The 72,089-nt window shown below is 46.6% G+C and overlaps 3 long non-coding RNA genes across 3 annotated transcripts; all 3 read left to right on the top strand.

Annotated features, from left to right (window-relative positions):
- Window positions 1-23,517: 23,517 nt before the first annotated feature.
- On the top strand, window positions 23,518-27,776 carry LOC143788464 (uncharacterized). Its single transcript, XR_013218639.1, has 3 exons — window positions 23,518-23,909; window positions 26,224-26,275; window positions 27,689-27,776. It is a non-coding gene; the product is annotated as an uncharacterized LOC143788464 (long non-coding RNA).
- Window positions 27,777-28,152: 376 nt separating this feature from the next.
- On the top strand, window positions 28,153-32,553 carry LOC143788381 (uncharacterized). Its single transcript, XR_013218616.1, has 3 exons — window positions 28,153-28,686; window positions 31,001-31,052; window positions 32,466-32,553. It is a non-coding gene; the product is annotated as an uncharacterized LOC143788381 (long non-coding RNA).
- A 376-nt stretch (window positions 32,554-32,929) lies between these two features.
- LOC143788380 (uncharacterized) lies at window positions 32,930-37,330 on the top strand. Its single transcript, XR_013218615.1, has 3 exons — window positions 32,930-33,463; window positions 35,778-35,829; window positions 37,243-37,330. It is a non-coding gene; the product is annotated as an uncharacterized LOC143788380 (long non-coding RNA).
- Window positions 37,331-72,089: the final 34,759 nt, after the last annotated feature.

The following is a 72,089-nucleotide window of genomic DNA, read 5'->3' on the forward strand; positions in this document are numbered from 1 at the left end:
TGTACGCACAGTCAACAGTCCCTCCTCTGTTATTGGGGTTCAGTAATGTCAGCTGTTCCCCAGCTGTGTGTGTGGCAATCCCTCCTATCTCCTCCACCTCCTCCTCCTCCTCCTGTCCCTGGGCTCCAACACCGCTAGTTGTTGCCTGGTAGTGCTGTACGCACAGTCAACAGTCGCTCCTCTGTTATTGGGGTTCAGTAACGTCAGCTGTTCCCCTGCTGTGTGTGTGGCAATCCCTCCTATCTCCTCCACCACCTCCTCCTCCTCCTCCTGTCCCTGGGCTCCAACACCGCTAGTTGTTGCCTGGTAGTGCTGTACGCACAGTCAACAGTCCCTCCTCTGTTATTGGGGTTCAGTAATGTCAGCTGTTCCCCAGCTGTGTGTGTGGCAATCCCTCCTGTCTCCTCCACCTCCTCCTCCTCCTCCTCTCCCTGGGCTCCAACACCGCTAGTTGTTGCCTGGTAGTGCTGTACGCACAGTCAACAGTCGCTCCTCTGTTATTGGGGTTCAGTAACGTCAGCTGTTCCCCTGCTGTGTGTGTGGCAATCCCTCCTATCTCCTCCACCACCTCCTCCTCCTCCTCCTGTCCCTGGGCTCCAACACCGCTAGTTGTTGCCTGGTAGTGCTGTACGCACAGTCAACAGTCCCTCCTCTGTTATTGGGGTTCAGTAATGTCAGCTTTTCCCCAGCTGTGTGTGTGGCAATCCCTCCTATCTCCTCCACCTCCTCCTCCTCCTCCTGTCCCTGGGCTCCAACACCGCTAGTTGCCGTCCAGAAGTGCTGTCCGCACAGTCCCAACAGTCCCTCCTCTGTTATTGGGTTTCAGTAACGTCAGCTGTTCCCCAGCTGTGTGTGTGGCAATCCCTCCTATCTCCTCCACCACCTCCTCCTCCTCCTCCTGTCCCTGGGCTCCAACACCGCTAGTTGTTGCCTGGTAGTGCTGTACGCACAGTCAACAGTCGCTCCTCTGTTATTGGGGTTCAGTAACGTCAGCTGTTCCCCTGCTGTGTGTGTGGCAATCCCTCCTATCTCCTCCTCCACCTCCTCCTCCTCCTGTCCCTGGGCTCCAACACCGCTAGTTGTTGCCTGGTAGTGCTGTACGCACAGTCAACAGTCCCTCCTCTGTTATTGGGGTTCAGTAATGTCAGCTGTTCCCCAGCTGTGTGTGTGGCAATCCCTCCTATCTCCTCCACCACCTCCTCCTCCTCCTCCTGTCCCTGGGCTCCAACACCGCTAGTTGTTGCCTGGTAGTGCTGTACGCACAGTCCCAACAGTCCCTCCTCTGTTATTGGGGTTCAGTAACGTCAGCTGTTCCCCAGCTGTGTGTGTGGCAATCCCTCCTATCTCCTCCATCTCCTCCTCCTGTCCCTGGGCTCCAACACCGCTAGTTGTTGCCTGGTAGTGCTGTACGCACAGTCAACAGTCCCTCCTCTGTTATTGGGGTTCAGTAATGTCAGCTGTTCCCCAGCTGTGTGTGTGGCAATCCCTCCTATCTCCTCCACCTCCTCCTCCTCCTCCTGTCCCTGGGCTCCAACACCGCTAGTTGCTGTCCAGAAGTGCTGTCCGCACAGAGCCAAACACCTCGCCAATGTGTTAGTGGGGATCAGCACCGCCAGCTGTTCCCCTGCTGTGTATACGGCAACGTGTACTGCGACCGCCACGCAGGCACAACAAGTTAAATTTAAGGGAACCTGTCCCCCCCCCCCAGGCGTTTGTTACTGAAGGAGCCACCTTGTGCAGCAGTAATGATGCAAAGGGAAAAAGTGCCTCTTTTCGTGGTGCTCCTTGCACATGCTGAACCTAACACTTATGAAATGTGTCCCCTCCTACCGTGATACCGTCCGGTAGGTGGAACTTTCCTTTGTGATGTGACGCAGCACAGCCGTCATTCTTACCCCCTTGGCGCCGTGCGCCGCCTCTTCAGCGTTGTTTGAATCTGTCCTGGAGCCTGCGCTGTTAGGTTAGCCCTTGGCCATGCACACATTTTGCACTGCCCGTCTTCTGACATCATTTGGTGTCAGGCTGGCTGCGCCTGTGCGGCCGCGCTGGACGAGATCCCGCCTCGTAGTGTCTTCTGATTTAATCCCACTGGGGGCCTGAGATCCATGGACATGCGCAGTGCATATCTGAACCTCCACCTCTCACTCATCTCCCTACGGCTTCTTCAGACTGTGCGGTGTCAGCTGATCCCTAATAGCATGCCACGGCCGTGACACCGCACAGTCTGAAGAAGCCGTAGGGAGGGGAGTGAGAGGTGAGGATATGCACTGCGCATGGCCACGGATCCCAGGCCCGCGGTGGGATTACATTAGACGACACTGCGAGGCGGGATCTCGGCCAGCGCAGCCGCACAGGCGCAGCCAGTCTGACACCAAATGATGTCAGAAGACGGGCAGCGCAAAATGTGTGCATGGCCAAGGGCTAACCTAACAGCGCAGGCTCCGGGACAGATTCAAACAACGCTGAGGAGGCGGCGCACGGCGCCAAGGGGGTAAGAATGACGGCTGTGCTGCGTCACATCACAAAGGAAAGTTCCACCAACCGGACGGTATCACGGTAGGAGGGGACACTTTTCATAAGTGTTAGGTTCAGCATGTGCAAGGACCATAATTAAAAGAGCTAAGTTTACCTTTTCCAGCATTAGTGCTGTACACGATGGCTCTTTCAGCTACAAACGCCTGGGGTGGGGGTTAAAGTTTCCCTTTCAACTTGCTCCAGTGCAGGCTTCGGCCTACACTCTGCTCCCTCTCCTCCTCCTGCTGACCCTGGGCTCTAACACCGCCAGTTGGGGCCCAGATGTGCTGGCTGCACAGAGCCAAACACCTCGCCAATGTGTCAGTGGGGTTCAGCACCGCCAGCTGTTCCCCTGCTGTGTAGCCGGCAACGTGTCCTGCAACAGCCACGCAGACACAACAGACCCAAAGCTGCCGCCAGTGCAGGCTTCGGCCTACACTCTGCTCCCTCTTCTCCTCCTGCTGGCCCTGGGCTCTAACACCGCCAGTTGGGGCCCAGATGTGCTAGCTGCACAAAGCCAAACACCAGCCAATGTGTCAGTGGGGTTCAGCACCGCCAGCTGTTCCCCTGCTGTGTAGCCGGCAACGTGTCCTGCAACAGCCACGAGACACAAGAACTGAAATTGAAGGAAACCTGTCCCCCCTCCCCCAGGTGTTTCTATGTTTTACAGCCACCTTGTACGACAGTAATGCTGCATGTGTGCAAGGTGGCTCAGAAACTTATTCTCCTTGCCCATGTTGAACTGAACACGTCTAAAATGAGTCCTCTGCGACCATTAAAACGTCCCTCAGGTGTGATTTTCCTTTGTATTGACACGCAACAAGCTCCTTGGTAGCGCTGCCCGTCTTCTGGCATCATTGTTTGGCTGCCTGCGCCTCTGCGGCCGCCTTGCCCCACACAACGCCCCTCGGTGTCTTATTTATTTGGACTGCGAGGGTGTGATTGATGGGCATGAACGGTGCATTTCTTCGCCTGTCCCTCATCTCCTTCCGCCTTCTTCGGACTGTGCGTCTTCATGGCCGTGGCATGCGATAAGGGATCAGCTGACGCCGCATAGTCTGAAGCGGGTGTAAGAACCCAAGCGAGAGGCGAACATATGTACTGCGCCAGGCCATGAATCCCAGCCCCGCAGTGTTTTAACAATGTTAAGACACTGCGGGGCTGGGATTCATGGTCATTGCAAACCGCAACGGCCGACATTACATGATGTCAGAGGATGGGCAGCGCTATCAGCGCAAGGCCAAGGGATAACACGAAAGCGCAGACTCCTGTGCAACAAATAACGATGCTCAGGAGGCCGCGCAAAGCACCAAGGTGGCATTTTTGCCAGCTGTACTGCGTCTCTTTACGAAGGGAACTCATGCCTCAAAATCAGTTTGACTGTGTAAGGGCCTAAATGTTATACGTGTTTCATTCAGCTTGTGCAAGGAACAAAATTAAAAGAGCAACCTTTGACTTGTGCAGCACTACTGCTGCATAAGGCGTGGCTCTTCTACTTTGTAACACCTGAGGGGGGGTTAAAGGTTACCTTTAAAATTGGTTCAATTAGGCTTCGGCCTACACTCTGCTCTCCCTGCAGATCCTGGGCTCTAACACCGCCAGTTGGGGCCCGGTACTGCTAGCTGCACAGAGAAAAACACCAGCCAATGTGTCAGTGGGGTTCAGCACCGCCAGCTGTTCCCCTGCTGTGTAGCCGGCAACGTGTCCTGCAACAGCCACGCAGACACAAGAACTGAAATTGAAGGGAACCTGTCCCCCCTCCCCCAGGCGTTTGTATGTTTTACAGCCACCTTGTACAGCGGTAATGCTGCATGTGTGCAAGGTGGCTCATAAACTTATTCTCCTTGCACACGCCGAACGTAACACGTTTACAATGTGTCCCCTGAGACCATTAAAACGTCCCTGAGGTGTGACTTTACTTTGTAATGACACGCAACAACCCCCTTGGTAGCACAGCCCTTCTTCTGACATCATTGTTTGGCTGGCTGCGCCTCTGCGGCCGCCCTGCCCGACACAACGCCCCTCGGTGTCTTATTTATTTTGACTGCGAGGGTGTGATTGACGGGCATGAGCAGTGCATATCTTCGCCAGGCTGTCACTCAGCTCCTTCCGCCTTCTTCAGACGGTGCGGCTTCATGGCCGCGGCATGCGATAAGGGATCAGCTGACGCCGCACAGTCTGTAGCAGGTGTAAGGACACGAGCGAGAGGCGAACATATGTACTGCGCCAGGCCATGAATCCCAGCCCCGCAGTGTGAAACACTGTAAAGACACTGCGGGGCTGGGATTCATGGGCATCGCGAACCGCACCAGCCGACATGAAATGATGTCAGAAGACGGGCAGCGCATGGCCAAGGGATAACGCAACAACACAGACTCCTGTACAGCAAAATGCGATGCTCAGGAGGCCGCGCCAAGCACCAAGGTGGGATTTTTGACATCTGTGCTGCGTCTCATTACGAAGGGAACTCTCGCCTCCAACACAGTTTGACTGTATAAAGGGCTAAATGTTATACGTGTTTCATTCAGCGTGTGCAAGGAGAAAAATTAAAAGAGCAACCTTTGACTTGTGCAGCACTACTGCTGCATAAGGTGTGGCTCTTCTAGTTTGTAACCCCTGAGGGGGGGGTTAAAGGTTACCTTTAAAATTGGTTCAATTAGGCTTTGGCCTACACTCTGCTCACCCTGCAGAGCCTGGGCTCTAACACCGCCAGTTGGGGCCCGGTACTGCTAGCTGCACAGAGAAAAACACCAGCCAAAGTGTAGCCGGCAACGTGTCCTGCAACAGCCACGCAGACACAACAGACCTACAAATGCCTCCAGTGCAGGCTTCGGCCTACACTCTTCTCCCCCTGCTGACCCTTTGCTCCAACACCGCTAGTTGGGGCTCTAGGAAGACAAGCTTGAATAGGTCCCCATCCTGGTTCCAGCACCGTCAGCTGGTTCCGGGCAGAGCCTTTGGCTTAGGTGCCTCCCTCTGGGTATCCGAGTTCCACCAACGTCAGGTGGTCCTTGGTAGTGCTTTCAGGCACGGGTACCTCCTGCTTAGTAACCGGGTTCCAGTAACGTCAGCTGGTCCTCGGTAGTTCCATTGGCTCTTGGACCTTCGGCTACCCATCCGGGTTCCAGTACCGTCAGCTGGTTCTCGGCAGTGTCTTTTGCTCTTGTACCTTCTGCTCCCCATCCTGGTTCCAGTACCGTCAGCTGGTTCCGGGCAGAGCCTTTGGCTTAGGTGCCTCCCTCTGGGTATCCGAGTTCCACCGTCAGGTGGTCCTTGGTAGTGCTTTCAGGCACGGGTACCTCCTGCTTAGTAACCGGGTTCCAGTAACGTCAGCTGGTCCTCGGTAGTTCCATTGGCTCTTGGACCTTCGGGTAGCCATCCGAGTTCCAGTTCCATCAGCTGTTTCTCGGGATTTTCTCAGCCTTCTTGTACCTTCTGCTACATTTCCAAGTTCAAGACCCTAAAGACGACGACCCGGAAGACCACCCCTAAGATGACGACGACACCAGAGACGACGACCACTGAGATGACGACGACCCTGGAGACGATGACCCTGAAGACCACCCCGATGACGACGACCCCGGAGACGACGACCCTGGAGACGATGACCCTGGAGACGACGACGACATGGGAGACCGAGAAGCAGAAGAACAAGAGGCTGCAGAACAAAGAGCAGAAGAACATTAAGCATAAGACTAAATATCAGAGCAAAAGATATTATCTAAATTATAAGCAGAAGAAGACTAAGCAGTGTATGGGGTTGAGTCCGTTCCTCCTCGTGGTGCCCCTGGATAAAGCCTGATGCTGCAGGCCAAACTGAACGCGGACAAATGTAACTCTTTTGTGACAGGCAGAACGGAAGGTGTAATCTTCAAACTTTTATAGATAACTACGGGAATGCCTGTCACAAATAAGAATATGATGAAGAAGTTGAAAATGAAAAAGATAATAGTTAAATAAAAAGAATATGAACAATGTAAAAAAAAATATATATAGGTAGAAGAAGAAGATGAATAAGGTGAAGATAGTTGATGTCAAAGACGCTGATGATGAGGATAATGAAGAAGAAAGTGTGGGAGAAGTAAAAAAGAAGGTGAAGGACGTGGAAGTAGTGAAACATCAATATCTGACAAAATAATTAAAAAAAATAACATAGTCAAAATCTTTCTAACGCCGAACGTCATAAAAAAAACCAAAAAAACCTGCTATTCTATTTGTTTGGGCTAAACCTCTGTGCCTTTAATGTCTCCGCCACCTCCCCCAATACATCCTACATTATTCTTAGTTGTTTTCCTTCATGTAGAATGAACCTACAAGGAAAGAAAGGGTTTATTTTAATTCCGATATTTTCGTCCCATTGACTTGCATTGGGATCGGGTATCGGTATCGGATTAGATCCGATACTTTGACGGTATCGGCCGATACTTTCCGATACCGATACTTTCCGATATCGGAAGGTATCGCTCAACACTACCCATGAACAAACTGACTCCGCAGCGCAGTATCATTCCACTGTCTGTCCACCGCCCAGTGGCGAAATTCAGAACAGTAATCCTCCGCCATACGTTCCCCCTGGCAAATAGCGTGAATTTTAGATTCTGCTAGACCCATTCTGTCAGGATCCTCGTAAATGAGTCCAAGAGCAGAAAAAAAACTCTCCACTGAGTTATATGCAGCAGAATCAGAAGGTAAAGAGAATGCCCATGCTTGAGGATCCCCATTCAGTAATGACAACACCAGACCCACACGCTGAGCCTCATTACCTGAGGAGATCGGGCGCATACGAAAATATAGTTTACAAGATTCACGAAAAGTAACAAATTTACTGCGTTCCCCAAGCAAACCTTTCAGGCAAAGGAAACTTTGGCTCAGCAACTCTGCCTGCAGATTCAGCTTGCACATTAGATACTACAAGACCCTGTTGCTGAACTGCCCCCTTCAGCTCAGTGACCTGCAGGGACATCGCCTCCAACTGGCGGGTTATGGAAGTCATGGGATCCATGGAAGAAAAAATGTGGCCGATTATAATGTCACGGGGAGTCTAGATTGGCAGGAGCTAATAACCCGGGCCCCTGCGATTTCCCTTAGACTAGGGAAACCCTGACTGACCCTCTCCCAGAGTTTACACTGATGGTGTGCATGTCTGGGCCTCCACCCTCACCCTGTCTCCTGTTTCAACCCTAGGCTGAAACCACAACCCACCGCCCAGTGAAGAGACCACACACCAATACCCACAGTAAGCACAGACAAGGATAACGGAAAATATGAACCACGCCGCAGTCACACAGGAATATACTATAAGTGCGCAGGGCAAAACAAATACAAATATAGGAAGGAGAAAATAAGACAAAGGGAAATACACCACCAGATACGATACTCCTTCTCCTAGACCACCACTCCAGACCAAGATAACCAAGCGCAAGACAGAAGCTATAATCGGTGATGCCCAAAGCCCAGCAAAACTATTTAAAGGCAGAGGGCGTGACTCAGCCTTCAACCCGAGTACCAGCCAGATTAACCCTGGATAATCTGGATCAAATCTAACCGGCGCCAGTGAGAATATAGTGGACGAATGAGAAATTACCGCTGACTGTCGGACACCCTAGTGTGAACAGCGTCCGACATGACAGAGATAAACTCATGGTGTGGCCACCATCTTCCCCTGACCTCAACCCTATAGAGAACCTTTAGAGGATCATAAAGCAAAAGATCTATGAGGGTGGGAGGCAGTTCGCATCCAAACAGCAGCTCTGGGAGGCTATTCCAACTTCATGCAAAGAAATACAAGCAGAAACTCTCCAAAAACTCACAAGTTCAATGGATGCAAGAATTGTGAAGGTGACATCAAAGAAGGGTCCTATGTTAACATGTAACTTGGCCTGTTGGGATGTTTTGGCGTTAAATAGCTTTTTTGTTCAGTGAATGTGACCTCCTAATGCTGCAAATTCCACAAATGAGCATTTTCAGTTCTTTAGAACATATCAAATGTTTAGAAATTCTACTGTGCATAATAATTTGGAACAGTGCATTTTGAGTTTTTATTCATTTTGGAGATTATACTGTTATCATTGGGAGGTTTCTTCAATAAAATTCGATGTATAATCTAACGGATGATGACTTTTATTAGACTGACTGTCATTTGCACCGACCATTTAGGAAAATCTGATAAAAATGTAATTTGCATAATAATTTGGAACATAGTGTATAGATTAGTAATGCACAGTTTAGTGTCAATTTATTATATATAAAAACTGGGAGCGTAACAGAATATTACAGCATATGCGATCTTAATACAACGTTTCGGCTCAGCCAGAGCCTTTGTCACTTAATCGCTGTGAAGAAAAAAGGAAATACGCAAAATACAATAAATAAAATAAAGAAATACATATCAAAATGTCAAAAAAATATATCAAAATGTCAAAAAAACATTGGATCGTCCTAGTCTCGAACAAGGAAACAAGATTTGTCTACCAACGGCAATATATACAGACATCAGTGGAAATGATAAATCAGGGATCAAGAGTCGGGATAAGGCACAAAAAATCCTGAGTATCCTGTGGGTAGGGATAGTATTGTGAGTATATAGTGCAAAAAATACAAGGTTTGCAGAGAAAGGTATGTACCGTGAAGTACAGTGGGGCAAAAAAGTATTTAGTCAGTCAGCAATAGTGCAAGTTCCACCACTTAAAAAGATGAGAGGCGTCTGTAATTTACATCATAGGTAGACCTCAACTATGGGAGACAAACTAAGAAAAAAAAATACAGAAAATCAAATTGTCTGTTTTTTTATCATTTTATTTGCATATTCTGGTGGAAAATAAGTATTTGGTCAGAAAAAAACAATCAAGATTTCTGGCTCTCACAGACCTGTAACTTCTTCTTTAACCCCTTCCTGACATCGGACGTACTATCCCGTCGAGGTGGGGTGGGCCCCCATGACCACGGACGGGATAGTACGTCCAGCGCGATCGGCGGCGCTCACGGGGGGAGCGCGGCTGATCGCGGCCGGGTGTCAGCTGCCTATCGCAGCTGACATCCGGCACTATGTGCCAGGAGCGGTCACGGACCGCTCCCGGCACATTAACCCCCGGCACACCGCGATCAAACATGATCGCGATGTGCCGGCAGTGCAGGAAAGCATCGCGCAGGGAGGGGGCTCCCTGCGGGCTTCCCTGAGCCCCCCCGCAGCAACACGATGTGAACACGTTGCTGCGAGGGTCTTACCTCCCTCCCTGCCTGCTCCAGACCTGGATCCAAGATGGCCGCGGATCCGGGTCCTGCAGGGAGGGAGGTGGCTTCACAGAAGCCTGCTCAGAGCAGGCACTGTGAAGCAGCCTGCACTTCTCTCAGATCGGTGATCTGTCAGAGTGCTATGCAAACTGGCATATCACCGATCTGTATTGTCCCCCCCCTGGGGCAAAGTAAAAAAGTAAAAAAAAAAATTTCCAAATGTGTAAAAAAAAAAAAAAAAATATTCCAAAATAATGAAAAAAAATATATATATTATTCCCATAAATACATTTCTTTATCTAAATAAAATAAAAAAACAATAAAAGTACACGTATTTAGTATCGCCGCGTCTGTAACGACCCGACCTATAAAACTGGCCCACTAGTTAACCCCTTCAGTAAACACCGTAAGAAAAAAAAAAAAAAACGAGGCAAAAAACAACGCTTTATTATCATACCGCCGAACAAAAAGTGGAATAACACGCGATCAAAAAGACAGATATAAATAACCATGGTACCGCTGAAAGCGTCATCTTGTCCCGCAAATAACGAGCTGCGATACAGCATGATCAGCAAAAAAATAAAAAAGTTATAGTCCTGAGAATAAAGCGATGCAAAAATAATTATTTTTTCCATAAAATAGTTTTTATCATATAAAAGCGCCAAAACATAAAAAAAAATATAAATGAGGTATCACTGTAATCATACTGACCCGAAGAATAAAACTGCTTATCAATTTTACCAAACGCGGAACGGTATAAACGCCTCCCCCAAAAGAAATTCATGAATAGCTGGTTTTTGGTCATTTTGCCTCACAAAAATCGGAATAAAAAGCGATCAAAAACTGTCACATGTCCGAAAATGTTACCAATAAAAACGTCAACTCGTCCCGCAAAAAACAAGACCTCACATGACTCTGTGGACCAAAATATGGAAAATTTATAGCTCTCAAAATGTGTTAACGCAAAAAATATTTTTTGCAATGAAAAGCGTCTTTCAGTGTGTGACTGCTGCCAATCATAAAAATCCGCTAAAAAACTCGCTATAAAAGTAAATCAAACCCCCCTTCATCACCCCCTTAGTTAGGGGAAAAAAAATGTATTTATTTCCATTTTCCCATTAGGGCTAGGGTTGGAGCTAGGGTTAAGGCTACAGTTAGGGTTGGGGCTAAAGTTAGGGTTAGGGTTGGGGCTAAAGTTACGGTTAGGGTTTAGATTACATTTACGGTTGGGAATAGGGTTGGGATTAGGGTTAGGGGTGTGTCAGGGTTAGAGGTGTGGTTAGGGTTACTGTTGGGATTAGGGTTAGGGGTGTGTTTGGATTAGGGTTTCAGTTATAATTGGGGGGTTTCCACTGTTTCGGCACATCAGGGGCTCTCCAAACGCGACATGGCGTCCGATCTCAATTCCAGCCAATTCTGCGTTGAAAAAGTAAAACGGTGCTCCTTCCCTTCCGAGCTTTCCCGTGTGCCCAAACAGGGGTTTACCCCAACATATGGGGTAGCAGCGTACTCGGGACAAATAGGACAACAACCTTTGGGGTCCAATTTCTCCTGTTACCCCTGGGAAAATACAAAACTGGGGGCTAAAAAATAATTTTTGTGGGAAAAAAAAAATATTTTTTATTTTCACGGCTCTGCGTTATAAACTGTAGTGAAACACTTGGGGGTTGAAAGTTCTTACAACACATCTAGATAAGTTCCTTGGGGGGTCTAGTTTCCAAAATGGGGTCACTTGTGCGGGGCTTCTACTGTTTAGGTACATTAGGGGCTCTGCAAACGCAATGTGACGCCTGCAGACCATTCCATCTAAGTCTGCATTCCAAATGGCGCTCCTTCCCTTCCGAGCCCTCCCATGCATCCAAACGGTGGTTCCCCCCACATATGGGGTATCAGTGCACTCAGGACAAATTGGACAACAACTGTTGGGGTCCAATTTCTCCTGTTACCCTCGGGAAAATACAAAACTGGGGGCTGAAAAATAATTTTTGTGGGAAAAAATTTTATTTTTATTTTTACGGCTCTGCATTATAAACTTCTGTGAAGCCCTTGGTGGGTCAAAGCGCTCAAAACACATCTAGATAAGTTCCTTAGGGGGTCTACTTTACAAAATGGTGTCACTTGTGGGGGGTTTCAATGTTTAGGCACATCAGTGGCTCTCCAAACGCAACATGGCGTCCCATCTCAATTCCTGTCAATTTTGCATTGAAAAGTCAAAAGGTGCTACTTCCCTTCCGAGCTCTCCCATGCGCCCAAACAGTGGTTTACCCCCACATATGGGGTATCAGCGTACTCAGGACAAATTGTACAACAACTTTTGGGGTCCAATTTCTTCTCTTACCCTTGAAAATAAAAAATTGGGGGTGAAAAGATAATTTTTGTGAAAAAATATGATTTTTTATTTTTACGGTTCTGCATTATAAACTTCTGTGAAGCACTTGGTGGGTCAAAGTGCTCACCACACCTCTAGATAAGTTCCTTAGGGGGTCTACTTTCCAAAATGGTGTCACTTGTGGGGGGTTTCAATGTTTAGGCACATCAGTGGCTCTCCAAACGCAACATGACGTCCCATCTCAATTCCTGTCAATTTTGCATTGAAAAGTCAAACGGCGCTCCTTCCCTTCCGAGGTCTCCCATGCGCCCAAACAGTGGTTTATCCCCACATATGGGGTATCAGCGTACTCAGGACGAATTTTCCAACAACTTTTGGGGTCCAATTTCTTCTCTTACCCTTGGGAAAATAAAAAATTGGGGGCGAAAAATAATTTTTGTGAAAAAATGTGATTTTTTATTTTTACGGTTCTGCATTATAAACTTCTGTGAAGCACTTGGTGGGTCAAAGTGCTCACCACTTGCTTACCCTTGGTAAAATAAAACAAATTGGAGCTGAAGTAAATTTTTTGTGAAAAAAGTTAAATGTTTATTTTTATTTAAACATTCCAAAAATTCCTGTGAAGCACCAGAAGGGTTAATAAACTTCTTGAATATGGTTTTGAGCACCTTGAGGGGTGCAGTTTTTAGAATGGTGTCACACTTGGGTATTTTCTATCATATAGACCCCTCAAAATGACTTCAAATGAGATGTGGTCCCTAAAAAAAAATGGTGTTGTAAAAATGAGAAATTGCTGGTCAACTTTTCACCCTTATAAGTCCCTAACAAAAAAAAATTTTGGTTCCAAAATTGTGCTGATGTAAAGTAGACATGTGGGAAATGTTACTTATTAAGTATTTTGTGTTACATATCTCTGTGATTTAAGGGCATAAAAATTCAAAGTTGGAAAATAGCAAAATTTTCAAAATTTTCGCCAAATTTCCATTTTTTTGCAAATAAACGCAGGTAATATCAAAGAAATTTTACCATTATCATGAAGTACAATATGTCACGAGAAAAGAATGTCAGAATCGCCAAGATCCGTTGAAGCGTTCCAGAGTTATAACCTCATAAAGGGACAGTGGTCAGAATTGTAAAAATTGACCCGGTCATTAACGTGCAAACCACCCTTGGGGGTGAAGGGGTTAAGAGACTCCTCTTTCCTCCACTCATTACCTGTAGTAATGGCACCTGTTTAAACTTGTTATCAGTATAAAAAGACACCTGTGCACACCCTCAAACAGTCTGACTCCAAACTCCACTATGGTGAAGACCAAAGAGCTGTCAAAGGACACCAGAAACAAAATTGTAGCCCTGCACCAGGCTGGGAAGACTGAATCTGCAATAGCCAACCAGCTTGGAGTGAAGAAATCAACAGTGGGAGCAATAATTAGAAAATGGAAGACATTCAAGACCACTGATAAACTCCCTCGATCTGGGGCTCCACGCAAAATCCCACCCCGTGGGGTCAGAATGATCACAAGAACGGTGAGCAAAAATCCCAGAACCACGCGGGGGGACCTAGTGAATGAACTGCAGAGAGCTGGGACCAATGTAACAAGGCCTACCATAAGTAACACACTACGCCACCATGGACTCAGATCCTGCAGTGCCAGACGTGTCCCACTGCTTAAGCCAGTACATGTCCGGGCCCGTCTGAAGTTTGCTAGAGAGCATTTGGATGATCCAGAGGAGTTTTGGGAGAATGTCCTATGGTCTGATGAAACCAAACTGGAACTGTTTGGTAGAAACACAACTTGTCGTGTTTGGAGGAAAAAGAATACTGAGTTGCATCCATCAAACACCATACCTACTGTAAAGCATGGTGACGGAAACATCATGCTTTGGGGCTGTTTCTCTGCAAAGGGGCCAGGACGACTGATCCGGGAACATGAAAGAATGAATGGGGCCATGTATCGTGAGATTTTGAGTGCAAACCTCCTTCCATCAGCAAGGGCATTGAAGATGAAACGTGGCTGGGTCTTTCAACATGACAATGATCCAAAGCACACCGCCAGGGCAATGAAGGAGTGGCTTCGTAAGAAGCATTTCAAGGTCCTGGAGTGGCCTAGCCAGTCTCCAGATCTCAACCCTATAGAAAACCTTTGGAGGGAGTTGAAAGTCCGTGTTGCCAAGCGAAAAGCCAAAAACATCACTGCTCTAGAGGAGATCTGCATGGAGGAATGGGCCAACATACCAACAACAGTGTGTGGCAACCTTGTGAAAACGTTTGACCTCTGTCATTGCCAACAAAGGATGTATTACAAAGTATTGAGATGAAATTTTGTTTCTGACCAAATACTTATTTTCCACCAGAATATGCAAATAAAATGATAAAAAAAACAGACAATGTGATTTTCTGTATTTTTTTTTCTCAGTTTGTCTCCCATAGTTGAGGTCTACCTATGATGTAAATTACAGACGCCTCTCATCTTTTTAAGTGGTGGAACTTGCACTATTGCTGACTGACTAAATACTTTTTTGCCCCACTGTATGTATAAAACATCACAAAATGAAAACATCACGCATTAAAACAACATGATGATCAAAGCAATCCCCATATACATCAAGAACCGTTGCATAGTAATTACCTTTTTCCAGTTAAAAGGTAGTGAGCAGAGAGGGGAAAATCCCAGTGGTGAAATATAGACTGCAGGAAAAGGTGAGAATGGATTAGCTTCATGTGGAGTAAAGAAACGTGCCTATAGAAAAGGATAAGGTACCTATTGCAATTTTATCAGTTTGCCTGTGGAACCTTCCGTCCAGTAATGTGGACATGTTAGGGTAAATGGTACGTTTGTCACTAGTCCCATTGTATAAATAAATATCCACCAGAGGTCTGAGGTGTTCCTAGGTAATTACCTGTGGTGTCTGAATGTACAGCGGCGCTCCCGCGCCTTGCTCCAGTACAGCGTGTGCAGGGTCTGATGTGAGTCCGATGTGAGTCCAGTGTGAGTGGGTTTAATGGCCGCCGCACCGGAAATGGATGGTGCGGACCAGAAGTGACATATCGCTACTGTGTGGAGCTTCAGTGCGCTTGCGCAGCCTATGTTGTACACCAACCGGTAACCATGTGCAGCATATATCTCAGGTTTAGACGGTGTACTGTTATGCATAAAGCTAGAATGGGGATTATAAACGGCTGGGAACTAGGTAGTAGCCGCAATTTTATTACTAGAATCTACGGTGTGTCTAAACAATAAAATAAAATGAAATAAATAAGGGAAAGGGGCAAAATAATGGGAATGATATAAGGCTAGGGGGCTCGGGCAACTCACCTAATGTCATAATGACTAGCTGGTCTAATGAACTCGCGTATTAGCGGGTCTGCAAAGTAATAGAGGGAAAGATGATTAGTAAATGGATACACAAAGCTCATAATAACCAATCAATCTCCCTGTTGAGTCCCTTTGGAGTCAGGGTGTCTAGTTTGTATATCCAGTGGGTCTCACGTGACCTGAGGAGTTTGATATAATCGCCCCCTCTTCTGGGGCGGGGGACATGTTCGATTACTTGAAACTTAAGCTGGGCCACAGTGTGTCTGGATTTTGTAAAGTGATCAGGTAGAGGCAACCAATTTTTCCCGCACCTAATGGTGGACTTATGGCTGGCAATACGGTCCTTGATGTGCTGCGTGGTTTCTCCCACGTAAAGGAGTCCACATGGGCATTTAATTAAATACACAACAAAGTTAGAATCACATGTGTGGAATCCACGTATGGGATAGGACTTGCCAGTTCTGGGGGGGGTTATGCTGTCGGATTTAATCACGTTGGAGCAGGCTGCACAATTAAGGCAAGGGAAGGTGCCGTTACGTCGGGTACCCAGAAATTTCTGTGTAGTGGTAGGCCGTGCACTGCCAATGTCAGCTCTTACAAGCTTATCTCTGATTTTAGGGGGTCTCTTACTGCACATTAAAGCTGGTTCCTTGAAAGGAGGAATATTAGGGTATGCTTTTGCTAGGAGAGGCCAGTGTCTCCTGATGATAGAATGGATTTTAGGCATTAATGGATGGAAGACATGTACAAATGGAATCCTTTCTTGTGAATTGCTCGGAGGCCGAGGAGATGGAGGTGAAAGAGTACGTACTTTCTCCTCAGTGAGAAGTTTGGAAGGATAACATCTTGCCTGGAATTTGTGTGTCATGGTATCTAGTCTATCATTAAGTGTCCCGGGGTCAGAGACAATGCGGGCCACCCTATTAAACTGGGAACGTGGCAGGCTGTTTTTCATTGAGCGAGGATGTCAGCTGGTATAATGTAGAAGACTATTGCAGTCCATAGGTTTACAGTAGATATCTGTGGAAAGGCATCCATCAGTGCCCTTAAGGACCCTGGTGTCCAGAAATGGTACTGAATCAGTGTTATAGTGGATGGTGAATTGGAGCTTGGGGAAGATGGAATTCAAATGGGAGTGGAAGGACAATAATGTGTCAGAGGTACCCGTCCAAATGAGGAAAATATCATCAATATAACGGTGATATCCCAGGACATGCTGTAAGAAAAGGTCGTTAGTGAATACATAGGTTGTCTCAAAATGGTTCATAGATCAATGAAACTATGATGGCTCGCACACGACCAATTTGAAAGTGACGGTGCTAGTGAAAGGAGCAAAAAGTTCCGAATATACTAGATATGAAGATCACTGCACACGTACAAGTTGAAGGTATGCTTAAGGTGGAAATTTTATTTACAGTGGTTTTTTAGAAAAAGCGACTGGTAAGCGTTGACGTTTCGGCTAGTATATAGCCTTGGTCACAACGTCGCTGGAAAAGATACAAATATTTACAATTAGCTATGTATAATGATTGGTGTATATACATATATCAAGAAATGTGCATTTTAATATACAATATATACAATTGTGACATTCATGTACAGAGAAATGTCTCTGTGTGACCCTGTAGCGAGATGTCATGGAATACCATACGTAGATAAAGAAACAATAAGACATACGTATTAAGAGAGATAAGTTTTCAGGAAATGCATATCGTGGTGTCTGTGCCAACACGTATGAACAAGGCAAAAAGGTGGCCTACCTAAAATATGAAGAGTCTATCTTGATTGGAAAATGGTGATATAGAGCAAGGAAATGTATCATCCTGTCAGAAAAAAATAAAAAGAGAGGGGCATGTATACGTGGATGTCCCAGAGGGGTCACCATGATGTATGAGACAATGTGAGGGGGTAATTGAAACCTACCCTGACAATTTGGTTGATTGTCATATATCGTAGGATATTCTTTGCCAATGGTTGGTAGGGATGAGGATGGCAAACCTGTGCCAGGGGCCTGTGGAAAGGTATGTTGGTAAAGATCACCCTGAGACAAATGGGAACAAATCATATGCTGTGTCCCATAGTGTATGGTAGGAGCCTACCCTGGTGGTATATATGGAGACTTATGTGTCCAATGATATGGCGTCCAGACCCCAGTGGGCGTAGTACTATAAGGCCCAGCGTTTGTCCGGTAGTGCCTGTGAAAGTTGATAATGTTATGGTAACGATCGTAAGGCATAATAGTATGAAAATAATGTGGGTATACTTATCTTTGGAGTTGTGACCTACATCCATAGGTGGCGCAGCGGTGTGAGGCTGACACTTCCGTGTCTAAGCTGAGACTGGCGCTGGGTGACTGTGCGCGCTTCTAATCATGTGGTGCTGCGAGGTCATGTGACCGGAAGTAGAGGAGACGCCGGCGCTTGCGCTGTACAGGCTGCATTAGTGTGTGGCCGGCAAAATTTGTGTGTTGTCATGGGGATCGAGTGGGGAAACCAGCGCCTGCGCAGTTGTGCTCTATTGTGGGCTGAGTTGAAACTGGAAGGGAAGAAGGGGCGGAGGGAAGCAGGGACAGAGATAGAAAGGGAGGGCAATATCTTGGATCTATTGTAATCGTGTGTAAAGTGAATACATCTATATATATTTTAAGTGAATACTGGTCATGTAAATTACAGGATAAGTTTGAGAATTATATTGTTATACAATTATGCTGTATTGGTATCCATGAATAATTTACAAACACATTTGTTGAAATCATATATATTATTGACAATAATTGCAACTAAGTAGGAGTCCAAACCATATGAGGAAAAAGGGAAAAGGGAAAAAAAACACAAAGGGACAAAGAGAGAAGAAGAAAACGGAAACTTAGATAGACTCTATATTGTGGTAGGGGATCTTACCAACTCCACCGGGGGGAATTGCCGAGTGGATGCGTGCGACTATTCAATGGGTCTAGGGAGAGAAATACATTATGTTAGCCAATCTATTTCTCGATTGAGACCCCTTGGGCTGAGTGTGTCCAACGTGTAGATCCAGTAAGTTTCACGCTGTTTTAATAGTTGGGTGTGGTTCCCACCCCGCCTTGGTCTGGGAACTTTTTCAAGAACTTGGAACCGTAATTGGGATATATTGTGCCTGGCTTCCTGGAAGTGTGCAGGTAGAGGTAGCCAGGTCTTGCCACATCTGATGGTGGATTTGTGGCTTGAGATACGATCTCTAATGGCCTGGATGGTTTCGCCTACATACAGTAAGCCACACGGACACTTGATGATATACACTACATAGTTGGATTCGCAGGTATGATAGTCCCTAATGGGGTAGGTTTTTCCTGTGCGTGGATGAATTACCTCACTCCCTTTGATGATATTAGAGCAGCACATACAACTTAAGCATGGAAATGTGCCCCTTCTTTTTTGTCCACTCAATGTGCGAGTTAGTGTTTGTTTACGAGATCCAATGTCGGCCCTAACCAATTTGTCTCTAATGTTTGGTGGTCTGCGTAGGCACATTAGGGGGGGATTTCTGAAGATCTCCACTTTGGGATAAGCTTTGGTAAGCAAGGGCCATTGTCTATGGATCAAGTTGTGAATTCTTTGCATGGAGGGGTGATGGCCGTGGACAAAAGGTAATCTCGATGGTTTCTGTGGTGGAATAGCTGCAGAATCTGTGTCTGACAGTATCTTAGTCATTTCCGTGTTCAGAAGTGTACATGGATATTGTCTGTCTTCGAATTTTTTGGACATTTCGCTCAGTCTGGTTTGTCTGACAGTGGGGCTAGATACGATTCTGGAGACTCTTTTAAATTGAGATCGGGGAAGGCTGTTTCTTGTGGATTTAGGGTGGCAGCTATTGTACAAAAGAAGGTTGTTACGATCGGTAGGTTTGCTGTAGATATCGGTGGTAAGGACACCTTGGGTATCTTTGCATATTTTGGTGTCCAGGAAGGTAATAGTTTCCATGTGATGTGAAATAGAAAACTTGAGTTCCGGTCTGACCCTGTTGATGGTATTGTAGAATGTGGTTAAAGAGGTGTGGTCACCCTGCCAAATACAGAAAATATCATCTATGTAACGGTACCATAGAAGGGCATGTTGTTGAAATAATGAGTTAGGGTAAATAAAGTCTTGTTCAAAGCGGTCCATGTATAGATTGGCGTACGCCGGGGCTACATTTGAGCCCATTGCGGTCCCGCACGTTTGGACGTAAAAGTCATCCTCAAAAAGGAAATAATTTTCCCTGAGTACCAGATTGAGTAATTCCAGACAGAGATCGTGGGAACGTGTGTCAATTTTGGCTTCAGTTAGTGTGAGGGAGACAGCCTCAATCCCCTTGTCATGTGAGATTGAGGTATATAGGCTACTAACATCTAAGGTGTATAAGATGCTGTTAGCTGGAACCGTGTTAATGTCTTGGATTTTTTTCAAAAAGTCGCTAGTGTCCAGGATGAAGGATTTAGTTTTGTGAGTATATGGCGTGAGCAATTTTTCTAGGTAGATGGATATGGGGTTGAGGATTGAATCGGTGGATGCTACAATGGGGCGTCCTGGTGGATTCTGCAGGTTTTTGTGGATTTTTGGGAGAATGTATAGTACTGGGGTTACTGGATGTTCATTTGTCAGGTATGTTTTGGTTTTGGCATCAATAGTTTTTAATTGTGAATGTTTAGTAAGAATGGCATCAATCTTTCTACGGATGTTATAGACAGGATCAGATTGGATTTTTTTATATGTGGTGGTGTCTGATAGCTGTCTTTTGACCTCAGCTGTGTATTGATTTTTGTTCATCACTACGACAGCCCCTCCCTTATCTGCGGGTTTGATGATAATGTTGCTGTTGTTTTTGAGTGAAAATAGTGCCTGTTTTTCTGGTGGTGTTAAATTGTGTCGGACTGGGAGAAGACCTACACGTTGGTCATGGATAGTCTCCTTAATGTCTTTATCCAAGAGATCAATGAAGGTCTCTACGGCATGGTTTGTCTTGGGAGGCATAAAGTTGCTGGGATTTCTCAATCCCAGTTGGTCCAATGTGATTAGTGGCCCTCCGTCCCGATTAGGTAATATACCTAGTGTGTTACCAGTGAAGTATGGATTGACCTCAAAGTGTACTTTTAGTCTTATGCTGCGGTAGAAACTTTGTAGATCTTTTTCTAGCTGGAAGGAGTCCCATCTGGGGGTTGGGCAGAAAGATAGACCTTTGTTCAGTACCTTTAGTTCTAAAGGGGAAAGAGAGTAATCAGAAATGTTCACAACTAGGTTTGGACCCCTACCTGTGATCGAAGTGTCATCTGGCGTTCTCGATCTTTTCCTTCTCGACCTCCTACATGGCGTCAGCTTGGGCCTAAAAAAGCCGTTCTTGTGGTTGAGGCTCCGCCAGTGTCGCTTCCAGAGCCCGGGGAGGATCCCCCAGCCGGTCAGGAGTCCCCGGATGCTGTGTATCTTTCTGGGCGGCGTGATCTCGGATATTGTCTTCTGTGGGCTGTTTCCTCCCATCGATAGACTCTGTTGTTCAGGTAGTCCTCGGTGTCTCTTTGAAATTTGGTCCGTTTTCTTTCCTCGAGCGTTTTTTGATGTGTAGACAAAATGGAATCGACCTTACTTTTCAAGGTGTTGAATTCGGTGCTGGTAAGAGTAGAGGTGAGCTGCGTCTCGATGGTGACGATCTTTTCTTCTGTTTCTTTGATGGCTTCCTGTAAATATTCAATTGTTAGTAAGATGATATCAAATGAACATTTGTTAAGTATTTTTTGAAAGGTTGTGCAATATTGTGCGTTGTCTGAGAATAAGGTTGGTCGTAGGTTACAACGTAGACCCCGTGGTATCCTCCCTTGTCTGTGATATTCCCCAAGAGTGGCGCAATGTAGATCGTAGGCTATAAGTCTCTTTTTCTCCTTTTCCCAGTCTCTCGTTTTGATGTCTTTATTGGGTATACGTAGGAAGTCAGTTTTTGTTCTTATCTTAGATAGAATTGTAGATCCCGTGGCATCATCATACATGTAGGTCTCGGACGACATGAGTTCCGTCGGTGCAGATAACCAAAGAATTCGTAGATCAATGAAACTATGATGGCTCGCACACGACCAATTTGAAAGTGACGGTGCTAGTGAAAGGAGCAAAAAGTTCCGAATATACTAGATATGAAGATCACTGCACACGTACAAGTTGAAGGTATGCTTAAGGTGGAAATTTTATTTACAGTGGTTTTTTAGAAAAAGCGACTGGTAAGCGTTGACGTTTCGGCTAGTATATAGCCTTGGTCACAACGTCGCTGGAAAAGATACAAATATTTACAATTAGCTATGTATAATGATTGGTGTATATACATATATCAAGAAATGTGCATTTTAATATACAATATATACAATTGTGACATTCATGTACAGAGAAATGTCTCTGTGTGACCCTGTAGCGAGATGTCATGGAATACCATACGTAGATAAAGAAACAATAAGACATACGTATTAAGAGAGATAAGTTTTCAGGAAATGCATATCGTGGTGTCTGTGCCAACACGTATGAACAAGGCAAAAAGGTGGCCTACCTAAAATATGAAGAGTCTATCTTGATTGGAAAATGGTGATATAGAGCAAGGAAATGTATCATCCTGTCAGAAAAAAATAAAAAGAGAGGGGCATGTATACGTGGATGTCCCAGAGGGGTCACCATGATGTATGAGACAATGTGAGGGGGTAATTGAAACCTACCCTGACAATTTGGTTGATTGTCATATATCGTAGGATATTCTTTGCCAATGGTTGGTAGGGATGAGGATGGCAAACCTGTGCCAGGGGCCTGTGGAAAGGTATGTTGGTAAAGATCACCCTGAGACAAATGGGAACAAATCATATGCTGTGTCCCATAGTGTATGGTAGGAGCCTACCCTGGTGGTATATATGGAGACTCATGTGTCCAATGATATGGCGTCCAGACCCCAGTGGGCGTAGTACTATAAGGCCCAGCGTTTGTCCGGTAGTGCCTGTGAAAGTTGATAATGTTATGGTAACGATCGTAAGGCATAATAGTATGAAAATAATGTGGGTATACTTATCTTTGGAGTTGTGACCTACATCCATAGGTGGCGCAGCGGTGTGAGGCTGACACTTCCGTGTCTAAGCTGAGACTGGCGCTGGGTGACTGTGCGCGCTTCTAATCATGTGGTGCTGCGAGGTCATGTGACCGGAAGTAGAGGAGACGCCGGCGCTTGCGCTGTACAGGCTGCATTAGTGTGTGGCCGGCAAAATTTGTGTGTTGTCATGGGGATCGAGTGGGGAAACCAGCGCCTGCGCAGTTGTGCTCTATTGTGGGCTGAGTTGAAACTGGAAGGGAAGAAGGGGCGGAGGGAAGCAGGGACAGAGATAGAAAGGGAGGGCAATATCTTGGATCTATTGTAATCGTGTGTAAAGTGAATACATCTATATATATTTTAAGTGAATACTGGTCATGTAAATTACAGGATAAGTTTGAGAATTATATTGTTATACAATTATGCTGTATTGGTATCCATGAATAATTTACAAACACATTTGTTGAAATCATATATATTATTGACAATAATTGCAACTAAGTAGGAGTCCAAACCATATGAGGAAAAAGGGAAAAGGGAAAAAAAACACAAAGGGACAAAGAGAGAAGAAGAAAACGGAAACTTAGATAGACTCTATATTGTGGTAGGGGATCTTACCAACTCCACCGGGGGGAATTGCCGAGTGGATGCGTGCGACTATTCAATGGGTCTAGGGAAAGAAATACATTATGTTAGCCAATCTATTTCTCGATTGAGACCCCTTGGGCTGAGTGTGTCCAACGTGTAGATCCAGTAAGTTTCACGCTGTTTTAATAGTTGGGTGTGGTTCCCACCCCGCCTTGGTCTGGGAACTTTTTCAAGAACTTGGAACCGTAATTGGGATATATTGTGCCTGGCTTCCTGGAAGTGTGCAGGTAGAGGTAGCCAGGTCTTGCCACATCTGATGGTGGATTTGTGGCTTGAGATACGATCTCTAATGGCCTGGATGGTTTCGCCTACATACAGTAAGCCACACGGACACTTGATGATATACACTACATAGTTGGATTCGCAGGTATGATAGTCCCTAATGGGGTATCAAAGCCATCAAAGAAACAGAAGAAAAGATCGTCACCATCGAGACGCAGCTCACCTCTACTCTTACCAGCACCGAATTCAACACCTTGAAAAGTAAGGTCGATTCCATTTTGTCTACACATCAAAAAACGCTCGAGGAAAGAAAACGGACCAAATTTCAAAGAGACACCGAGGACTACCTGAACAACAGAGTCTATCGATGGGAGGAAACAGCCCACAGAAGACAATATCCGAGATCACGCCGCCCAGAAAGATACACAGCATCCGGGGACTCCTCACCGGCTGGGGGATCCTCCCCGGGCTCTGGAAGCGACACTGGCGGAGCCTCAACCACAAGAACGGCTTTTTTAGGCCCAAGCGGACGCCATGTAGGAGGTCGAGAAGGAAAAGATCGAGAACGCCAGATGACACTTCGATCACAGGTAGGGGTCCAAACCTAGTTGTGAACATTTCTGATTACTCTCTTTCCCCTTTAGAACTAAAGGTACTGAACAAAGGTCTATCTTTCTGCCCAACCCCCAGATGGGACTCCTTCCAGCTAGAAAAAGATCTACAAAGTTTCTACCGCAGCATAAGACTAAAAGTACACTTTGAGGTCAATCCATACTTCACTGGTAACACACTAGGTATATTACCTAATCGGGACGGAGGGCCACTAATCACATTGGACCAACTGGGATTGAGAAATCCCAGCAATTTTATGCCTCCCAAGACAAACCATGCCGTAGAGACCTTCATTGATCTCTTGGATAAAGACATTAAGGAGACTATCCATGACCAACGTGTAGGTCTTCTCCCAGTCCGACACAATTTAACACCACCAGAAAAACACGCACTATTTTCACTCAAAAACAACAGCAACATTATCATCAAACCCGCAGATAAGGGAGGGGCTGTCGTAGTGATGAACAAAAATCAATACACAGCTGAGGTCAAAAGACAGCTATCAGACACCACCACATATAAAAAAATCCAATCTGATCCTGTCTATAACATCCGTAGAAAGATTGATGCCATTCTTACTAAACATTCACAATTAAAAACTATTGATGCCAAAACCAAAACATACCTGACAAATGAACATCCAGTAACCCCAGTACTATACATTCTCCCAAAAATCCACAAAAACCTGCAGAATCCACCAGGACGCCCCATTGTAGCATCCACCGATTCAATCCTCAACCCCATATCCATCTACCTAGAAAAATTGCTCACGCCATATACTCACAAAACTAAATCCTTCATCCTGGACACTAGCGACTTTTTGAAAAAAATCCAAGACATTAACACGGTTCCAGCTAACAGCATCTTATACACCTTAGATGTTAGTAGCCTATATACCTCAATCTCACATGACAAGGGGATTGAGGCTGTCTCCCTCACACTAACTGAAGCCAAAATTGACACACGTTCCCACGATCTCTGTCTGGAATTACTCAATCTGGTACTCAGGGAAAATTATTTCCTTTTTGAGGATGACTTTTACGTCCAAACGTGCGGGACCGCAATGGGCTCAAATGTAGCCCCGGCGTACGCCAATCTATACATGGACCGCTTTGAACAAGACTTTATTTACCCTAACTCATTATTTCAACAACATGCCCTTCTATGGTACCGTTACATAGATGATATTTTCTGTATTTGGCAGGGTGACCACACCTCTTTAACCACATTCTACAATACCATCAACAGGGTCAGACCGGAACTCAAGTTTTCTATTTCACATCACATGGAAACTATTACCTTCCTGGACACCAAAATATGCAAAGATACCCAAGGTGTCCTTACCACCGATATCTACAGCAAACCTACCGATCGTAACAACCTTCTTTTGTACAATAGCTGCCACCCTAAATCCACAAGAAACAGCCTTCCCCGATCTCAATTTAAAAGAGTCTCCAGAATCGTATCTAGCCCCACTGTCAGACAAACCAGACTGAGCGAAATGTCCAAAAAATTCGAAGACAGACAATATCCATGTACACTTCTGAACACGGAAATGACTAAGATACTGTCAGACACAGATTCTGCAGCTATTCCACCACAGAAACCATCGAGATTACCTTTTGTCCACGGCCATCACCCCTCCATGCAAAGAATTCACAACTTGATCCATAGACAATGGCCCTTGCTTACCAAAGCTTATCCCAAAGTGGAGATCTTCAGAAATCCCCCCCTAATGTGCCTACGCAGACCACCAAACATTAGAGACAAATTGGTTAGGGCCGACATTGGATCTCGTAAACAAACACTAACTCGCACATTGAGTGGACAAAAAAGAAGGGGCACATTTCCATGCTTAAGTTGTATGTGCTGCTCTAATATCATCAAAGGGAGTGAGGTAATTCATCCACGCACAGGAAAAACCTACCCCATTAGGGACTATCATACCTGCGAATCCAACTATGTAGTGTATATCATCAAGTGTCCGTGTGGCTTACTGTATGTAGGCGAAACCATCCAGGCCATTAGAGATCGTATCTCAAGCCACAAATCCACCATCAGATGTGGCAAGACCTGGCTACCTCTACCTGCACACTTCCAGGAAGCCAGGCACAATATATCCCAATTACGGTTCCAAGTTCTTGAAAAAGTTCCCAGACCAAGGCGGGGTGGGAACCACACCCAACTATTAAAACAGCGTGAAACTTACTGGATCTACACGTTGGACACACTCAGCCCAAGGGGTCTCAATCGAGAAATAGATTGGCTAACATAATGTATTTCTTTCCCTAGACCCATTGAATAGTCGCACGCATCCACTCGGCAATTCCCCCCGGTGGAGTTGGTAAGATCCCCTACCACAATATAGAGTCTATCTAAGTTTCCGTTTTCTTCTTCTCTCTTTGTCCCTTTGTGTTTTTTTTCCCTTTTCCCTTTTTCCTCATATGGTTTGGACTCCTACTTAGTTGCAATTATTGTCAATAATATATATGATTTCAACAAATGTGTTTGTAAATTATTCATGGATACCAATACAGCATAATTGTATAACAATATAATTCTCAAACTTATCCTGTAATTTACATGACCAGTATTCACTTAAAATATATATAGATGTATTCACTTTACACACGATTACAATAGATCCAAGATATTGCCCTCCCTTTCTATCTCTGTCCCTGCTTCCCTCCGCCCCTTCTTCCCTTCCAGTTTCAACTCAGCCCACAATAGAGCACAACTGCGCAGGCGCTGGTTTCCCCACTCGATCCCCATGACAACACACAAATTTTGCCGGCCACACACTAATGCAGCCTGTACAGCGCAAGCGCCGGCGTCTCCTCTACTTCCGGTCACATGACCTCGCAGCACCACATGATTAGAAGCGCGCACAGTCACCCAGCGCCAGTCTCAGCTTAGACACGGAAGTGTCAGCCTCACACCGCTGCGCCACCTATGGATGTAGGTCACAACTCCAAAGATAAGTATACCCACATTATTTTCATACTATTATGCCTTACGATCGTTACCATAACATTATCAACTTTCACAGGCACTACCGGACAAACGCTGGGCCTTATAGTACTACGCCCACTGGGGTCTGGACGCCATATCATTGGACACATAAGTCTCCATATATACCACCAGGGTAGGCTCCTACCATACACTATGGGACACAGCATATGATTTGTTCCCATTTGTCTCAGGGTGATCTTTACCAACATACCTTTTCACAGGCCCCTGGCACAGGTTTGCCATCCTCATCCCTACCAACCATTGGCAAAGAATATCCTACGATATATGACAATCAACCAAATTGTCAGGGTAGGTTTCAATTACCCCCTCACATTGTCTCATACATCATGGTGACCCCTCTGGGACATCCACGTATACATGCCCCTCTCTTTTTATTTTTTTCTGACAGGATGATACATTTCCTTGCTCTATATCACCATTTTCCAATCAAGATAGACTCTTCATATTTTAGGTAGGCCACCTTTTTGCCTTGTTCATACGTGTTGGCACAGACACCACGATATGCATTTCCTGAAAACTTATCTCTCTTAATACGTATGTCTTATTGTTTCTTTATCTACGTATGGTATTCCATGACATCTCGCTACAGGGTCACACAGAGACATTTCTCTGTACATGAATGTCACAATTGTATATATTGTATATTAAAATGCACATTTCTTGATATATGTATATACACCAATCATTATACATAGCTAATTGTAAATATTTGTATCTTTTCCAGCGACGTTGTGACCAAGGCTATATACTAGCCGAAACGTCAACGCTTACCAGTCGCTTTTTCTAAAAAACCACTGTAAATAAAATTTCCACCTTAAGCATACCTTCAACTTGTACGTGTGCAGTGATCTTCATATCTAGTATATTCGGAACTTTTTGCTCCTTTCACTAGCACCGTCACTTTCAAATTGGTCGTGTGCGAGCCATCATAGTTTCATTGATCTACGAATTCTTTGGTTATCTGCACCGACGGAACTCATGTCGTCCGAGACCTACATGTATGATGATGCCACGGGATCTACAATTCTATCTAAGATAAGAACAAAAACTGACTTCCTACGTATACCCAATAAAGACATCAAAACGAGAGACTGGGAAAAGGAGAAAAAGAGACTTATAGCCTACGATCTACATTGCGCCACTCTTGGGGAATATCACAGACAAGGGAGGATACCACGGGGTCTACGTTGTAACCTACGACCAACCTTATTCTCAGACAACGCACAATATTGCACAACCTTTCAAAAAATACTTAACAAATGTTCATTTGATATCATCTTACTAACAATTGAATATTTACAGGAAGCCATCAAAGAAACAGAAGAAAAGATCGTCACCATCGAGACGCAGCTCACCTCTACTCTTACCAGCACCGAATTCAACACCTTGAAAAGTAAGGTCGATTCCATTTTGTCTACACATCAAAAAACGCTCGAGGAAAGAAAACGGACCAAATTTCAAAGAGACACCGAGGACTACCTGAACAACAGAGTCTATCGATGGGAGGAAACAGCCCACAGAAGACAATATCCGAGATCACGCCGCCCAGAAAGATACACAGCATCCGGGGACTCCTCACCGGCTGGGGGATCCTCCCCGGGCTCTGGAAGCGACACTGGCGGAGCCTCAACCACAAGAACGGCTTTTTTAGGCCCAAGCGGACGCCATGTAGGAGGTCGAGAAGGAAAAGATCGAGAACGCCAGATGACACTTCGATCACAGGTAGGGGTCCAAACCTAGTTGTGAACATTTCTGATTACTCTCTTTCCCCTTTAGAACTAAAGGTACTGAACAAAGGTCTATCTTTCTGCCCAACCCCCAGATGGGACTCCTTCCAGCTAGAAAAAGATCTACAAAGTTTCTACCGCAGCATAAGACTAAAAGTACACTTTGAGGTCAATCCATACTTCACTGGTAACACACTAGGTATATTACCTAATCGGGACGGAGGGCCACTAATCACATTGGACCAACTGGGATTGAGAAATCCCAGCAATTTTATGCCTCCCAAGACAAACCATGCCGTAGAGACCTTCATTGATCTCTTGGATAAAGACATTAAGGAGACTATCCATGACCAACGTGTAGGTCTTCTCCCAGTCTGACACAATTTAACACCACCAGAAAAACAGGCACTATTTTCACTCAAAAACAACAGCAACATTATCATCAAACCCGCAGATAAGGGAGGGGCTGTCGTAGTGATGAACAAAAATCAATACACAGCTGAGGTCAAAAGACAGCTATCAGACACCACCACATATAAAAAAATCCAATCTGATCCTGTCTATAACATCCGTAGAAAGATTGATGCCATTCTTACTAAACATTCACAATTAAAAACTATTGATGCCAAAACCAAAACATACCTGACAAATGAACATCCAGTAACCCCAGTACTATACATTCTCCCAAAAATCCACAAAAACCTGCAGAATCCACCAGGACGCCCCATTGTAGCATCCACCGATTCAATCCTCAACCCCATATCCATCTACCTAGAAAAATTGCTCACGCCATATACTCACAAAACTAAATCCTTCATCCTGGACACTAGCGACTTTTTGAAAAAAATCCAAGACATTAACACGGTTCCAGCTAACAGCATCTTATACACCTTAGATGTTAGTAGCCTATATACCTCAATCTCACATGACAAGGGGATTGAGGCTGTCTCCCTCACACTAACTGAAGCCAAAATTGACACACGTTCCCACGATCTCTGTCTGGAATTACTCAATCTGGTACTCAGGGAAAATTATTTCCTTTTTGAGGATGACTTTTACGTCCAAACGTGCGGGACCGCAATGGGCTCAAATGTAGCCCCGGCGTACGCCAATCTATACATGGACCGCTTTGAACAAGACTTTATTTACCCTAACTCATTATTTCAACAACATGCCCTTCTATGGTACCGTTACATAGATGATATTTTCTGTATTTGGCAGGGTGACCACACCTCTTTAACCACATTCTACAATACCATCAACAGGGTCAGACCGGAACTCAAGTTTTCTATTTCACATCACATGGAAACTATTACCTTCCTGGACACCAAAATATGCAAAGATACCCAAGGTGTCCTTACCACCGATATCTACAGCAAACCTACCGATCGTAACAACCTTCTTTTGTACAATAGCTGCCACCCTAAATCCACAAGAAACAGCCTTCCCCGATCTCAATTTAAAAGAGTCTCCAGAATCGTATCTAGCCCCACTGTCAGACAAACCAGACTGAGCGAAATGTCCAAAAAATTCGAAGACAGACAATATCCATGTACACTTCTGAACACGGAAATGACTAAGATACTGTCAGACACAGATTCTGCAGCTATTCCACCACAGAAACCATCGAGATTACCTTTTGTCCACGGCCATCACCCCTCCATGCAAAGAATTCACAACTTGATCCATAGACAATGGCCCTTGCTTACCAAAGCTTATCCCAAAGTGGAGATCTTCAGAAATCCCCCCCTAATGTGCCTACGCAGACCACCAAACATTAGAGACAAATTGGTTAGGGCCGACATTGGATCTCGTAAACAAACACTAACTCGCACATTGAGTGGACAAAAAAGAAGGGGCACATTTCCATGCTTAAGTTGTATGTGCTGCTCTAATATCATCAAAGGGAGTGAGGTAATTCATCCACGCACAGGAAAAACCTACCCCATTAGGGACTATCATACCTGCGAATCCAACTATGTAGTGTATATCATCAAGTGTCCGTGTGGCTTACTGTATGTAGGCGAAACCATCCAGGCCATTAGAGATCGTATCTCAAGCCACAAATCCACCATCAGATGTGGCAAGACCTGGCTACCTCTACCTGCACACTTCCAGGAAGCCAGGCACAATATATCCCAATTACGGTTCCAAGTTCTTGAAAAAGTTCCCAGACCAAGGCGGGGTGGGAACCACACCCAACTATTAAAACAGCGTGAAACTTACTGGATCTACACGTTGGACACACTCAGCCCAAGGGGTCTCAATCGAGAAATAGATTGGCTAACATAATGTATTTCTTTCCCTAGACCCATTGAATAGTCGCACGCATCCACTCGGCAATTCCCCCCGGTGGAGTTGGTAAGATCCCCTACCACAATATAGAGTCTATCTAAGTTTCCGTTTTCTTCTTCTCTCTTTGTCCCTTTGTGTTTTTTTTCCCTTTTCCCTTTTTCCTCATATGGTTTGGACTCCTACTTAGTTGCAATTATTGTCAATAATATATATGATTTCAACAAATGTGTTTGTAAATTATTCATGGATACCAATACAGCATAATTGTATAACAATATAATTCTCAAACTTATCCTGTAATTTACATGACCAGTATTCACTTAAAATATATATAGATGTATTCACTTTACACACGATTACAATAGATCCAAGATATTGCCCTCCCTTTCTATCTCTGTCCCTGCTTCCCTCCGCCCCTTCTTCCCTTCCAGTTTCAACTCAGCCCACAATAGAGCACAACTGCGCAGGCGCTGGTTTCCCCACTCGATCCCCATGACAACACACAAATTTTGCCGGCCACACACTAATGCAGCCTGTACAGCGCAAGCGCCGGCGTCTCCTCTACTTCCGGTCACATGACCTCGCAGCACCACATGATTAGAAGCGCGCACAGTCACCCAGCGCCAGTCTCAGCTTAGACACGGAAGTGTCAGCCTCACACCGCTGCGCCACCTATGGATGTAGGTCACAACTCCAAAGATAAGTATACCCACATTATTTTCATACTATTATGCCTTACGATCGTTACCATAACATTATCAACTTTCACAGGCACTACCGGACAAACGCTGGGCCTTATAGTACTACGCCCACTGGGGTCTGGACGCCATATCATTGGACACATAAGTCTCCATATATACCACCAGGGTAGGCTCCTACCATACACTATGGGACACAGCATATGATTTGTTCCCATTTGTCTCAGGGTGATCTTTACCAACATACCTTTTCACAGGCCCCTGGCACAGGTTTGCCATCCTCATCCCTACCAACCATTGGCAAAGAATATCCTACGATATATGACAATCAACCAAATTGTCAGGGTAGGTTTCAATTACCCCCTCACATTGTCTCATACATCATGGTGACCCCTCTGGGACATCCACGTATACATGCCCCTCTCTTTTTATTTTTTTCTGACAGGATGATACATTTCCTTGCTCTATATCACCATTTTCCAATCAAGATAGACTCTTCATATTTTAGGTAGGCCACCTTTTTGCCTTGTTCATACGTGTTGGCACAGACACCACGATATGCATTTCCTGAAAACTTATCTCTCTTAATACGTATGTCTTATTGTTTCTTTATCTACGTATGGTATTCCATGACATCTCGCTACAGGGTCACACAGAGACATTTCTCTGTACATGAATGTCACAATTGTATATATTGTATATTAAAATGCACATTTCTTGATATATGTATATACACCAATCATTATACATAGCTAATTGTAAATATTTGTATCTTTTCCAGCGACGTTGTGACCAAGGCTATATACTAGCCGAAACGTCAACGCTTACCAGTCGCTTTTTCTAAAAAACCACTGTAAATAAAATTTCCACCTTAAGCATACCTTCAACTTGTACGTGTGCAGTGATCTTCATATCTAGTATATTCGGAACTTTTTGCTCCTTTCACTAGCACCGTCACTTTCAAATTGGTCGTGTGCGAGCCATCATAGTTTCATTGATCTACGAATTCTTTGGTTATCTGCACCGACGGAACTCATGTCGTCCGAGACCTACATGTATGATGATGCCACGGGATCTACAATTCTATCTAAGATAAGAACAAAAACTGACTTCCTACGTATACCCAATAAAGACATCAAAACGAGAGACTGGGAAAAGGAGAAAAAGAGACTTATAGCCTACGATCTACATTGCGCCACTCTTGGGGAATATCACAGACAAGGGAGGATACCACGGGGTCTACGTTGTAACCTACGACCAACCTTATTCTCAGACAACGCACAATATTGCACAACCTTTCAAAAAATACTTAACAAATGTTCATTTGATATCATCTTACTAACAATTGAATATTTACAGGAAGCCATCAAAGAAACAGAAGAAAAGATCGTCACCATCGAGACGCAGCTCACCTCTACTCTTACCAGCACCGAATTCAACACCTTGAAAAGTAAGGTCGATTCCATTTTGTCTACACATCAAAAAACGCTCGAGGAAAGAAAACGGACCAAATTTCAAAGAGACACCGAGGACTACCTGAACAACAGAGTCTATCGATGGGAGGAAACAGCCCACAGAAGACAATATCCGAGATCACGCCGCCCAGAAAGATACACAGCATCCGGGGACTCCTCACCGGCTGGGGGATCCTCCCCGGGCTCTGGAAGCGACACTGGCGGAGCCTCAACCACAAGAACGGCTTTTTTAGGCCCAAGCGGACGCCATGTAGGAGGTCGAGAAGGAAAAGATCGAGAACGCCAGATGACACTTCGATCACAGGTAGGGGTCCAAACCTAGTTGTGAACATTTCTGATTACTCTCTTTCCCCTTTAGAACTAAAGGTACTGAACAAAGGTCTATCTTTCTGCCCAACCCCCAGATGGGACTCCTTCCAGCTAGAAAAAGATCTACAAAGTTTCTACCGCAGCATAAGACTAAAAGTACACTTTGAGGTCAATCCATACTTCACTGGTAACACACTAGGTATATTACCTAATCGGGACGGAGGGCCACTAATCACATTGGACCAACTGGGATTGAGAAATCCCAGCAATTTTATGCCTCCCAAGACAAACCATGCCGTAGAGACCTTCATTGATCTCTTGGATAAAGACATTAAGGAGACTATCCATGACCAACGTGTAGGTCTTCTCCCAGTCTGACACAATTTAACACCACCAGAAAAACAGGCACTATTTTCACTCAAAAACAACAGCAACATTATCATCAAACCCGCAGATAAGGGAGGGGCTGTCGTAGTGATGAACAAAAATCAATACACAGCTGAGGTCAAAAGACAGCTATCAGACACCACCACATATAAAAAAATCCAATCTGATCCTGTCTATAACATCCGTAGAAAGATTGATGCCATTCTTACTAAACATTCACAATTAAAAACTATTGATGCCAAAACCAAAACATACCTGACAAATGAACATCCAGTAACCCCAGTACTATACATTCTCCCAAAAATCCACAAAAACCTGCAGAATCCACCAGGACGCCCCATTGTAGCATCCACCGATTCAATCCTCAACCCCATATCCATCTACCTAGAAAAATTGCTCACGCCATATACTCACAAAACTAAATCCTTCATCCTGGACACTAGCGACTTTTTGAAAAAAATCCAAGACATTAACACGGTTCCAGCTAACAGCATCTTATACACCTTAGATGTTAGTAGCCTATATACCTCAATCTCACATGACAAGGGGATTGAGGCTGTCTCCCTCACACTAACTGAAGCCAAAATTGACACACGTTCCCACGATCTCTGTCTGGAATTACTCAATCTGGTACTCAGGGAAAATTATTTCCTTTTTGAGGATGACTTTTACGTCCAAACGTGCGGGACCGCAATGGGCTCAAATGTAGCCCCGGCGTACGCCAATCTATACATGGACCGCTTTGAACAAGACTTTATTTACCCTAACTCATTATTTCAACAACATGCCCTTCTATGGTACCGTTACATAGATGATATTTTCTGTATTTGGCAGGGTGACCACACCTCTTTAACCACATTCTACAATACCATCAACAGGGTCAGACCGGAACTCAAGTTTTCTATTTCACATCACATGGAAACTATTACCTTCCTGGACACCAAAATATGCAAAGATACCCAAGGTGTCCTTACCACCGATATCTACAGCAAACCTACCGATCGTAACAACCTTCTTTTGTACAATAGCTGCCACCCTAAATCCACAAGAAACAGCCTTCCCCGATCTCAATTTAAAAGAGTCTCCAGAATCGTATCTAGCCCCACTGTCAGACAAACCAGACTGAGCGAAATGTCCAAAAAATTCGAAGACAGACAATATCCATGTACACTTCTGAACACGGAAATGACTAAGATACTGTCAGACACAGATTCTGCAGCTATTCCACCACAGAAACCATCGAGATTACCTTTTGTCCACGGCCATCACCCCTCCATGCAAAGAATTCACAACTTGATCCATAGACAATGGCCCTTGCTTACCAAAGCTTATCCCAAAGTGGAGATCTTCAGAAATCCCCCCCTAATGTGCCTACGCAGACCACCAAACATTAGAGACAAATTGGTTAGGGCCGACATTGGATCTCGTAAACAAACACTAACTCGCACATTGAGTGGACAAAAAAGAAGGGGCACATTTCCATGCTTAAGTTGTATGTGCTGCTCTAATATCATCAAAGGGAGTGAGGTAATTCATCCACGCACAGGAAAAACCTACCCCATTAGGGACTATCATACCTGCGAATCCAACTATGTAGTGTATATCATCAAGTGTCCGTGTGGCTTACTGTATGTAGGCGAAACCATCCAGGCCATTAGAGATCGTATCTCAAGCCACAAATCCACCATCAGATGTGGCAAGACCTGGCTACCTCTACCTGCACACTTCCAGGAAGCCAGGCACAATATATCCCAATTACGGTTCCAAGTTCTTGAAAAAGTTCCCAGACCAAGGCGGGGTGGGAACCACACCCAACTATTAAAACAGCGTGAAACTTACTGGATCTACACGTTGGACACACTCAGCCCAAGGGGTCTCAATCGAGAAATAGATTGGCTAACATAATGTATTTCTTTCCCTAGACCCATTGAATAGTCGCACGCATCCACTCGGCAATTCCCCCCGGTGGAGTTGGTAAGATCCCCTACCACAATATAGAGTCTATCTAAGTTTCCGTTTTCTTCTTCTCTCTTTGTCCCTTTGTGTTTTTTTTCCCTTTTCCCTTTTTCCTCATATGGTTTGGACTCCTACTTAGTTGCAATTATTGTCAATAATATATATGATTTCAACAAATGTGTTTGTAAATTATTCATGGATACCAATACAGCATAATTGTATAACAATATAATTCTCAAACTTATCCTGTAATTTACATGACCAGTATTCACTTAAAATATATATAGATGTATTCACTTTACACACGATTACAATAGATCCAAGATATTGCCCTCCCTTTCTATCTCTGTCCCTGCTTCCCTCCGCCCCTTCTTCCCTTCCAGTTTCAACTCAGCCCACAATAGAGCACAACTGCGCAGGCGCTGGTTTCCCCACTCGATCCCCATGACAACACACAAATTTTGCCGGCCACACACTAATGCAGCCTGTACAGCGCAAGCGCCGGCGTCTCCTCTACTTCCGGTCACATGACCTCGCAGCACCACATGATTAGAAGCGCGCACAGTCACCCAGCGCCAGTCTCAGCTTAGACACGGAAGTGTCAGCCTCACACCGCTGCGCCACCTATGGATGTAGGTCACAACTCCAAAGATAAGTATACCCACATTATTTTCATACTATTATGCCTTACGATCGTTACCATAACATTATCAACTTTCACAGGCACTACCGGACAAACGCTGGGCCTTATAGTACTACGCCCACTGGGGTCTGGACGCCATATCATTGGACACATAAGTCTCCATATATACCACCAGGGTAGGCTCCTACCATACACTATGGGACACAGCATATGATTTGTTCCCATTTGTCTCAGGGTGATCTTTACCAACATACCTTTCCACAGGCCCCTGGCACAGGTTTGCCATCCTCATCCCTACCAACCATTGGCAAAGAATATCCTACGATATATGACAATCAACCAAATTGTCAGGGTAGGTTTCAATTACCCCCTCACATTGTCTCATACATCATGGTGACCCCTCTGGGACATCCACGTATACATGCCCCTCTCTTTTTATTTTTTTCTGACAGGATGATACATTTCCTTGCTCTATATCACCATTTTCCAATCAAGATAGACTCTTCATATTTTAGGTAGGCCACCTTTTTGCCTTGTTCATACGTGTTGGCACAGACACCACGATATGCATTTCCTGAAAACGTATCTCTCTTAATACGTATGTCTTATTGTTTCTTTATCTACGTATGGTATTCCATGACATCTCGCTACAGGGTCACACAGAGACATTTCTCTGTACATGAATGTCACAATTGTATATATTGTATATTAAAATGCACATTTCTTGATATATGTATATACACCAATCATTATACATAGCTAATTGTAAATATTTGTATCTTTTCCAGCGACGTTGTGACCAAGGCTATATACTAGCCGAAACGTCAACGCTTACCAGTCGCTTTTTCTAAAAAACCACTGTAAATAAAATTTCCACCTTAAGCATACCTTCAACTTGTACGTGTGCAGTGATCTTCATATCTAGTACTCTCAAAATGGTTCATAACCGCATTAGCGTAAGCAGTCGCGACATTCGAACCCATTGCTGTGCCGCACTTCTGGATATAGAAAGTATCCTCATACAGGATGTAGTTCTCGTAAAGCACTAAGGTGAGTATGTCCAGGCAGAATTGGATAGCATCTCCTGACATAGAAGACTGACATAATAGATGTCTTGTAGCCTCAATGCCCTTTGTGTGTTGGATTGACGTTTAGAGGCTATTAACATCAAGGGTAACAAGGGTACTGTTTGGTGGTACTGGTCAAGTTGTTTGATTATACCTAAGGAAGTGTCCGGTATCCAGGAGAAAAGATCGGGTAGATTTAATCAGTGGTGTAAGGACCCTCTCCAGAAAGATAGAAAGAGGAGACAGGATAGAGTCTGTCGAGGCCACAATCGGTCGGCCAGGGGGGTTTTGGAGTGATTTATGGATCTTAGGTAATACGTAGAAAACCGGTGTTACGGGATGAGTGTTGATGAGGAAGGTTGCTGTTTTCTGATCAATAGTATGTCATGTTAGATATGTGTCAATTACACTCTGAATTTTACGACTGATGGTTGCAACCGGGTCCCTTGGTATAGTGCCATAGGTATTAGTATCAGACAATTGGCGGTTTACTTCACTCATGTATTGTGCACGGTTCATGACTACAATTGCTCCCCCTTTATCTGCTGGATTCACCATAATAGATTTATTAGTGTGAAGAGAGGACAGGGCTTGTTTCTCTGTGGGAGAAAGATTGGAGTGAGGAGGAAAAAACCGAGACGTTGCTGGTGTGTGAGAGAACTAACCTCCTGGTCCACTAGAGAAATAAAGGTTTCGGTGACATGATAGGTCCGAGGAGGACAGAAATTGCTCCGGTTACGGAGACCAAGAGTGGTGATAGATAGCGCCGGTACTTTGTTATCCTCCGTGGGGGGTGCTGGAGTTCGAGTGTTATCTGTGCTCAGACCGAAGTGAGTTTTTAATCTGATTGTCCGATAAAACCGCTCCAAGTCCTTTTTCAATTGGAAAACATCCCAGCTTGGTGTAGGGCAGAAGGAAAGTCCCTTTTGTAGTATTGAGAACTCTGCAGGGGAAAGAAGATGGTCCGATATATTGATCACTAGGTTCATGGTCTCACCTGTGATCATGTTGTCATTCTTTCGCTTGGATCGCCTTGTGGGTCTCCTTGGTAGTGTCCTCCCTTGCGACCTTTGGATAAAAAACGTTGATGGCTGGAATTGGTAACACCGGTTTTCTACGTATTACCTAAGATCCATAAATCACTTCAAAACCCCCCTGGCCGACCGATTGTGGCCTAGACAGACTCTATCCTGTCTCCTCTTTCTATCTTTCTGGAGAGGGTCCCTTACACCACTGATTAAATCTACCTGATCTTTTCTCCTGGATACCGGACACTTCCTTAGGGTAATCAAACAACTTCACACAGTACCACCAAACAGTACCCTTGTTACCCTTGATGTTTGTTACAGAACCCCCAGCACCCAGCATATCTTGGGCCGTTATATGTATGTATAATAGGTTCCATGTGAGATACAGGCTGCGCCCCTGGGCAGAGGGGACAAGATATCCCCCTTCTGTCCTCCCCCCACCTTTGTAATTCCCACAGTAAATATCAGCAGGCTCTGGCCACCTGCGGCTATTGTAATGTATGTCTGGCCTGCTGCTTTTCTATTGGCCTGTCCTCTGTATCTGTGTTATATATTCTGTGTCCTGTGAATAAAGTGCGGTCAGACTGGAAATACGTGGAGAAGCAGTGAGATTTTATATGCGCCCATGTAACCAAGCAATTCCAGCCAGCGTCCTTCATTCAGAATCCAGCCAAAGCAGAGTGGACCTCCTGAAACACGGGGTGGTACTTAAAGAGGTACTACAGCACAGTAGACCCCGTTACAATGTTAATAGCCTCTATACGTCAATCCAACACACAAAGGGCATTGAGACTACAAGACATCTATTATGTCAGTCTTCTATGTCAGGAGATGCTATCCAATTCTGCCTGGACATACCCATCTTAGTGCTCTACGAGAACTACTTCCTGTATGAGGATACTTTCTATATCCAGAAGTGCGGCACAGCAATGAATTTGAACGTCGAGCCTGTTTACGCTAATGCATTTATGAACCATTTTGAGACAACCTATGTATTCACTAACGACCTTTTCTTACAGAATGTCCTGGGATATCACCGTTATATTGATGATATTTTCCTCATTTGGACGGGTACGTCTGACACATTATTGTCCTTCCACTCCCATTTGAATTCCATCTTCCCCGAGCTCCAATTCACCATCCACTATAACACTGATTCAGTATCATTTCTGGACACCAGGGTCCTTAAGGGCACTGATGGATGCCTTTCCACAGATATCTACTGTAAACCTACGGACTGCAATAGTCTTCTACATTATACCAGCTGCCATCCTCGCTCAATGAAAAACAGCCTGCCACATTCAAAGGTTAATAGGGTGGCCCGCATTGTCTCTGACCCCGGGACACTTAATGATAGACTAGATACCATGACACACAAATTCCAGGCAAGATGTTATCCTTCCAAACTTCTCACTGAGGAGAAAGTACGTACTCTTTCACCTCCATCTCCTCGGCCTCCGAGCAATTCACAAGAAAGGATTCTATTTGTACATGTCTTCCATCCATTAATGCCTAAAATCCATTCTATCATCAGGAGACACTGGCCTCTCCTAGCAAAAGCATACCCTAATATTCCTCCTTTCAAGGAACCAGCTTTAATGTGCAGTAAGAGACCCCCTAACATCAGAGATAAGCTTGTAAGAGCTGACATAGGCAGTGCACGGCCTACCACTACACAGAAATTTCTGGGTACCCGACGTAATGGCACCTTCCCTTGCCTTAATTGTGCAGCCTGCTCCAACGTGATTAAATCCGACAGCATAACCCACCCCAGAACTGGCAAGTCCTATCCCATACGTGGATTCCACACATGTGATTCTAACTTTGTTGTGTATTTAATTAAATGCCCATGTGGACTCCTTTACGTGGGAGAAACCACGCAGCACATCAAGGACCGTCTTGCCAGCCATAAGTCCACCATTAGGTGCGGGAAAAATTGGTTGCCTCTACCTGATCACTTTACAAAATCCAGACACACTGTGGCCCAGCTTAAGTTTCAAGTAATCGAACATGTCCTCCACCCCAGAAGAGGGGGCGATCATATCAAACTCCTCAGGTCACGTGAGACCCACTGGATATACAAACTAGACACCCTGACTCCGAAGCGACTCAACAGGGAGATTGATTGGTTATTATGAGCTTTGTGTATCCGTTTATTAATCATCTTTCACTCTATTACTTTGCAGACCCGCTAATACGCAAGTTCATTAGACCAGCTAGTCATTATGACATTAGGTGAGCTGCCCGAGCCCCCTAGCCTTATTTCATTCCCATTATTTTGCTCCTTTCCCTTATTTATTTCATTTTATTTTACTTTATTGTTTAGACACACCGTAGATTCTAGTAATAACATTGCGGCTACTACCTAGTTCCCAGGCCGTTTATAATCCCCATTCTAGCTTTATGCATAACAGTACACCTTCTTAATCAGAGATATATGCTGCACATGGTTACTGGTTGGTACAACATAGGCTGCGCAAGCGCACTGAAGCTCCACACAGTAGCGATATGTCACTTCCGGTCCGCACCATCCATTTCCGGTGCGGAGGCCATTAAACCCACTCACACCGGACTCACATCAGACCCTGCACATCCTGTACTGGAGCAAGGCGCGGGAGCGCCGCTGTACATTCAGACACCACAGGTAATTACCTAGGAACACCTCAGACCTCTGGTGGATATTTATTTATACAATGGGACTAGTGACAAACGTACCATTTACCCTAAAGGTACCTTCACACTAAGCGACGCTGCAGCGATACAGACAACGATGCCGATCGCTGCAGCATTGCTGTGTGGTCGCTGGAGAGCTGTCACACAGACCGCTCTCCAGCGACCAACGATGCCAAGGTCCCCGGGTAACCAGAGTAAACATCGGGTTGCTAAGTGCAGGGCCGCGCTTAGTAACCTGATGTTTACCCTGGTTACCAGTGTAAAATGTAAAAAAGCAAACAGTACATACTCACATTCGCGTCCCCCGGCGTCCGCTTCCCTGCACTGACTGAGTGCCGGCCCTAACAGCAGTGCGGTGACGTCACCGCTGTGCTGTGCTTTCACTTTACGGCCGGCGCTCAGTCAGTGCAGGAAGCGGACGGCTGGGGACGCGAATGTGAGTATGTACTGTTTGTTTTTTTACATTTTACACTGGTAACCAGGGTAAACATCGGGTTACTAAGCGCGGCCCTGCGCTTAGTAACCCAATATTTACCCTGGTTACCATTGTAAAACATCGCTGGTATCGTTGCTTTTGCTGTCAAACACAACGATACACGCCGATCTGACGACCAAATAAAGTTCTGAACTTTAACCAACGACCAGCGATATCACAGCGGGATCCTGATCGCTGCTGCCTGTCACACTCAACGATATCGCTAGCCAGGACGCTGCAACGTCACGGATCGCTAGCGATATCGTTTAGTGTGAAGGTACCTTAACAGGTCCACATTACTGGACGGAAGGTTCCACAGGCAAACTGATAAAATTGCAATAGGTACCTTATCCTTTTCTATAGGCACGTTTCTTTACTCGACATGAAGCTAATCCATTCTCACCTTTTCCTGCAGAGTCTGTATTTCACCACTGGGATTTTCCCCTCTCTGCACACTACCTTTTAACTGGAATAAGGTAATTACTATGCGACGGTTCTTGATGTATATGGGGATTGCTTTGATCATCATGTTGTTTTAATGGGTGATGTTTTCATTTTGTGATGTTATATACATACTTCACGGTACATACCTTTCTCTGCAAACCTTGTATTTTTTGCACTATATACTCACAATACTATCCCTACCCACAGGATGCTCAGGATTTTTTGTGCCTTATCCCGACTTTTGATCCCTGATTTATCATTTCCACTGATGTCTGTATATATTGCCGTTGGTAGAAAAATCTTGTTTCCTTGTTCGAGACTAGGACGATCTACTGTTTTTTTGGTTTTTTTGACATTTTGATATTTTTTTTGACATTTTGATATGCATTTCTTTATTTTATTAATTGTATTTTGCGTATTTCCTTTTTTCTTCACAGCGATTACGTGACAAAGGCTCTGGCTGAGCCGAAACGTTGTATTAAGATCGCATATGCTGTAATATTCTGTTACGCTCCCAGTTTTTATATATATAATAAATTGACACTAAACTTTGCATTACTAATCTATAGAGAGTGCGGTGAATTTTGATATTTGCTAAGGAAACAGTATGGCAGGACCAACTGAAGAATGTGAAGTGGATTTTCCTGTGGCCATCCAGTACCTGGGTTCAAAGGCTTATTGGGGTGCATATGACTTGATAGCAGGGCAGGCCTTGCATTCAATGCAACATTTTTTCAGGAAGCCCTCCTGTACCTATAGATATAGCTGCGACTCAAGGGGAAGTCATTATTATGGGGGACTTCAACTACCCTGAAATAGATTGGGGAACAGAAAGCTACAGTTTCAGCAAAGGTAATCGGATTTTGACAACTATGAGAGACGATTACCTTTCACAACTGGTTCAGGACCCAACAAGAAGGGGGGCACTGCTAGACCTAATATTAACCAACAGGCCAGACCGCATAGCAAATATAAGGGTTGGGGGTCACTTGGGGAATAGTGATCACAAAATAATAAGTTTTCATGTATCCTTCAATAAGATGTATAGTAGAGGGGTTACAAGGACACTAAACTTCAGGAGGGCAAATTTCCAGCGGATGAGAGATGATCTTGGTGCAATTAACTGGGACGATACCCTGAGACATAAAAATACACAAAGAAAATGGGAGACGTTTATTAGCATCCTGGATAGGACCTGTGCACAGTATACACTCACCGGCCACTTTATTAGGTACACCATGCTAGTAACGGGTTGGACCCCCTTTTGCCTTCAGAACTGCCTCAATTCTTCGTGGCATAGATTCAACAAGGTGCTGGAAGCATTCCTCAGAGATTTTGGTCCATATTGACATGATGGCATCACACAGTTGCCGCAGATTTGTCGGCTGCACATCCCAAAGATGCTCCATACAAGGCAGGATGGATCCATGCTTTCATGTTGTTTACGCCAAATTCTGACCCTACCATCCGAATGTCGCAGCAGAAATCGAGACTCATCAGACCAAGCAACGTTTTTCCAATCTTCTACTGTCCAATTTCGATGAGCTTGTACAAATTGTAGCCTCAGTTTCCTGTTCTTAGCTGAAAGGAGTGGTACCCGGTGTGGTCTTCTGCTGCTGTAGCCCATCTGCCTCAAAGTTCGACGCACTGTGCGTTCAGAGATGCTCTTAGGCCTACCTTGGTTGTAACGGGTGGCGATTTGAGTCACTGTTGCCTTTCTATCAGCTCGAACCAGTCTGCCCATTCTCCTCTGACCTCTGGCATCAACAAGGCATTTCCGCCCACAGAACTGCCGCTCACTGGATTTTTTTTCTTTTTCGGACCATTCTCTGTAAACCCTAGAGATGGTTGTGCGTGAAAATCCCAGTAGATCAGCAGTTTCTGAAATACTCAGACCAGCCCTTCTGGCACCAACAACCATGCCACGTTCAAAGGCACTCAAATCACCTTTCTTCCCCATACTGATGCTCGGTTTGAACTGCAGGAGATTGTCTTGACCATGTCTACATGTCTAAATGCACTGAGTTGCCGCCATGTGATTGGCTGATTAGAAATTAAGTGTTAACAAGAAGTTGGACAGGTGTACCTAATAAAGTGGCCGGTGAGTGTATACCGTATGGGAATAAACATACTAGAAAGAGAAGGAAACCAATATGGCTAAATAAAGCTGTAAGGGGCGCAATAAGGGACAAAAAGAAAGCATTTAGAGAATTAAAGGAAGTAGGTAGTGATGAGGCATTAAATAAATACAGAAAATTAAATACATTCTGTAAAAAGCAAATCAAGGCAGCAAAAATTGAGACAGAGAGACTCATTGCTAGAGAGAGTAAAAATAATCCCAAAATATTCTTTAACTACGTAAATAGTTAGAAACTAAAAGATGATAGTGTTGGCCCCCTTAAAAATAGTCTGGGTGAAATTTAGCCAATATGCTAAATGACTTTTTTCATCAGTATTTACACAAGAAAATTCCATGGCAGACAATATGATCAGTGATAACAAAAGTTCCCCTTAAATGTCACCTGCTTAAACCAGCAGGAAGTACGGCGGCGTCTAAAAATCACTAAAATTGACAAATCTCCGGGCCCGGATGGGATACACCCCCGAGTACTGCAGGAATTAAGTACAGTCATTGATAGACCATTATTTTTAATCTTTAAAGACTCCATAATAACAGGGTCTGTACCACAGGACTGGCGTATAGCAAATGTGGTGCCAATATTCAAAAAGGGGACAAAAACGGAACTCGGAAATTACAGGCCAGTAAGCTTAACCTCTACTGTAGGTAAAATCCTGGAGGGCATTCTAAGGGATGCTATACTGGAGTATCTGAAGAGGAATAACCTCATGACCCAATATCAACATGGGTTTACTAGGGACCGTTCCTGTCAGACAAATCTGATCAATTTCTATGAAGAGGTAAGTTTCAGACTGGACCAAGTGGACGTAGTGTATATGGACTTTTCAAAAGCTTTTGATACGGTGCCACACAAAAGGTTGATGCATAAAATGAAAATAATGGGGATCGGGGAAAATATGTGTAAGTGGGTTAAGAGCTGGCTCAGGGATAGGAAACAAAGGGTGGTTATTAATGGAGCACATTCGGACTGGGTCGCGGTTAGCAGTGGGGTACCACAGGGGTCAGTATTGGGCCCTTTTTTAACATATTTATTAATGACCTTGTAGTGGGCATTCAGAGCAGAATTTCAATATTTGCAGATGACACTAAACTCTGCAGGGTAATCAATACAGAGGAGGACAATTTTATATTACAGGATGATTTATGTAAACTAGAAGCTTGGGCTGATAAATGGCAAATGATCTTTAATGGGGATAACTGTAAGGTCATGCACTTGGGTAGAAGTAATAAGATGTATAACTATGTGCTTAGTTATAAAACTCTGGGCGAAACCATCAATGAAAAAGACCTGGGCGTAGGCGTGGATGACAAACTCTCATTTAGTGGCCAGTGTCAGGCAGCTGCTACAAAGGCAAATAAAATAATGGGATGCATTAAAAGAGGCATAGATGCTCATGAGCAGAACATAATTTTACCTCTATACAAGTCACTAGTTCAACCACACTTAGAATACTGTGTACAGTTCTGGTCTTCGGTGTATAAGAAAGACATAGCTGAACTAGAGCGGGTGCAGAGAAGTATATGAGGGGACAGTACAAAGACCTTTCTGATGATCTTTTTAATCATAGACCTGAGACAGGGACAAGGGGGCATCCTCTACATCTGTAGGGAAGAAGGTTTAAGCATAATAACAGACGCAAGTTCTTTACCATAAAAGCAGAGAGACTATGGAACTCTCTGCAGTATGATGTTGTAATGAGTGATTCATTACTTAAATTTAAGAGGGGACTGGATGCCTTTCTTGAAAAATATAAAGTTACAGGTTATATATTAGATTCCTTGATAGGGCGTTGATCCAGGGCACTAGTCTGATTGCCGTATCTGGGGAAAAAATTCCTTCCCGACTCCAATGTGGAGCTTACTCTTTGCCATGGGTTTTTTTTTGCCTTCCTCTTGATCAACATGTTAGGGCATGTTAGGTTAGGCTATGGGTTGAACTAGATGGACTTAAAGAGTCTTCCTTCAACCTTAATAACTATTTTACTATGTATGTTACTATGTTACCTCTTGTGAAAGGGGTATTGGGGTGCGTTGTAATTGTTTGCAGCCCAGCCACTCACTTCATAGGCAATAACAACATAGGAGAGCCAATGTTTAATAATGGCCCTTTAAGAATATTAATGCCGCCTGATGCCCCTCTAAAAATAGGCTTTGAGACTTTAAAGACTGAGTCCCTCTTTCATAAATGAAACAAGATGGGTCTACTTATGTGTCACACACCACATGGCCAGCTAGGGTTGTTAAATGTTACAATGACATTTTCTAGTGAATGCATTTGTATTGGTTGAAAGCAATGTAAAAGACTTACATTCGGGTCGAGTTCCCGAGCAGTCCAATTTGCTCGACCCGATCAATAAGCACCAAAGCATTTTAGTGCTCGCTCATCACTATTAGTTTTACATTTCAATCATTAGCATTCAAGTGTACTAGGAATTTGTCCAATTCCGATCTGTTGCCCTGCCAAATGAATAGAAGGTCATCAATGAAACACATCCAGCTCACTACAGACGGACCTTGTGCATCGCACAAATATGATAACATATGCTCATGTTCCCATTGTTCCATAAAGAGGTTGGCATATGAGGGCACAAAGGACGCCCCCATTGCCACTCCCCATTGTTGCACCTAAAATTGTTTTTTAAATGTAAAATGATTATGGTTCAATGCGTATTCCAATTATTCAAGAAGAAGTTGTAACTAGTGTTGAGCGATACTTTCCGATATCGGAAAGTATCGGTATCGGAAAGTATCGGCCGATACCGTCAAAATATCGGATCTAATCCGATACCGATACCCGATCCCAATGCAAGTCAATGGGACGAAAATATCGGAATTAAAATAAACCCTTTATAAACTTGTAGGTTCATTCTACATGAAGGAAAACAACTAAGAATAATGTAGGATGTATTGGGGGACGTGGCGGAGACATTAAAGGCACAGAGGTTTAGCCCAATGTAATAGAATAGCAGGATTTTTTTTTTTTTATGACGTTCGGCGGTAGAAAGATTTTGACTATGTTAATTTTTTTTTTATTTTGTCAGATATTGATGTTTCACTACTTCCACGCCCTTCACCTTCTTTTTTACTTCTCCCACACTTTCTTCTTCATTATCCTCATCATCAGCTTCTTTGACATCAACTTCTTCACCTTATTCATCTTCTTCTTCATCTTCTACCTATTATTTTTTTGGTTACATTGTTCATATTCTTTTTATTTTACTATTATCTTCATCATATTCTACTTCTTCATCATATTCTTATTTGTGACAGGCATTCCCGTAGTTGTTATCTATAAAAGTTTGAAGATTACACCTTCCTTTCTGCCTGTCACAAAAGAGTTACATTTGTCCGCGTTCAGTTTGGCCTGCAGCATCAGGCTTTATCCAGGGGCACCACGAGGAGGAACGGACTCACCCCCATACACTGCTTAGTCTTCTTCTGCTTATAATTTAGATAATATTTTTTGCTCTGATATTTAGTGTTATGCTTAATGTTCTTCTGCTCTTTGTTCTGCAGCCTCTTGTTCTTCTGCTTCTCGGTCTTCCAGGTCGTCGTCGTCTCCAGGGTCGTCGTCTCCGGGGTCGTCGTCATCGGGGTGGTCTTCAGGGTCGTCGTCTCCGGGGTCGTCGTCATCGGGGTGGTCTTCAGGGTCATCGTCTCCAGGGTCGTCGTCATCACGGTGGTTGTCGTCTCTGGTGTCGTCGTCATCTTAGGGGTGGTTTTCCGGGTCATCGTGTTTAGTCTCTTGAACTTGGAAATGTAGCAGAAGGTACAAGAAGGCTGAGAAAATGCCGAGAACCAGCTGATGGAACTGGAACTCGGATGGCTACCCGAAGGTCCAAGAGCCAATGGAACTACCGAGGACCAGCTGACGTTACTGGAACCCGGTTACTAAGCAGGAGGTACCCGTGCCTGAAAGCACTACCAAGGACCACCTGACGTTGGTGGAACTCGGATACCCAGAGGGAGGCACCTAAGCCAAAGGCTCTGCCTGGAACCAGCTGACGGTACTGGAACCAGGATGGGGAGCAGAAGGTACAAGAGCAAAAGACACTGCCGAGAACCAGCTGACGGTGCTGGAACCCGGATGGGTAGCCGAAGGTCCAAGAGCCAATGGAACTACCGAAGACCAGCTGACGTTACTGGAACCCGGTTACTAAGCAGGAGGTACCTGTGCCTGAAAGCACTACCAAGGACCACCTGACGTTGGTGGAACTCGGATACCCAGAGGGAGGCACCTAAGCCAAAGGCTCTGCCCGGAACCAGCTGACGGTACTGGAACCAGGATGGGGAGCAGAAGGTACAAGAGCAAGTGTCTGCGTGGCTTTTGCAGGACACGATGCCGGCTGCACAGCAGGGGAACAGCTGGCGGTGCTGAACCCCACTGACACATTGGCTGGTGTTTTTCTCTGTGCAGCTAGCAGTACCGGGCCCCAACTGGCGGTGTTAGAGCCCGGGGTCAGCAGGAGGAGGAGATGGAGCAGAGTGTAGGCCGAAGCCTGCACTGGCGGCAGCTTTGGGTCTGTTGTGCCTGCGTGGCAGTTGCAGGACACGTTGCCGGCTGCACAGCAGGGGAACAGCTGGCGGTGCTGAACCCCACTGACACATTGGCTGGTGTTTGGCTCTGTGCAGCTAGCAGTACCGGGCCCCAACTGGCGGTGTTGGAGCCCGGGCTCTGCAGGGGGAGCAGAGTGTAGGCCGAAGCCTAATTGAACCAATTTCAAAGGTAACCTTTAACCCCCCCTCAGGGGTTACAAAGTAGAAGAGCCACAGCTTATGCAGCAGTAGTGCTGCACAAGTCAAAGGTTGCTCTTTTAATTTTGCTCCTTGCACACGCTGAATGAAACACGTATAACATTTAGCCCTTTATACAGTCAAACTGTGTTGGAGGCGCGAGTTCCCTTTGTAATGAAGAATCCCACCTTGGTGCTGGGTGCAGCCTCCTGAGCGTTGTTATTTGCTGTACAGGAGTCTGCGCTGTCGTGTTATCCCCTGGCCTAGCGCTGTTAGCGCTGCCCATCTTCTGACATCATTTAATGTCGGCCGGTGCGGTTCGCGATGACCATGAATCCCAGCCCCGCAGTGTCTTAACATTGTTAAAACACTGCGGGGCTGGGATTCATGGCCTGGCGCAGCACATATGTTCGCCTCTCACACTCGGGTCCTTACACCCGCTTCAGACTGTGCGGCGTCAGCTGATCCCTTATCGCATGCCACGGCCATGAAGCCGCACAGTCTGAAGAAGGCAGAAAGAGATGAGGGACAGGCGAACTGATGCACTGCTCATGCCCATCAATCACACCCTCGCAGTCCCAAGAAATAAGACACCGAGGGGCGTTGTGTGGGTCAGGGCGGCCGCAGAGGCGCAGGCAGCCAAACAATGATGCCAGAAGACGGGCAGCGCTACCAAGGGGGTTGCAGCGTGTCATTACAAAGGAAAGTCACACCCCCGGGACAGTTAAATGGTCACACAGAGGACACATTTCAGACGTGTTTTCAGTTCCACATGTGCGAGGAGAATACGTTTATGAGCCACCTTGCACACATGCAGCATTACCGCTGTACAAGGTGGCCTTAAAAACGTACAAACGCCTGGGGGAGGGGGGACAGGTTCCCTTCAATTTCAGTTCTTGTGTCTGCGTGGCTTTTGCAGGACACGATGCCGGCTGCACAGCAGGGGAACAGCTGGCAGTGCTGAACCCCATTGACACATTGGCTGGTGTTTTTCTCTGTGCAGCTAGCAGTACCGGGCCCCAACTGGCGGTGTTAGAGCCCGGGGTCAGCAGGAGGAGGAGATGGAGCAGAGTGTAGGCCGAAGCCTACTTGAACCAATTTCAAAGGTAACCTTTAACCCCCCCCTCAGGGGTTACAAAGTAGAAGAGCCACAGCTTATGCAGCAGTAGTGCTGCACAAGTCAAAGGTTGCTATTTTAATTTTGCTCCTTGCACACGCTGAAAGGAACATGTATAACATTTAGGCCCTTACACAGTCAAACTGATTTTGAGGCGTGAGTTCCCTTCGTAAAGAGACGCAGTACAGCTGGCAAAAATGCCACCTTGGTGCTTTGCGCGGCCTCCTGAGCATCGTTATTTGTTGCACAGGAGTCTGCGCTGTCGTGTTATCCCTTGGCCTTGCGCTGTTAGTGCTGCCCGTCCTCTGACATCATTTGATGTCGGCCGGTGCGGTTCGCGATGCCCATGAATCCCAGCCCCGCAGTGTCTTGACATAGTTAAAACACTGCGGGGCTGGGATTCATGGCCTGGCGCAGTACATATGTTCGCCTCTCGCTTGGGTTCTTACACCTGCTTCAGACTATGTGGCGTCAGCTGATCCCTTATCGCATGCCACGGCCATGAAGCCGCACAGTCCGAAGAAGGCGGAAGGAGATGAGGGACAGGCGAAGAAATGCACCGTTCATGCCCGTCAATCACACCCTCGCAGTCAAAATAAATAAGACACCGAGGGGCGTTGTGTGGGGCAAGGCGGCCGCAGAGGCGCACCCAGCCAAACAATGATGCCAGAAGACGGGCAGCGTTACCAAGGAGCTTGTTGCGTGTCAATACAAAGGAAAATCACACCTGAGGGACGTTTTAATGGTCACAGAGGACACATTTTAGACGTGTTCAGTTCCACGAGTGCAAGGAGAATACGTTTCTGAGCCACCTTGCACACTTGCAGCATTACTGCTGTACAAGGTGGCTGTAAAACATAGAAACACCTGGGGGAGGGTGGACAGGTTCCCTTCAATTTCAGTTCTTGTGTCTGCGTGGCGGTCGCAGGACACGTTGCCGGCTACACAGCAGGGGAACAGCTGGCGGTGCTGAACCCCACTGACACATTGGCTGGTGTTTTTCTCTGTGCAGCTAGCAGTACCGGGCCCCAACTGGCGGTGTTAGAGCCCGGGGTCAGCAGGAGGAGGAGATGGAGCAGAGTGTAGGCCGAAGCCTGCACTGGCGGCAGCTTTGGGTCTGTTGTGCCTGCGTGGCTGTTGCAGGACACGTTGCCGGCTGCACAGCAGGGGAACAGCTGGCGGTGCTGAACCCCACTGACACATTGGCTGGTGTTTGGCTCTGTGCAGCTAGCAGTACCGGGCCCCAACTGGCGGTGTTGGAGCCCGTGCTCTGCAGGGGGAGCAGAGTGTAGGCCGAAGCCTACTTGAACCAATTTCAAAGGTAACCTTTAACCCCCCCTCAGGGGTTACAAAGTAGAAGAGCCACAGCTTATGCAGTAGTAGTGCTGCACAAGTCAAAGGTTGCTCTTTTAATTTTGCTCCTTGCACACGCTGAATGAAACACGTATAACATTTAGCCCTTTATACAGTCAAACTGTGTTGGAGGCGCGAGTTCCCTTTGTAATGAGACGCAGCACAGATGTCAAGAATCCCACCTTGGTGCTGGGTGCAGCCTCCTGAGCGTTGTTATTTGCTGTACAGGAGTCTGCGCTGTCTTGTTATCCCCTGGCCTAGCGCTGTTAGCGCTGCCCATCTTCTGACCTCATTTAATGTCGGCCGCTGCGGTTCGCGCTGACCATGAATCCCAGCCCCGCGGTGTCTTAACATTGTTAAAACACTGCGGGGCTGTGATTCATGGCCTGGCGCAGCACATATGTTCGCCTCTCGCACTCGGGTCCTTACACCCGCTGCAGACTGTGCGGCGTCAGCTGATCCCTTATCGCATGCCACGGCCATGAAGCCGCACAGTCTGAAGAAGGCGGAAGGAGATGAGGGACAGGCGAACTGATGCATTGCTCATGCCCATCAATCACACCCTCGCAGTCCCAAGAAATAAGACACCGAGGGGCGTTGTGTGGGTCAGGGCGGCCGCAGAGGCGCAGGCAGCCAAACAATGATGCCAGAAGACGGGCAGCGCTACCAAGGGGGTTGCAGCGTGTCATTACAAAGGAAAGTCACACCCCCGGGACGGTTAAATGGTCACACAGAGGACACATTTCAGACGTGTTTTCAGTTCCACATGTGCGAGGAGAATACGTTTATGAGCCACCTTGCACACATGCAGCATTACCGCTGTACAAGGTGGCCTTAAAAACGTACAAACGCCTGGGGGAGGGGGGACAGGTTACTTTCAATTTCAGTTCTTGTGTCTGCGTGGCTTTTGCAGGACACGATGCCGGCTGCACAGCAGGGGAACAGCTGGCGGTGCTGAACCCCACTGACACATTGGCTGGTGTTTTTCTCTGTGCAGCTAGCAGTACCGGGCCCCAACTGGCGGTGTTAGAGCCCGGGGTCAGCAGGAGGAGGAGATGGAGCAGAGTGTAGGCCGAAGCCTGCACTGGCGGCAGCTTTGGGTCTGTTGTGCCTGCGTGGCTGTTGCAGGACACGTTGCCGGCTGCACAGCAGGGGAACAGCTGGCGGTGCTGAACCCCACTGACACATTGGCTGGTGTTTGGCTCTGTGCAGCTAGCAGTACCGGGCCCCAACTGGCGGTGTTGGAGCCCGTGCTCTGCAGGGGGAGCAGAGTGTAGGCCGAAGCCTACTTGAACCAATTTCAAAGGTAACCTTTAACCCCCCCCTCAGGGGTTACAAAGTAGAAGAGCCACAGCTTATGCAGCAGTAGTGCTGCACAAGTCAAAGGTTGCTCTTTTAATTTTGCTCCTTGCACAAGCTGAATGAAACACGTATAACATTTAGGCCCTTACACAGTCAAACTGATTTTGAGGCGTGAGTTCCCTTCATAAAGAGACGCAGTACAGCTGGCAAAAATGCCACCTTGGTGCTTTACGCGGCCTCCTGAGCATCGTTATTTGTTGCACAGGAGTCTGCGCTTTTGTGTTATCCCTTGGCCTTGGGCTGTTAGCGCTGACCATCCTCTGACATCATGTTATGTCGGCTGTTGCGGTTTGCGATGACCATGCATCCCAGCCCCCCAGTGTGTTAACATTGTTAAACACTGCGGGGCTGGGATTCATGGCCTGGCGCAGTACATATGTTCGCCTGTCACACTCGGGTCCTTACACCCGCTTCAGACTGTGCGGCGTCAGCTGATCCCTTATCGCATGCCGCGGCCATGAAGCCGCACAGTCTGAGGAAGGCGGAAGGAGATGAGGGACAGGCGAAGAAATGCACTGTTCATGCCCATCAATCACACCCTCGCAGTCCAAATAAATAAGACACCGAGGGGCGTTGTGTGGGGCAAGGCGGCCGCAGAGGCGCACCCAGCCAAACAATGATGCCAGAAGACGGGCAGCGCTACCAAGGAGCTTGTTGCGTGTCAATACAAAGGAAAATCACACCTGAGGGACGTTTTAATGGTCGCAGAGGACTCATTTTTAGACGTGTTCACTTCAACATGGGCAAGGAGATTAAGTTTCTGAGCCACCTTGCACACATGCAGCATTACTGTCGTACAAGGTGGCTGTAAAACGTAAAAACGCCTGGGGGAGGGGGGACAGGTTTCCTTCAATTTCAGTTCTTGTGTCTGCGTGGCTGTTGCAGGACACGTTGCCAGCTACACAGCAGGGGAACAGCTGGCGGTGCTGAACCCCACTGACACATTGGCTGGTGTTTGGCTCTGTGCAGCTAGCAGATCTGGGCCCCAACTGGCGGTGTTAGAGCCCAGGGTCAGCAGGAGGAGGAGAGGGAGCAGAGTGTAGGCCGAAGCCTGCACTGGAGCAAGTTATAAGGGAAACTTTAACCCCCCCCCCAGGCGTTTGTAGCTGAAAGAGCCATCGTGTACAGCACTAATGCTGGAAAAGGTAAACTTAGCTCTTTTAATTATGGTCCTTGCACATGCTGAACCTAACACTTATAAAAAGTGTCCCCTCCTACCGTGATACCGTCCGGTAGGTGGAACTTTCCTTTGTGATGTGACGCAGCACAGCCGTCATTCTTACCCCCTTGGCGCCGTGCGCCGCCTCCTCAGCGTTGTTTGAATCAGTCCCGGAGCCTGCGCTGTTAGGTTAGCCCTTGGCCATGCACACATTTTGCGCTGCCCGTCTTCTGACATCATTTGGTGTCAGGCTGGCTGCGCCTGTGCGGCCGCGCTGGCCGAGAGCCCGCCTCGTACTGTCTTCTGATTTAATCCCACTGGGGGCCTGAGATCCATGGACATGCGCAGTGCATATCTGAACCTCCACCTCTCACTCATCTCCCTACGGCTTCTTCTGACTGTGCGGTGTCACGGCCGTGGCATGCTATTAGGGACCAGCTGACACCGCACAGTTTGAATAAGCCGTAGGGAGATGAGTGAGAGGTGGAGGTTCAGATATGCACTGCGCATGTCCATGGATCTCTGGCCCCCAGTGGGATTAAATCAGAAGACAGTACGAGGCGGGCTCTCGGCCGCACAGGCGCAGCCAGCCTGACACCAAATGATGTCAGAAGACGGGCAGCGCAAAATGTGTGCATGGCCAAGGGCTAACCTAACAGCGCAGGCTCCGGGACTGATTCAAACAACGCTGAGGAGGCGGCGCACGGCGCCAAGGGGGTAAGAATGACGGCTGTGCTGCGTCACATCACAAAGGAAAGTTCCACCAACCGGACGGTATCACGGTAGGAGGGGACACTTTTCATAAGTGTTAGGATCAGCATGTGCAAGGAGCACCACGAAAAGAGGCACTTTTTCCCTTTGCATCATTACTGCTGCACAAGGTGGCTCCTTCAGTAACAAACGCCTGGGGGGGGGGGACAGGTTCCCTTAAATTTAACTTGTTGTGCCTGCGTGGCGGTCGCAGTACACGTTGCCGGCTGCACAGCAGGGGAACAGCTGGCGGTGCTGAACCCCACTAACACATTGGCGAGGTGTTTGGCTCTGTGCGGACAGCACTTCTGGACGGCAACTAGCGGTGTTGGAGCCCAGGGACAGGTGGAGGAGGAGGAGGTAGGAGGAGGTAGGAGGGATTGCCACACACACAGCAGGGGAACAGCTGACGTTACTGAACCCCAATAACAGAGGAGGGACTGTTGGGACTGTGCGTACAGCACTACTGGACGGCAACTAGCGGTGTTGGAGCCCAGGGACAGGAGGGGGAGGTGGAGGTGGAAGAGATAGGAGGGATTGCCACACACACAGCAGGGGAACAGCTGACGTTACTGAACCCCAATAACAGAGGAGGGACTGTTGGGACTGTGCGTACAGCACTACCAGGCAACAACTAGCGGTGTTGGAGCCCAGGGACAGGAGGGGGAGGTGGAGGAGATAGGAGGGATTGCCACACACACAGCAGGGGAACAGCTGACGTTACTGAACCCCAATAACAGAGGAGGGACTGTTGGGACTGTGCGTACAGCACTACCAGGCAACAACTAGCGGTGTTGGAGCCCAGGGACAGGTGGAGGAGGAGGAGGTGGAGGAGGTAGGAGGAGGTAGGAGGGATTGCCACACACACAGCAGGGGAACAGCTGACGTTACTGAACCCCAATAACAGAGGAGGGACTGTTGACTGTGCGTACAGCACTACTGGACGGCAACTAGCGGTGTTGGAGCCCAGGGACAGGAGGGGGAGGTGGAGGTGGAGGAGATAGGAGGGATTGCCACACACACAGCAGGGGAACAGCTGACGTTACTGAACCCCAATAACAGAGGAGGGACTGTTGGGACTGTGCGTACAGCACTACCAGGCAACAACTAGCGGTGTTGAAGCCCAGGGACAGGAGGGGGAGGTGGAGGTGGAGGAGATAGGAGGGATTGCCACACACACAGCAGGGGAACAGCTGACGTTACTGAACCCCAATAACAGAGGAGTGACTGTTGGCTGTGCGTACAGCACTACCAGGCAACAACTAGCGGTGTTGGAGCCCAGGGACAGGAGGAGAAGCAGAGGAACACAATGTAGGCTGAAGCCTGATTGGAGAAAGTCGAAAGGGAACCTTTAACCCCCCCCCAAGGCGTTTGTAGCTGAAAGAGCCAGCTTGTGCAGCAAAAAAGATGCAAAAGGAAAAGGTGGCTCTTTTCATGATGCTCCTTGCAAACACAGAACTAAACACTTATAAAATGTGTCCCCTGATACCGTGAGACCGTCCCGGAGGTGGGACTTTCCTTCGTAATATGACGCAGCACAGCCGTCATTCCTACCTCCTTGGCGCCGTTCCCCGGCTCCTCAGCGTTGTTTGATTCAATCCCGGAGCCTGCGCTGTTATGTTATCCCTTGTCCAGGCACACTTAGCGCTGCCCATCTTCTGACATCATTTGGTGTCAGGCTGGCTGCGCCTGTGCGGCCGCGCTGGCCGAGAGCCCGCCTCGCAGTGTCGTCTAATGTAATCTCACCGCGGGCCTGGGATCCGTGGCCATGCGCAGTGCATATCCTCGCCTCTCACTCCCCTTCCTACGGCTTCTTAAGACTGTGCGGTGTCACGGCCGTGGCATGCTATTAGGGACCAGCTGACACCGCACAGTCTGAAGAAGCCGTAGGGAGATGAGTGAGAGGTGGAGGTTCAGATATGCACTGCGCATGTCCATGGATCTCAGGCCCCCAGTGGCATTAAATCAGAAGACACTGCGAGGCGGGCTCTCGGCCAGCGCGGCCGCACAGGCGCAGCCATCCTGACACCAAATGATGTCAGAAGACGGGCAGCGCTAAGTGTGCCTGGCCAAGGGATAACATAACAGCGCAGGCTCCGGGACAGAATCAAACAACGCTGAGGAGCCGGGGCACGGCGCCAAGGGGGTAGGAATGACGGCTGTGCTGCGTCATATTACGAAGGAAAGCCCCACCTCCGGGACGGTTTTACGGTATCAGTGGACACATTTTATAAGTGTTAAGTTCTGCGTGTGCAAGGAGCTAAACAAAAATAGCTACCTTTTCCTTGTGCAGAATTACTGCTGTACAAGGTGGCTCTTTCAGTAACAAACGCCTTGGGGGGGGGGGGACAGGTTCCCTTACATTTCAGTTGTTGTGTCAGCGTGGCGGTCGCAGGACACATTGCCAGCTACACAGCTGGGGATCAGCTGACGTTACTGAAACCCAATAACACTGGGTCGTATGTTTTGACTGTGCAGACGGCACTTCTGAGCCTCAACTGGCGGTCTTGGAGCCCAGGAATTTAAGTTCAGGTGGTAGAAAGATGAACACAACAGGAGACCTGGATACTGTAGACAGTCACCTAATTATTTAATCAGGAAGAGGAGTGGCAAATTCCTGCGAGATCCAGGCCTTGTTCATTTTCAGGAAAGTAAGCCGGTCAACGTTATCGGAGGATAGTCGCATGCGACGGTCAGTTAGTACACCACCTGCAGCACTAAAGACACGTTCCGATAATACACTGGCCGCAGGGCAAGACAGCACCTCCAATGCATACTGGCTTAGCTCTGGCCATGTATCCAGCTTTGAGACCCAAAACTTGAAAGGGGAAGAGCCGTCTGGGAGTACAGCAAGAGGGCAAGACATGTAGTCTGTCACCATCTGATGGAACCGTTGCCTCCTGCTGACTGGAGCCGTCTGTGATGGTGTAGACTTTTGTGGCGGGCACAGAAAACTGTGCCACAGTTGGGCCATACTGGTCTTGCCTTGGGCAGAGGCACTGCTTCTGCTCCCTCTTTGTGCAGAGCCTCCACCACTGCCTGGACGCACTGAGCTGCTTTGGAATGCACTAGCAGCACTTCTCTCAGTTGGAATGGAGAAGATGATGGAATTCACCAGTGTGTCTTGGTACTCCCGCATTTTTCGCTCCCGGTTCAACGGTGTGATGAGGCTTTCTACGTTGTCCCGGTAGCGAGGATCGAGGAGGGTGAACACCCAATAATCAGACATGTTGAGAATGTGGGCGATGCGGCGGTCGTTTCTCAGGCACTGCAGCATGTAATCCACCATGTGCTGCAGACTGCCAACTGCCCAAGAAACGCTGTCCCCTGCTGGAGGCGTGATCTCTGCCCGCTCGTCATCAACCCACCCTCGCTGTACACACTGAGTACTGGACAATTGTGTAACTCCCTCCTCTGGACGGATGTCTTCCTCCTCCATTGACTCCTCCTCATCCTCCTCACAAACTGTCCCCTGCCTACGCGTTTGTGAGGAACCACGTGGGGCGCTGACTGTCCAGAAGATGATGGAAATGCTGAATCCTCATCCTCCACCTCTTCCACAACATCATCCCTTAGCGCTTGCAGTGATTTTTCAAGCAGGCAGATAAGGGGGACAGTCATGCTGACTAGTGCATCATCTGAACTCGCCATCCGCGTGGAATAATCAAAGGGACGCAAAACCTGGCAGACGTCATTCATAGTGGCCCACTCTGTGGTTGTGAAGTCTGTACGGCGCTGACTGCGACTTCTTTGCGCCTGAAGCAGCTGGTACTCCATTACAGCTTGCTGCTGCTCACACAACCGCTCCAACATATGTAACGTGGAATTCCACCTGGTAGGTAGGTCACATATGATGCGATGTTCCGGCAGGCGGTGTCGGCGCTGCAGAGCCGCAATGCGCGCTTTTGCCGTGCTGGAACGCCGCAAGTGAGCACACTCTAGGCGGACCTTGTGCAGCAGTGCATCAAGATCCGGAAAGTCCCTCAGAAAACTCTGCACGACCAAATTGAGCACATGTGCCAGACATGGGATGTGAGTGAGGTTGCCGAGGCCCAGAGCTGCCACCAGATTTCGGCCATTATCACACACTACCATGCCTGGCTGGAGATTCGCTGGCACAAACCACACATCGCTCTCCTGCTTGATGGCATTCCAGAGCTCCTGCGCTGTGTGGCTTCGATTCCCCAAATAATTTAATTTCAAGACGGCCTGTTGACGTTTGGCCACGGCTGTGCTCATGTCGGTCGTAACAGGTACACGTTCATCACGGGTCCATGTGGAGGTGGACTGTGACGGCTCCTGCAGCGATGATTCGGAGAAACTGGTGTAGGAGGAGGAGTCAATGCGTACAGAATGGATTCCTGCAATCCTTGGAGTGGGCAGGATACGTCCTGCGCCACTCGCACGGTCTGTACCCGGCTCAACGACATTAACCCAATGGGCAGTGAGGGAAAGGTATCGCCCCTGTCCATGTTGACTGGTCCACGCATCGGTGGTGAGGTGGACCTTGCTACTGACGGCGTTCAGTAGCGCGTGTTTTATGTGTCCCTCCACATGCTTGTGCAGGGCAGGGACGGCTTGCCTGCTGAAGTAAAAGCGGCTGGGCACATTGTACTGTGGGACTGCCAATGACATCAAGTCACGGAAGCTGTCAGTCTCCACCAGCCTGAATGACAGCATTTCCAGTGACAGAAGTTTGGCAATGCCTGCAGTCAGAGCCTGTGCTCGTGGGTGGTTTGACGAGAAAGGCCGCCTTTTCTCCCATGCCTGTACTACCGATGGCTGTACACTGGGCTGGGAGTGTGTGGATGACTGGGAAAGTGGTGCTGCGGGTGGAATTACAGCGGGTCTCTGGACAACAGGGCCAGACGATCTTCCACGGCGATCCTGGGAGGAAGCCGAACCAGCTGCGTGTGAGCTGGAGGAAGAGGCAACACGAGCTGAAGAGGTGGTAGCTGCCGCTGTTGGTTGGCCTAGCTCTTCAGTGTGTTTTTGTAACTCCGCCGGGTGCCTGGTGCGCACATGTTTCCACATGTTGGAGGTATTGAGGTTGCTGACATTTTTCCCTCTTTTGACTTTGTACTGACACACCTTGCATTTGACATAGCAAATGTCATCTGCAACTGTGTCAAAAAAGGACCAGGCACTGCAAGTCTTGGGAGCGCCCTTTTTGGCTTTTGGAAGAGACATGCTCCTAACGGGTGCCAAAGCGGGGGCTGCAGGATCCGCAGTCTTCCCCCTCCCTCTCCCTCTTTGGGCCGTACGGGGAATCTCTTCCTCAGAGCTGCTCCCACCACCTTCCTGTCCCTCCCGCCAAGATGGGTCAAGGACCTCATCATCTACACTACCCTCTGCCCCCAACTGCTCCTCCTGGGTAGTCTCAGCAGCAGAGCACGCACCAGTAAGTGGCACCTGAGTGTCATCATCAGCTGATGCGGCCTGCGATGTGGTGAACGGAGCCACTGGCCCACCCGCCTCTTCAGAGGAAGAGAGAAAAAGCTGTTGGGCATCACTGCACCCTGCCTCTTCTTCCATTTCTCCAATGCTGCTTGGCTGGCCCCCTGTTTCCAAGCCAAGAGATTCAGAGAACAGAAGTAGAGACGGCTCCTGTCCTGGGCTCTCTGTCTGCCTGGGCAATTTGGCAGGTGGTGAAGAGACAGATGGCTGCTCTCCAGTGCTCTGTGTCTGGGAGGATGTGGCACTAATTGAAGTTGATGCATTAGCTGCCATCCATCCGACAACGGCTTCAATTTGTTCTTCACGCAGCAGCGGTGTACAGCGCTCTGCCACAAAGCTGCGCATGAATGACTGTTCCCTTGTGAAAGTGGGTGCTGATGAGTCACCGGTGCCCGCAGCAGTCACAGAATCCCCACGTCCCCTCCCTGCTCCGCGCCCACGCCCACGCCCACGTGCCTTACTCACTGCCTTCTTCATCTTGGTTGACTGATAAAGATAAGCAGAAAAGTACTAACGGCTTTGTGTGCTTATTCCTGAACAACTCCTCCTAACAGGTATAAGAAACACTAATTTTCTAAAGTGTGGACTAGACTTTAATATGAGCTAATGTGGCCTACACAAATGTAAAGTGGTGTCACTGGTGTGTTTGGTGAACTTTATTATTTATTTATTTTTTGGGGGCTGAACTGACAACGGATAGAGCTGCAGTCACACGGAGACCGTGCAGACAGCCGTAAACGGCGCTGCAAGGCCCAAAAACCCTCCTCTACGTTATCCTAGTGTTTTTCCACAAATTAGCTGGAGACGGGTGGAAAGACACTAATAGGAATTTTTTGAAAAAATGTGCAGCAGCCTGCACTACTTAAAACAAAATGAAAATTGATTTTGCGGTATGACGCAGTGAAGAACCCTGAGCTGGAGACAACCAGGCTATGGCTGCTCACAGACTACAGGGCGAGCTGCAGTCACACGGAGACCGTGCAGACAGCCGTAAACGGCGCTGCAAGGCCCAAAAACCCTCCTCTATGTTATCCTATGTAGTGTTTTTCCACAAATTAGCTGGAGACGGGTGGAAAGACACTAATAGGAATTTTTTGAAAAAATGTGCAGCAGCCTGCACTACTTAAAACAAAAGGAAAATTGATTTTGCGGTATGACGCAGTGAAGAACCCTGAGCTGGAGACAACCAGGCTATGGCTGCTCACAGACTACAGGGCGAGCTGCAGTCACACGGAGACCGTGCAGACAGCCGTAAACGGCGCTGCAAGGCCCAAAAACCCTCCTCTACGTTATCCTATGTAGTGTTTTTCCACAAATTAGCTGGAGACGGGTGGAAAGACACTAATAGGATTTTTTTGAATAAATTAGCAGCAGACTACACTACTTGAAAAAAAAAAAAAAAAAAGGACAGTATGAGGCAATGAACCACCCTCCCTGAACTGAATACAACCAGCTATGGATGGCCTATGTGGCTGCACTCAGACTAGAGAGTGGGCTGCACTCACACACACACACAGACCTTGCAGATCGCTGTGAAAACAGCGCTACAAGGCAAAAGCAAGGTGAATAGTAGGTGAACACAGCGGTTGCTAAATTAGCCTTTGGAAAGCACAAAGAAGCAAATCGCTATCTCTAAACTGGTCCTCAGTCAGCAAACAGCGTCCTGTCACTAACTGAATTCACAGCAGAGTGATCGCAAAATGGCGCCAGCGACTTTTAAACTGCATCATGACATCATTTCAGCAGCCAATCACAGCCATGCCAGTAGTTTCATGCCCTCCATGCTGAACAGGATGTGCCCACACTTGAAATCATTCTCATTGGCTGAATTTCTGCATTTTGAATCTGGGAACTTCCGATTCCGGTATCCGATACGCGGCAAGTATCGGAATCCCGGTATCAGAATTCCGATACCGCAAGTATCGGCCGATACCCGATACTTGCGGTATCGGAATGCTCAACACTAGTGGCGACCCTCAAGATTGGGCCTTCTCTCTGGCGCCAGGAGATCCTGCATTGCTTAATGTAGATGCATTTTTTCTGGCTCTTGGACTGCTTTATGAGGAGCCTAATCTTGAGAATCAGGCAGAAAAAGCATTGCTGGCTATCTTTCAAGGTCAGGATGAAGCAGAGGTTTATTGTCAAAAATTTCGGAAATGGTCGGTGCTTACTCAATGGAATGAGTGTGCCCTGGCTGCAAATTTCAGAGAAGGTCTTTCTGAGGCCGTTAAGAATGTTATGGTGGGGTTTCCCACCCCTACAAGTCTGAGTGATTCTATGGCTTTAGCCATTCAGGTTGATCGGCGTTTGCGGGAGCGCAAATCTGCTCATCCTTGGGCGGTATTTTCTGAACAGAGACCTGAGTCTATGCAATGTGACCGAACTCTGACCAGAATTGAGCGACAAAATCATAGACGTCAAAATGGGTTGTGCTTTTACTGTGGTGATTCTACTCATGTTATCTCAGCATGCTCTAAACGTTTAAATAAAATCGCTAAACCTGTCACCATTGGTACGATACAGCCTAAATTTATTTTGTCTGTTACTTTGATTTGTTCTTTGTCGTCCTACCCGGTTATGGCTTTTGTGGATTCGGGTGCTGCCCTGAATCTGATGGATTTGTCGTTTGCCAGGCGCTGTGGTTTTGTCCTGGAGCCTTTGGAATTTCCTATTCCTCTGAGGGGAATTGATGCTACGCCATTGGCTGAAAATAAGCCTCAGTATTGGACGCAAATGACCATGTGCATGACTCCCGTACATCAGGAGGTGATTCGCTTTCTTGTTTTGCATAATTTGCATGATGTTGTTGTTTTGGGTCTGCCATGGCTGCAGACTCATAATCCAGTTTTAGATTGGAAAGCTATGTCTGCGTCAAGTTGGGGTTGTCAGGGAATTCATGGCGATACTCCGTTGGTGTCTATTGCTTCTTCCACTCCTTCTGAGGTCCCTGAGTTTTTGTCTGACTACCAGGATGTATTTGATGAGCCCAGGTCCAGTGCCCTGCCCCCTCATAGTGATTGTGACTGTGCTATAAATTTAATTCCTGGTAGTAAATTCCCTAAGGGACGACTTTTTAATTTGTCTATACCAGAGCATGCCACGATGCGGAATTATATAAAGGAGTCTTTGGAGAAGGGACATATTCGCCCATCCTCTTCCCCTCTTGGTGCAGGATTTTTTTTTTGTGGCCAAGAAGGACGGTTCTTTGAGACCTTGTATAGATTATCGTCTTCTGAATAAAATCACAGTCAAATTTCAGTATCCTTTGCCACTATTGTCTGATTTGTTTGCTCGGATTAAGGGGGCCAGTTGGTTCACTAAGGGTACTGTCACACATTGAAATTTTCATCGCTGCGACGGCACGATTCGTGACGTCGCAGCGTCGTATAATCATCGCTCCAGCGTCGTAGACTGTGGTCACACGTTGCAATCACGGCGCTGGAGCGATGCCGAAGTCCCCGGGTAACCAGGGTAAACATCGGGTAACTAAGCGCAGGGCCGCGCTTAGTAACCCGATGTTTACCCTGGTTACCAGCGTAAACGTAAAAAAACAAACAGTACATACTCACCCGTCGGTGTCCTTCAGGTCCCTTGCCGTCTGCTTCCTGCTCTGAGTGCAGCCGTACAGTGAGAGCAGATCGCAGCACCGCTGCGCTCTGCTCTCACTTTCCGGCCGGCACTCAGAGCAGGAAGCAGACGGCAAGGGACCTGAAGGACATCGACGGGTGAGTATGTACGGTTTGTTTTTTTACGTTAACGCTTGTAACCAGGGTAAACATCGGGTTACTAAGCGCGGCCCTGCGCTTAGTTACCCGATGTTTACCCTGGTTACAAGCGAAGACATCGCTGGATCGCTGTCACACACAACGATCCAGCGATGTCAGCGGGTGATCAAGCGACGAAAGAAAGTTCCAAACGATCTGCTACGACGTACGATTCTCAGCAGGGTGTCTGATCGCTGCTGCGTGTCAGACACAGCGATATCGTAACGATATCGCTAGAACGTCACGAATCGTAACGTCGTAGCGATGGAAATTTCAATGTGTGACGGTACCCTAAGATAGATCTCCGTGGTGCGTATAACCTTGTGCGCATTAAGCAGGGAGATGAATGGAAAACAGCATTTAATACGCCCAAAGGCCATTTTGAGTACTTGGTGATGCCTTTTGGACTCTCTAATGCTCCTTCTGTGTTTCAGTCCTTCATGCATGACATCTTCCGAGAATATCTGGATAAATTTATGATTGTTTATCTGGATGACATTTTCCTCTTTTCTGATGATTGGGAGTCCCATGTGAAGCAGGTCAGGATGGTGTTTCAGGTCCTGCGTGCTAATGCTTTATTTGTGAAGTGCTCAAAATGCCTCTTCGGAGTACAGAAGGTCTCCTTTTTGGGTTTTATTTTTTCTCCTTCTACTGTGGAGATGGACCCAGTCAAGGTCCAGGCTATTCATGACTGGACTCAGCCTACGTCTGTTAAGAGTCTTCAGAAGTTCTTGGGTTTTGCTAATTTTTACCGTCGTTTCATCGCTAATTTTTCTAGCGTGGTTAAACCTTTGACGGATTTGACCAAGAAGGGTTCTGATGTGACTAATTGGTCTCCTGCGGCTGTGGAGGCCTTTCGGGAACTGAAGCACCGGTTTTCTTCAGCTCCAGTCTTATGTCAACCAGATGTCTCTCTCCCCTTCCAGGTCGAGGTTGATGCTTCTGAGATTGGAGCAGGGGCTGTTTTGTCGCAGAGAAGCTCTGATGGCTCTGTGATGAAGCCATGTGCTTTCTTTTCAAGAAAGTTTTCGCCTGCCGAGCGGAATTATGATGTTGGTAATCGGGAGTTGTTGGCTATGAAGTGGGCATTTGAGGAGTGGCGACATTGGCTCGAAGGAGCTAAACATCGTGTGGTGGTCTTGACTGATCACAAAAACCTGATTTACCTCGAATCTGCCAAGCGCCTGAATCCTAGACAGGCTCGTTGGTCGCTGTTTTTCTCCCGTTTCAACTTCGTGGTCTCATACCTGCCTGGTTCGAAGAACGTGAAGGCTGATGCACTTTCTAGGAGTTTTGTGCCTGACTCTCCGGGAGTTTCTGAGCCGGCTGGTATTCTCAGAGAGGGAGTGATTTTGCCTGCCATTTCCCCAGATTTGCGATGAGTGCTGCAGAAATTTCAGGCGGATAGACCTGACCGTTGTCCACCAGAGAGACTGTTTGTCCCGGATAGATGGACCAGCAGAGTTATTTCCAAGGTTCATTCTTCGGTGTTGGCGGGTCATCCTGGGATTTTTGGTACCAGAGATTTGGTGGCTAGGTCCTTCTGGTGGCCTTCCTTGTCGCGGGATGTGCGTTCCTTTGTGCAGTCTTGTGGGATTTGTGCTCGGGCTAAGCCTTGCTGTTCTCATGCCAGCGGTTTGCTTTTGCCTTTGCCTGTCCCGAAAAGGCCTTGGACGCACATTTCCATGGATTTTATTTCGGATCTTCCAGTATCTCAGAAAATGTCTGTCATCTGGGTGGTGTGTGATCGTTTTTCCAAGATGGTCCATTTGGTGCCCTTGCCTAAGTTGCCTTCCTCCTCCGATTTGGTTCCTCTATTTTTTCAGAATGTGGTTCGCTTGCATGGCATTCCTGAAAATATTGTGTCTGATAGAGGATCCCAGTTTGTGTCCAGGTTTTGGCGGACTTTTTGTGCTAAGATGGGCATTGATTTATCTTTTTTGTCGGCCTTCCATCCTCAGACTAATGGCCACACCGAGCGAACTAATCAGACGTTGGAAACTTATTTGAGAAGGTTTGTTTCTGCTGATCAGGATGATTGTGTGACTTTTTTGCCATTGGCCGAGTTTGCCCTTAATAATCGGGCTAGTTCTGCTACTTTAGTTTCGCCTTTTTTCTGCAATTCTGGTTTCCATCCTCGTTTTTCCTCGGGTCAGGTTGAGTCTTCTGACTGTCCGGGGGTGGATTCTGTGGTGGATAGGTTGCAGCAGATTTGGAACCATGTGGTGGACAATTTGAGGTTGTCACAGGAGAAGGCTCAGCACTTTGCCAACCGCCGCCGCGGTGTGGGTCCCCGACTTCGTGTTGGGGATTTGGTGTGGCTGTCTTCTCGGTATGTTCCTATGAAGGTCTCCTCTCCTAAATTCAAGCCTCGCTTCATCGGTCCTTATAAGATCTTGGAAATCCTTAACCCGGTGTCTTTTCGTTTGGATCTCCCAGCATCGTTTGCCATTCATAATGTGTTCCATAGGTCTTTGTTGCGGAGGTATGTGGTACCTGTGGTTCCTTCTGTTGAACCTCCTGCTGGTCGAGGGAGAATTGGAGTACGTGGTGGAGAAGATTTTGGATTCTTGTATCTCTAGACGGAGGCTTCAGTATTTGGTGAAGTGGAAGGTCTATGGTCAGGAGGATAATTCCTGGGTTGTCGCCTCTGATGTTCATGCGGCCGATTTGGTTCGTGCCTTCCACGCGGCTCATCCTGATCGCCCTGGGGGTTTTGATGAGGGTTCGGTGACCCCTCCTCAAGGGGGGGATACTGTTGTGAACTCTATTTTTAGGCTCCCTCTAGTGGTCACAAGCGGTACTGTGTAGTGTTGTCTTTCTGCAGGTTGGCCGCATCAGCTGGTTCGTTATCCTGGTTGGTTTCCTATTTAGCTCACCTGCATACTCAGTTCCTTGCCTGCTATCAATGTATTCAGTGCTCTTCAGATTCCTTGTGATTACCTTGCTCCCAGCCTCTCCAAGACAAGCTAAGTTTTTGTCCGTTCATTTTTTGATTATCAGCATTCATTATGTTTCTTGTCCAGCTTGCTAAGATGTGATCTCCTCGCTTGCTGGTTGCTCTAGGGGACTGAGTTTCTCCCCCCCACACCATTAGTTGGTGCGGGGGTTCTTGAAATCTCAGTGTGGATATTTTGTAAGGGTTTTTACTGACCGCACAGACTCCTTTACTATTTTCTGCTATCTAGTATTAGTGGGCCTCATTTGCTGAATCTGTTTTCACCCCTGTGTATGTGCCTTCCTCTTACCTCACAGTTATTATTTGTTGGGGGCTTCTATATCTTTGGGGATTATTTCTCTGGAGGCAAGAGAGGTCTTTCTTTCTCTCTAGGGGTAGTTAGTTCCTCAGGCTGGCTCGAGACGTCTAGGATTTTTAGGCACGTTCACCGGCTACTTCTAGTGTGTTTGGATAGGTTCAGATTTGCGGTCAGTCCAGTTTGCCACCTCCCTAGAGCTTGTCCTATGTTTGTTACTTAGCTGGAGTAATTCGTGATCCTCAACCACTAAGGATCATAACATTGGACCCGAAAAGTTGTTGTCCAATTTGTCCCGAGTACGTTGATACCCCATATGTTGGGATAAACCCCTGTTTGGGCACACGGGAGAGCTCGGAAGGGAAGGAGCACTGTTTTACTTTTTCAATGCAGAATTGGCTGGAATTGAGATCGGATGCCATGTCACGTTTGGAGAGCAATTCTACCTGAAATCCTAATGCAAACACACCCCTAACCCTAATCCCAATGGTAACCCTAACCACACCCCTAACCCTGACACATCCCTAACTCTAATCCCAACCCTAATCCCAACCGTAAATGTAATCCAAACCCTAACCCTAACTTTAGCACCAACCCTAACCCTAACTTTAGCCCTAACCCTAACTTTAGCCCCAACCCTAACCCTAACTTTAGCCTCAACCCTAACCCTAACTTTATCCCCAACCCTAACCCTATCTTTAGCTCCAACCCTAGCCCCAACCCTAACCCTAGCCCTAATTCTAGCCCTAACCCTAACCCTATCCCTAACCCTAGCCCTAACCCTAGCCCTAACCCTAATGGGAAAATGGAAATAAATAATTTTTTTTAATTTTTTAATTTTTCGCTAACTAAGGGGGTGATGAAGGGGGGTTTGATTTACTTTTATAGCGGGTTTTTTAGTGGATTTTTATGATTGGCAGCCGTCACACACTGAAAGACGCTTTTTATTGCAAAAAATATTTTTTGCGTTACCACATTTTGAGAGCTATAATTTTTCCATATTTTGGTCCACAGAGTCATGTGAGGTCTTATTTTTGCGGGACGAGTTGACGTTTTTATTTGTAACATTTTCGGGCACGTAACATTTTTTGATCGCTTTTTATTCTGATTTTTGTGAGGCAGAATGACCAAAAACCAGCTATTCATGAATTTCTTTTGGGGGAGGCGTTTATACCATTCCACGTTTGGTAAAATGGATAAAGCAGTTTTATTCTTCGTGTCAGTACGATTACAGCGATACCTCATTTATATCATTTTTTTATGTTTTGGTGCTTTTATACGATAAAAACTATTTTATAGAAAAAATAATTATTTTTGCATCGCTTTATTCTGAGGACTATAACTTTTTTCTTTTTTCTTTGATGACACTGTATGGTGGCTCGTTTTTTGCGGGACAAGATGACGTTTTCAGTGGTAGCATGGTTATTTATATCCGTCTTTTTAATCGCGTGTTATTCCACTTTTTATTTGGCGGTATGATAATAATGCGTTGTTTTTTGCCTCATTTTTTTTTTACGGTTTTCACTGAAGGGGTTAACTAGTGGGACAGTTTTATAGGTCGGGTCGCTTCGGACGCGCCGATACTAAATATGTGTACTTTTATTGTTGTTTTTTTTTTTATTTAGATAAATACATTTCTTTATTTTTTTTTGCATTTTTTTTTTTTTTTTTTTAACACATGTGAAATTTTTTTTTACACTATAACATTGCCCCAGTGGGGGCATGATGTTATAGTGTAAGATCGCTGATCTGACACTTTGCTGTGCACTGTGTCAGATTGGCGATCTGACGTGCACAGCTCCTGGAGGCTTCCCGGCGCCTGCTCTGAGCAGGCGCAGTGAAGCCACCTCCTTGCAGGACCCGGATGCCGTGGCCATCTTGGATCCGGGCCTGCTACAGGGAGGAGGAGGTAAGAGACCCTCGGAGCAATGCGATTACATCGTGTTGCTCCGGGGGTCTCAGGGAAGCCCGCAGGGAACCCCCTCCCTGCGCGATGCTTCCCTATACTGCCGGTACACTGCGATCATGTTTGATCGCAGTGTGCCGGGGGTTAATGTGCCGGGGGCGGTCCGTGACCGCTCCTGGCACATAGTGCCGGATGTCAACTGCGATATTCAGCTGACAACCGGCCGCGATCGGCCGCACTCCCCCCGTGAGCGCGGCCGATCGCATATGACGTACTATCCCGTCACTGGGAATTAAGTCCCAGGTCACCTTGACGGGATAGTACGTCATATGGGATTAAGGGGTTAAAGGGGCTTCAGTGCAAGATTTCCAACATATAAAAGTAAATGGCATTTCATCATAATATTTTTTTCGACTGTTATTGTATCAGATAAAGAAAATAATGTTGCTTCCCTGAAATCGTCTTCTGATGGAGAAGAAAAGCATTCAGTGAACTGTTAAACTGTACGCAAAGACCCATACATTGCAAGATGGTGGATGTTAAACAAGGCATGGTTCCAAATATTTTTTCTTCAAATGTCATAAAAGTGTGTTCTTCCCCTACAAAATCCATTTCTCAATGTTCAAATAAAAAATCATATATAAATATAAAATCACACAAAGTTAAGGAGAACTGACTGCAAGGAAAAAAAAGGAAAGAATCTGCATCTCTTCCACCAAAACTTGCTAACACTTCAGAGTTGTGGCTGATAAAAATATCACCAATCAGTCCAAAAGCAAGTGAAACAGATTACTTTAAATCCGTGCAAGACTATAAAGTTTACTAATGTGACACAAAATGATGTCTGTTTTCAGTTATGCTTATGACAATACCCAACAATGCAGTCTGAATGACGTGACTGGAGACAGGAGACTGTTACTTTGAAAAAAACAAAAAAAAATTGTGCACCATGAAACCTCAAGCTGTCAAACCCTTTCTTGGCTTTCAAATGGTAATGGAATCCCGACAATATGTTGAAAGGAGGATGCACTACATTGAAGGATGATCAACTTTTTGTATTTTTTAATGGTATAATGGTTCCCTCTTTGCAGAATGATTTACAGAAGAATTTGGCAATTTCAAAACAAAGAAATGATGCTCAGTAGTGTGTGTGTGACCTCCACGAGCCTGTTTGACCTCCCTACCACACCTGGGCATGCTCCTGATGAGGTAGAAGATGATCTCCTGAGGGATCTCTCCCAGACCTGGACTAAAGCATCCGCCAACTTCTGGACAGTCTTTGGTGCAACGTGTCGTTGGTGGATGTTGCGAGACATGATGTCCCAGATGTGTACAATCGGATTCAGGTCTGGGGAACGGGTGGCCCAGTCCATAGCTTCAATGCCTTCATCTTGCAGGAACTGCTGACACACTCCAGCCACATGAGAACTGGCATTGTCCTGCATTAGGAGGAACGGAGGGTCAACTGCACCAGCATATGGTCTCATAAGGGGTCTAAGGATCTCATCCCATTACCTAATGGCAGTCAGGCTACCTCTGGCAAGCACATGGAGGGCTGTGCGGCCCTCCAAAGAAATGCCACCCCACACTATTACTGATCCACTGCCAAACTGGTCATGCTGAAGGATGTTTCAGGCAGCAGATCGCTCTCCATGGTATCTCCAGACTCTGTCACATCTGTCACATGTGCTCAGTGTGAACCTGCTTTCATCTGTCAAGAGCACAGAGCGCCAGTGGTGAATTTGACAATCCTGTTGTTCTGTGGCAAACGCCAAGTGTCCTGCATGGTGTTGAGCTGTGAGTACAACCCCATCTTTGGATGCTGGGCACTCAGACCATCCTCATGGAGTCGGTTTCTAACCGTTTGTGCAGACACATGCACATTTGTGGCTGCTGGAGGTCATTTTGCAGGGCTCTGGCAGTGCTCCTCCTGTTCCTCCTTGCAAAAAGGCTGAGGTAGCGGTCCTGCTGCTAGGTTGTTGCCCTCCAACAGCCCCCTCCTCATCTCCTGGTGTACTGGCCTGTCCACTGGTAGCGCCTCAAACCTCTGGACACTACGCTGGCAGACACACACCAAACCTTCTTGCCACAGCTCGCATTGATGTGCCATCCTGGAAAATCTGCACTACCTGAGCCACTTGTGTGAGTTGTAGAGTCCGTGTCATGCTACCACAAGTGTGAAAGCACAACCAACATTCAAAAGTGACCAAAACATCAGCCAGAAAGCATTGGTGTGGTCCCCACCTGCAGAACCACTCCTTTATTGAGGGTGTGTTGATAATTGCCTATAATTTCCATCTGTTGTCTATTCCATTTGCACAACAGCATGTTGCTTCCTAAGAGGACAGTTTGATTTCACAGAAGTTTGATTTACTTGGAGTTGTATTCTGTTGTTTAAGTGTTCTGCAGCGCCCCAGAGTCCTGGTTGTTGCAGTAATGTCATTCTTCCACCAGGGGGAGTGATATTACGTATGAAGGCAATAAAGGAGATCTCTTTACCAGGTATCACAAACCACACAACACACTTCATACTCAAGGCCGCCAGGGAGAGCTACGCTCCTATCTATTAGGGCACTCCTCACAATTAGGTAAAACTGGTAGTCTGGACAGTAAGTTAGGCAGAAGAGAGCTGGGCTTCACCCAGTAAGCTGCTATCTGAGCTCTTAAAGGATCCCCTGCGTAAAGGGATCCTGAGTTTTGCACAAGTTTTCTTTTTTTCTTACCAACAAACTGTGGAATCATGAACTGTGCATGGTCATAAACTGTTCTTGTAAATAGTTTGCATCTTCTTAAAGGTGCTCCCTACTGGTTTTACAAAGGAGGCTTTTACAGAGACTGCCTCTTAACAGAAACTGCTGTTAAATTTGCTGTAAAATAACTTTGCTTTACATACCTGAAGTAAAACCCGTTGGTGTGGCAGAATTCCGGGTCAGGATTACACGTCTTGTAGCC

The sequence above is a fragment of the Ranitomeya variabilis genome, chromosome 8 (genome assembly GCF_051348905.1).
Source record: "Ranitomeya variabilis isolate aRanVar5 chromosome 8, aRanVar5.hap1, whole genome shotgun sequence".
Classification (NCBI taxonomy): Eukaryota; Metazoa; Chordata; class Amphibia; order Anura; family Dendrobatidae; genus Ranitomeya; species Ranitomeya variabilis.